This window comes from Lonchura striata, chromosome 20 (assembly GCF_050655825.1).
Source record: "Lonchura striata isolate lonStrDom1 chromosome 20, ASM5065582v1, whole genome shotgun sequence".
Taxonomy (NCBI): Eukaryota; Metazoa; Chordata; class Aves; order Passeriformes; family Estrildidae; genus Lonchura; species Lonchura striata.
Window position 1 is genome coordinate 3,068,825 of NC_140722.1, and position 71,637 is coordinate 3,140,461.

General features: G+C 48.3%; 1 long non-coding RNA gene across 1 annotated transcript; it reads right to left on the reverse strand.

Moving 5' to 3' along the window:
• Window positions 1-3,204: 3,204 nt before the first annotated feature.
• On the reverse strand, window positions 3,205-6,828 carry LOC146765697 (uncharacterized). Its single transcript, XR_014949619.1, has 3 exons — window positions 5,824-6,828; window positions 4,222-4,370; window positions 3,205-3,796 (listed from the first exon to the last, which is right to left on the reverse strand). It is a non-coding gene; the product is annotated as an uncharacterized LOC146765697 (long non-coding RNA).
• Window positions 6,829-71,637: the final 64,809 nt, after the last annotated feature.

Consider the following 71,637-nt stretch of genomic DNA (forward strand, 5'->3'; position numbering starts at 1 on the left):
ATCTGCCACAAGCTCTGTGCCCAAGCCCTCTTGTAGCTGCTCTGGGATCAGGGCAAGCTGGAGCAGGTTTGGAGTACAGGGGGCCCCAGGAGAGTAATGCCTCTCTCCCTGGGTCTGTGCCCAGCTGGTGAGGGGGTCAGGATGCCATGGATGGTGCCAGGGATGGCTCCAGGAAGGCAGGTGTGCCCCCACTCCTCTGATCGCTCAGCTTCAGGGAATATAATTTATTTTACATTTTCAAGGATATTGCAATGGAAATAGAAATACCTGGGGAAGGTCCTGCTTGCTACATCCCAGGCAGCTGCAAACGGTGGTGCTGCTCCTGGAGAACACACCAGGGCTGGTGTATTCATGGTGGGAAATGAGAGATGGGCAGCCCAGGCATGGAATTAGGCTGGGCCAGTTCCAGTCTGCAGCCCAGGACAGCAGAGCACTGTCCCAGCCCAGCCATGGCTGTGTGAGGGATGCTCTCATCCACCTCTGGCAGCTCCCCAGCCCGAGGAGCTGACAGCAAGGGCAGCTGGGCTGGCCTGGGAGAGCTCCTCGCTGCCAGGAGCTGTTCACCTGTGAAACACAGACAAAAAATCAAAGCCCTACAATTCCTATAAGGATTTGTAGAGAGGGTATGTTTATTACAGTGCTGGACGCATGTGGGGATCCTTCCCCTTCAAAGGAGATGCACACCCCTGAGAATTCCCAATCCCTTTTTCTCTCTCTCTTCACTAGTTTACATATGCATAGTGTTTCACAGTATGTCAGAACTCAAAATGTCCCTCAGACATTTTTGGATGTTCCAGGCCCAGGTCAGAAGCATTTGAGACCCTGGCAGGCAGCTGCAAACAGCTGTGATTTTGGATTTGAGCCATGGAATGAGTTACCAATCTTGCAGGAAGAACAAGAAGTCACAAAAGTTTAGATATTAGAGTAGAAGTAGTTACAAAGTAGAGGAAAGAATTTTTGAGTGCTGTACAGGGGGGTTTTGGTTTTGTACATGGGGGTCAGAGGTTTTAAGATGGATTTGGGATTTGGGCCTGTCCTGTCCTCCCTCTTTCTCCTTCCTTACCTCCATGCTCTTGGTGATGTTGGCACTCACAGATTGGTTTAGAGTAGAAAAGCACCATTTAATATAGGTAATGGGCATTGGGGAAAAACGATAAACATTTATCATGTAATGTACCATATGAAAGACAGAAAATCACCATTTCATATAGGTAATATGCATTGGGGGAAAACTGTAAACATGTAACACGTAATGTCCCATATAAAAGACAGCAGCAGCCCTGGCGGGGAGAGAAGAAGCAGTCGGGGTCAGAGAGGATGTCAGGGTGTGTGTGTGCCTCTGCCTGAGCTGTGAGCAAACCACAGCAGCTCCAGAAGAAAATCTTTTAAATAACTTGCAATAAACTGCCTTGAGATTGAATAACAGAGACTGCTGAGCCTTTCTTTGGAAGCTCGGGTTGGAAGAGTTTTTTCACCACATGGAGCCACACTGCGACCTAGGGTGGTCTTTGGCAACAGTAGGTTCATGCATATTCATTCTACTGATTTCACCTTACAGCTAGTTACACTTGTGGACAGTTTTTTATCAGAAAGTACAGAAACAACTCCTGGGTCACCCTGCCCTGTTTCAAGGTTCGAGGAGCCTCTCTTATCTCTTCAGCTTAGAAATTCGCATTCTTTCTCCTCAACTGGGGCAATTTTACTAGTGCTGCAGAGTTACCAGACTAAACAGCATATTTTACTTATGCTAGCAAGCTCAAAGCGGCACATTTCACCTAAATCCAAATGGATTTCTACCCTGTTAAATTTTCACCCTGCCTCACCCGTAGCGCTCTGGCAGCCGAGGCCAGGCAAATGCTGTGGGCTGGGAGCTGCAGGAGCAGCAGCAGCTCGGGGCAGAGCTGTCACAGGGAGAGCACAGACCCCTCTGCAGCTGCTGAAGGCTCCTGGCTCCCCTCAGATCCATCCAGCCCTGAGGTGCAGTGCAGAGACCCAGAGGCAGCGGGGCACGGAGTTCTGCTGGCCCCGCACTCAGCACACAGAGGAGAACAGCCCTGTCTGCCCGCAGGAAACCACGATCCCAGAGCTGCTCTGGGAATTGCACAGGGATGGATCTCACTTCCCAGGACTGTGGTACCTCAGGTTTGAGCTGTTGTATTTTTCAGATTCTGTGCTGCTTTTGTGTGTGGGTCTGAGCTTCCTATGAGGGGATGCTGAGCTCTCTGCACAGAGCAGGGAGACAAAACAATTCCTGCTCCAGCTGGGCACCAAGGACAAATGATCCAAATCTCAGCCCCAAGATCACAACATGGGCTGGAGAGAGAAAAACAAGCAGGATGGGACTGCCTGGGCTGAAGCTGGAATGGGACAATGAACTCCAAGGTGCCAATGGAGCAGAACTGATCCCAGGGAGAGCCCCGGGAGCGCTCGTGCATTTTGGGACCATTTTGGGTCATCTTGGGTGCAGCCCTGGCTGGGCTTTGGTGCTGCCCAAGGTGGATCCATTGAGGCCTTTTAATAAATCCCTGCTTTATTCTTTAGCTCTGTCTGATCTCTGTTCTAGCTCAGCCTTCACAAGGCATCAATGGCAGATCACAGAATCCCAGACTGGTTGGGGTGGAAGGGATTTTGGAGCTCATCTCCCTCCAGACCCTGCCATGGACAGGAACACCTTCCACTAGACCAGATTGCTCAAAAACCCATCCAACAAAGATGTTTCTCTTCAGTGGTCCTGGCTCATGCCTTCCAACAGACAAATATTTATTGGCCGATTTTGGTTCTGAACCTGGTGGACACAGGAGATTGCAACAAATGCATCACAAGAATTGGGATTCCCTGGAGGCAAAGGCAGGAGCCCAAAGGAAATTGGATTCCCTGGAGGCAAAGGCAGGAGCCCAAAGCACACTGAGGATGGAGCAGGAACATTTCAGCCAGGGGCAGACCCAGAACTCTCTTTGCAAGCACAGGGCAGCGGTGAAACACATCCTTGCAGCAGGACAGTTCCACTCTCCAGCTCTTAGAATTGTATTTCTTCTTCCCCCAGCCACAGACCCAGGCTGGGGCAGGTCCTGCATCTCTCTGTACATGAGGATGTGACACAAGGGCAGCTCAGGATGGCCGTGGAATGAAGCTCCATCCTGCCTGGACACAGTCTCAGCAGTTAGTGGTCACTGTGGGAACAAGGACACACCCAGGGCAGGCTGATCTCAGCACATCCACTCCCAGTCTCCAGTGATATTCCCCTCAGAGACCTCCTCACCCATAAGGCTGGCTTTCATTTCCATAAATTCAGTCCACAGTTTTTGACAGTGATGCTTTTACACCTATTTCAGAGTGCCCCAAATGCTTTTAGTGTGGTGCGGTGCCAGTGTGAGGAATAAAAACTCATTTCCAGCTGCACCCCCAGGGCTGACCCATGGCCTTGGCTCCCACTAGGATATTGCCCAAGAAAGAAATTCAAGCAAGCACTGGAGGAAATAAAGATTCCTTTCTCATTACCTTTATTGAAATACATTTCTGCTAAAGCTGCATGGTGTGAACATGCTTTGAACACTGCAAAGGAGAGACAAATCTGGGCATTAAGTACCCCCTGCAAAGGAAAACTGAAATCAATGCAGTTGTTGTCTCCCTCTGACACTGGTGCAGGTGCAAAGGGATGCTGCTGAGATCCTGCTAATAAGTTAGAGCATTCTGGCAGCAGGTGTAGCTCTCAGATATTCCTTCTGCCCCAGGGACTTTCAGTCAAGGCATTAGGAGCTGGAGCATCAAGACAAGCCCAGAGGAAATTTTTTCATGCCTAAAAAGATATTATTTTTTTTTAAAAATTAAAGAATCACCCACACATTCAGAAGTCTCAATATGTTCTCAATACACTGTGCATAAATCCACCCTCTCACTGCACAGTCACAAGGGAGTGAAATATCACTCAGCTGCTCCTCTGTATCCTTTTATTTTTTATGTGTTTTCACTCCTTTTCCTCCAACTTCCTGTGATTTCCAGCCCTTGTTGAACACTGACAATGCCTCCCTATTATTCCAGCATCCCTAGTCTGCTGTCAGCCAGACTTCAAACCCAGTGCCTACAGCTTCCTGCTCTGTGCTCCCCCTGTGCACACAGAGCTGAAAAGTAGCAAGGTGTTTTTGAAAGACTCATCTTCATTTTGATGATTCTCTCCCCTAGAAAATTCCTCCCTCTCCCGAAACCTCTGCAGTGGATCTTTACCTTCCAGCTCTCCTGGAGCAGGAGGGGGAGCAGACCATGTTCCTGACCCCAGGCTGCACCAAAGGAGATGTTCTTATTCCTTCAGGGTGGGACAGGCAGGGCAGGGTATTCCAGGAAGGAGTTTGAGGAGAAAATGTTTCCAGCACTCCCTGGGAAGGAAAGAGAGAAGATGAGGAGGTCCAGGCCTGCCCAGGCAGAGTTGCCCTGCTGGGGCAAATCCCCCTCTGGGGTACTTTCAGAATAAATAAAAACCTCATTATTGGTCTCCAGAAATGATATCAAATCAGATGAACCAATGGGAAGGATTCCTCAGTCCACAAGGCTCTTTGAGAGTTACTCTTCAAGGGCTTTGGGATGGGAAGGTACATTCCGGCCAAGATTTTCTTTTGGTTGTTTTGGTGCTTCTCTAGTAATTATAAATTAAGTGGTTAATTATGAAATAAATGGTTTTACTAATGGCATGCCTGGGCTTTGCAAAGGGGTTGTGTGCTGCTTGTAAGCACTGTGATGAGTGTGAGGATGTTTTCCTTGATATAATAAGATTAAATGCAATTAAGGAATTACAGTGTAATGGGTTCAACATAGTGCATGTTAAGTAAATGGAAAACTTAGAACCATGGAATCACTGACTGGTTTGGGTTGAGAGAGGTATTAAAGAGCATCCCATTCCATGGGCAGGGACACCTTCCACTATTCCAGGCTGGCCTTGGACACTTCCAGGGATCCAGGGGCAGCCACAGCTGCTCTGAGCACCCTGTGCCAGGGCCTCCCCACCCTCAAAGGGAAGAATTTCTTCCTAATATCCCATCTAAACCCCCTCTCTTTCAGTTTAAAGCCAGTCCTCCTTGTCCTGTCACTCCAGGCTTTTGCCACTCCCTGAACTTTTAAACCTTCCCAGTGATGAATCTGAGCTGGGAATCCCTGCCATGGTCAGAAGGATGCTGGAACGGGGTCCAGCAAGGATGGGCATGTGGGCTCTGTGCTGTTCAATATTTATACTGATGGCCCAGGAGAAAACATAAAACAGGCACCAATCTCGGCTCTGTGACAGGGACAGGAGCCAGGGAATGGCTGGAGCTGGGCCAGGGAGGCTCAGGCTGGAGATCAGGGCAAGGCTTTTCCCCAGAGGTGCGGGCACTGCCCAGGCTCCCCAGGGATGGGCACAGCCCCAAACCTGCCAGAGCTCCAGGAGCGTTGGGACAGCGCTGCCAGGGGTGCCCAGGTGGGGCTGTTGGGGGGTCTGTGCAGGGATGGGGCTGGGCTGGGGGGTCCTGTGGGTCCCTCCCAGCTCAGGACATTCTGGGAAAGCTCCAGGTAGCAAAAAGTTGATGGAGAGATCTTATTGCTGTTGGGAAGCAGGCTGGGTTATTTGGGAAACTGAGAGCAGTGAAATGGGGCTGGATGTGGAGCTATTCCCTGGAGAAAGGCTGCAGTGGGGGCAGGGCTGGGAACAGCGGGGCAGGGGAGCTGTGAGGGGAATCAGCCCTTGGGGTGAAGCTCCACAGCAGTCCCAGCCACTGGTGTCCAGTGCTGTCCCCTCATATGCAGCTCAGAAGTGCACACTGAAGCAGTACAGAACCTGAAAATCATAAAAGCTCAAACCTGAGGCATCACAGCCCTGGGAAGTGGGATCCATCCCTTGGATCAATCACACATCCCTTGTGCAATTCCCACAGCCGAAGGAGGATTCCCCTAAATTGGAGGAGATGCTTAGAAATGCACCAGAGCAGAGATTCGATAATGAGATAAAATCAGGCAGGTGAATAATTCCCAAAGTTCAGTCAGATAAACTTAGCCAAGAGGAGGTTGAGGACAAGTGGTCCCAAAATAAGGCAGAGAGATTTAACAGCAGAGGTCTGCTAGGATCTGAAGCTAAAAGCACAGGATAAACTCACCCAGGCTATAAATAAACTCTATGGGCTCTTTTAACAAAGAGCATCCTTGTTAAAATGATGAATGAAGGCTTCTCCACCACATGCAATGAACAATAATAGCATGTGGATGTGTTAATTGTGGGTGCAGCCCAGTTCAAACAGGAGCACAGGGATGTCTGTGGTGTGGAGGTGACCCCGATGTTCCTTTGGGACATTAAAGTTCCCCAGGCTGTGATGCAGCAAGGTTAGTTCTGATTTATCTCATCTCTGCACAGGCTGAGCTAGCAGGGACCCAGGCCTCTCTCACATGGCCACCTGATGTGGATAAAATCACTCAGACTCCAATAAAATAAAAATAATTCAACAAACAAACAACAACAGGAATTAAAAATAATTCAGTCTGTGGCTAGCCATGTCCAGTTCTGCAGTGAAGGCTATGCAAAGCCCAAAGGCTGAATTCCTGCCACCAGCACTCACAAGCAACATTTTGTGAAGATCCAAAAGGGTCAAATGTGTTTGTGGAAGTCCTAGCAGGAATGAAAGCCTGTGGTGATGCCCTTGGCAAGGGAGATGTGCAGGTAAGCAGGTCCCTGTGAGCACAGGCAGTGCTGGGTTTCATTCAAGCTGCAGATGGACATTAGGAAAGGAGGATGAAATCCCAGATTTTCACCAGCACTTTCTCTCCTCTGCCTTTGGGAGAAAGTGTCCATGTCTAGTGCCCCCAGGACCACCAGAGCCTGCCCAGCTCCTTCTCAGCTCCACCTCCTTTTCCCTGGAGTGGAAGCAAGTAGCCAGGTATCAAAAAATACAAAAATAAATAAAATCTATTCTTTCTCATTGCACATTATTTCACTGCCTTTTTGCTCTGCAGTGCCAGGGACTGCTGGACTCTGTGTTCAGCCTGGGGCCAGCTGTGGAGCAGAAGCTGCCGGGTTGTTTTACACAGCCCTCCCCACCCCGGCTGCACCAGGACCAGGCTGTGCTCTCCCCCTGTCCCAGCTGCACACACAGCATTTCCTGGAGGCACAGCCTGCTGTGGCTGCCAGCCTGCACGAGGCTCTGTGTGCAGCACAGCCGCAGGCTCACACAGTCCTTAACCCACGTTAGGAATTCATCTGTAGGATGTGTAATCCGTGGGATCACCAACAAAGAGGCCTGTTCTGGTTTGAAAGCAAAACCAGTGAGAGACTCCAAGTCAGAAATAACATTTATTGGGAAAAAAAGACAAAAATATATGCAATAATACAAAAGGAAGACCACTGACAGAGTAAGAATACAACCTGACACCCCTCTGGCCAGTGTGCTGGTAGCAATCCAAACTGGAGTGGCTGTAATCCTCTTGGAGTGGCAGATGTGGTTGCTGTGTCTCCTCAGAAACCTGTGGGAAGGCTACCTCTGTCTAGAAATCCCCAGATTTATCCAGGTGGGAATGCCTGGCTCCTCCCCCTGGGTGGAGCATCTCACAATGGGCTGATGTTGTTCTGAGTCACAAGGTGTGTCCTTAATCACCTGTTAAACAGAACTGGCTCTGGAGAGTGTTATCTCCGAGTTATGTGGCAAGGCATTGATGGGCCATTAACAGGAGATAAGGAAAACTGCCCAGAGGCAGCTCCTACTTGAATGGTAATAGGAAACATCTTGGTCTTCAATCTTGGACAAGGCCCCATTTCACCTGTAAAAGCCAGTGACAATCCCTCATGTCCCATCAGTGCCAATCACATCCTCCTCGGGGTCACACAGACACAGATATTTTCTCCCAGTGGCTCTTTATTATTTCTCACCTTTCTCTGTGAGCTGTCATTTAATTTTATCAGTTCTGGGAGTGATCAGATGGCTGAAATTTGGAGGCTGTGATTACACCCCATGGGGCATCTTTGCAAAAGCTTCTCCCAACAGCCTCAGGCGTGCAGCCCAAGGCTACAGAAGGACTTTTAAACTAATGAACTCCTCCTCACAGGTATGAACAAGCCCTGGGGATGATGAGGAGCAGGGAGATGCCTGTGACTCCTCTGTCACTCCTCCTTTTCCCAGTGCCAAGTGTGAGGCAGGGGCTTGAGCAGGCAGATGTTGCAGTAAGGTAGAAAAATTATAAAGAAAGATCTCATAAAATCAGACCTGCTCAGGTTAACCTGTCATTTCTTCTAAGCCAAGCTAGCCCTTTGCAGATTCCCATGTGAAAGCAACCCTGGTGTGAGCAGTTTATTAACATAACAATCTATTCCTGGGTGAAAACAACATACACCTGTATAAACTGTTTTTACACTCTTAGATAGAAAAATGAAAATTATCTCACAAACAATTTTTCCTGCACATACACACCAAGAGTGAGTGAGCAAACAATTCAGGGTAACAACTTGTTGCTGACCAATAAAGTAATTGGCAAGAAAGCTCCTGACCAATCGGAGCCACACATGAGGTCTGTAAAAAAATGACTTATGTGAATAAAGAATGAGCTTTTTCCACCATGAAGAAAATAGAGTCCCATGTGATTTATTCCCATAGGCAGCTCCTTTCCTTGCTCCCCTGGCTGGTCTGAGCCTGCCCCTTCAGGGGCAGTTATGGAAAAATGTCCACAAAAGCCCACCCCCATGGAGGTGCAGTTTGGTAAATTAGCATCATTGGCAAAAAGCACCAGTTAGGAGTACAAGTGGTGATGCAATTCTCTCCCCAGTCCAAGCCCCTTCCAAATCCTTCCCGCCTTAGATAGAACTGACCTTTGTTGATGAAAATGTCTCTGAAGAGATGGTTTTCAGTCTTGGTTCCCAGGGAAAACCAAGACAGGACAGAGGCTTTAGAATATATTTTGTCTTTCTGAGAATATTTTCTTTCTGGAATATTTTTTGTCTTTCTGGTAAAACTAGCTGCAAATGCAATAACAGGCTATGGAGCTCTGAATATATGTGTAGAGGATACAGAGAATATAGAAAAGGACAAAAGGCAAACATCAATAGGCATCACTGGGATCAAGGTGAGGAGGCTGGGCCCTGTCCCTGCCACCCCAGCTCATGGCTGAGGGGCTCTGATGTGCCTGGGGCAGATCCCAGAGGTTGGGGAGTGCAGCTGATCCCACAGCTGCACACCCAGGGGCTGCAGGGGAGGTCCCAGCACCCCCTCGTGCAGCTGCACCACGGAGCAGCCAAAATGCTTCAGAGCCTTGATGCCTTAAGTTTGAGCTTTCATGTTTTCCAGATTCTGTACTGCATTAGCGTGTAACTCTGAACTTCATATAAAGTGTTGGCAAGTTCTCCTCACAGTCAGTCAGACAAAACAATCCCTGCCCAGCCCCAGAGCCAAGGACAACGCTGCAGCTTCAGGCCCAAAAAGCGTAAACAACAAAAAGGCCCAAAAGGCCCAAAAGGTGTAAACAACAGCAAACTGAGGAGAGCAGTCTGGGAGATGGGACTGCAGAACCTGGAGCTGCAGCTGTCCTTGGTTCTGGGGCTGGGAAAGCTCATCCCAGTCCACTGCCATGGACAGGGGCACCTTCCACTATCCCAGGTTGTTCCAAGCACTGTCCAACCTCGCCTTGGACATTTCTATCACCAAATTCATCCTCTGGACACTGCAAAGTTCAGGTGAGCCCAGAAAAAGTCACAGCCTCTCCCTGCAGCTGTGTCTCCTTTGGGTGGAACGTGGGAATTGGTTCTCTGGGATGTGCTGTTTGGAATTCACAGTGCTCTGGAAAACACAGAGCTCTCTAGATCCTAATCACTGGTATTCCCTAGCCCTGTTCAGCCCTGTAGGACTGGGTTTCTTTGTGCTGGGTACAGATTTATGGCTGCTCCATATTCCTGGTCCACCCAAAAGCCCCTGGCTCTGCTGCTTGTTGCAAGGTAGGACAGTCAGTGCCTGAATAATTCCTGCCTGCTGTTAGGGCACTGATTTCATATTCATCTGCTAATCTGCCTGGCCACATATATTAAGGACTTTAAATGTGATACATGCTATTAATCCTGGTACTGAATTGTAAATTTGCCCTGACAGGTTAAAGTGCTGTTCTCACTGCTCTGTCACTCCTGCTGTGTCTTGGATCCTGCTGCAATAACCAAGGGAAAAGGTTAATTGGGAGCTGCTCTGAGCATCAACTCTGGTTAAAGACCTCGGTGTTGGGGTATTTACTCAGCTGAAGCTCTCAAAAACCTCTTCCCCAAAACCTTGTGTTAGAATCTGCTCTTTTTTGACGTGAGCTGTGCTTACAGCTCAGGACATGCTGCAAAAGCATCACCTCAGGGGGCTTCCAGAGCCTCTGCTACCACGGAAAGCTGGAGTGATGGTGCCTATAAGCACAGGGAAAATGGAGCTTTCTGGATCTCTGCAGTGACTTTTGTTTGCACTGAGCTCTGGGCAAAGATCTGTGCTGGTGCTGACCTGGCTGGGACCACAGAGCCACAGAACGGTTTGGGCTGGAAGGGGCTTTAAAGATCAGCTAATTCCAACCCCCCATCCCATTATCCCCATTCCACACTGGGCTCTGCCTGTCAGCAGCTGGCACTGCCCAGAGGGCACAGGGAGGCTGACACAGCCCCAAAACCAGTGTGTCCCTGTGCCCAGGCCCAGGCAGGAAGGAGCCAGTGACACATCCATTCTCCAGAGCTGTGGGAATGCTCTCAGGCTTTTATTATTAACTCTAGCTGGGTTATTATTCTGCTCCCTCTGCGATTTTCCCCATTCTGCTGCTGTCAGCAGTGTGTTTGTCAGCCTGCTGCATTAATACCTGTGCTTTTGCCTCCTTGCCTCTTATTAGCTCGGGGAGAGAAGGGAGATTTGGTGGCTTCGTGTCACATTAGAGACTCAGGAAGCTCCTCCACATCTCAGCAGCCTGGGGGAGACGAGGCTTTGCTGCCTGACCCGGGTCTAGGGATGTACGTGGCTGCACAGAAGTGACATGCCAAGCCCTTTGCTGCCTGTACTGATGCCACAGGCTGTTTTCTCTCTTGCTGAACAGATATAAACAACAAAAAAGAGCAGCCCAGGGAGATGAGACGTGGGGAACTGGAGAGGCTTGCTCCGCAGCTAGCAGCAGCACAAAGTATTTAAAGGCTCCCACTGTCAGCAATCAATGCTCCTATTAGATTCTCCTCTTTTTCTGCAGATCTCAAGCTACTTAATTGTTGATATCTAGGCACTGAATCAGTGCACAATTCATATATTCCATTATCTGGAGAGCTGCTGGAGAGCTGATGTGGACACTAAAAATCCCCAGTTAATTCCCAGTGCTCTTCTGCTTCCTTGTGTGGATGTGAAGTTAAAGATAGTTAAGATTTTTTTCAACCCCGTGAAGGTATTTCAGGAAATCTGCAGCAAAACTGCTCCATTGCCAGGCTGATGTGCTCAGCCCAGCAGGCTGGATACCCTCAGACTGGAACAGCAGTGCTGCTCCTGCTGCAGCATCCACAGTCCAGGTGCTCTTGGTGGGAGGTGCCTTAATTGCTTCTTAATTGTTAGTAATTGTTATTGTTGTGTAACAGGGACAGTTTCCACTCCAGGATCCAAAGAAGCCCTTCAGCCTTTTTCCAGCCTTCTCTCTAACCCGGGAGCCACAGCCCTTGTTTTACAGCCACTAGCCTGAGGCTGGATTGGTTTATGCAAGTAAAAAACAGGACAAAATTCCTCAAATCTTCAGAGATTTGAGAATCTGGCCAATCAAAAGCCACTCCTCAGCTGCCTGTGAGAAACAGAGATTAATATTTGTGGGCTGGCTGTATCCCACTGTCCTTCTGCCTGACAGCAGAGCTGGTTTGTGCAGTGCAGTCGTGTCTGACTCTGCAGCTGATGGAGGAATTCCCTCTCTTCCAGGGGCTTGGACAGAGAGGTTTGTGTTCCAGCCCAGCCCTGGCTGTGCAGGGGGAGGCAGTGACAGCCACAAAGTGCCCAGATAGAGCTGTTCCACAATTAATAACCCCAGGAACAGCTTCATAGATAAAGCCATTCCTTTAATTGGGATCTGCTCTGGGACTTGCTGCTGGAGAGCCTGGATGAGCAGAGCCAAAGGGTAATTGCTAATTAGTCTGGGTTATTGTTAATTAGTGAGCTGTGGGAATCCAGAGCTTCCCTCTGGCTGCCCTGGCAGGTCTGGGACCCTGGCAGGGGTCAGGAACCCCCTGGACAGAGCCCCCAGAGACACTGGCTGTGATCTCTGTCCATGCAAAAGAGTTTTCAATCTTACAGGATGAATTACACACTCTGAGTATTTGATATAAGTAATAATTAAGTGTGGCACAGGTGCAAAAGTAAAATTTTATGATTCTAGACTAGGGGTCCAAAGGGGACAAAATGAAGGAAATTGGGGTGTCTTGTCCTTTTTCTCCTTCTTCATGCCCTCCATGTCTCACTGTGGTGTTGGCATTTTTCTGTTGGTTCAGGCTGGGGACACACTGTCCAACGTAGGTGACAGATATTGGCCCGTTATTGTAAATCCAGCCCAGGGAGTTTCTGGTATTTAATGTTTGTCACATCCCACTGAGGGCAGAGCCCCACACGCTGCCCTGCAGGACAGAGCTGGGCAGGGCAGCAGAACATGTGAGAGATAAACAGAATAAACAACCTGGAAACCAGCACAGACCAATTATGGCTTCTGCTTTGGCAGCAGGGCTGAAAGACAGAGACTTTCTACAATCTCAGAATCAATAGCTCAGATTCTGACAGTGAGCCAGGGGCTGGAGATGGCTACTGGAGGCTCTGTGCCTTCTCCAGTTTCCTCCTGGGGTTTCATCCTGCCTGGGAGCCTGGGAAAGGTGGTGTCACTCATCCTTCCTCCTCCTAAAGGGCTCAGACACGTCAGAATGTGGGAGGTTCTCTGGCAGGGCTGGTCCTGGTGGTGAGAGATAAATTGTTCAGTGATAGCATGGTGCAGGTAAATGCCATCCCTCCTCTAAAATGCCTCTGAGCCCATGTTTTCATATTCATCCCCAGCTCCCCTCAAAGAAACAACAGCAGTGCCCATCAAGGAGAGGTCTCAGTGCATCCTGGCTTGTGCTGGAGCCATGCTCAGGTTGGTTCACACTGCTGCTGAACCTGGTCAAAGTTGTGCTGCCTCTGCAAAGGAGACAATCAAAACCACCCAGAGACATCCTGGAGCTCTTCCTGAGGATCTGCCTGGGGAATGGGGACCCATGGAACCTCTCTTCTTCTGTGGTTCATACCTCAAACCCCTTTGCAGAGCAGGAGCATCACCCAATCCCAGCCTGGGGCAGGAGGACTGAGAGTGTCAGTGCTGGCAGCTGCCCCTGTCAACGCAGCTGCAGGTCCCAGCACGCTGAAGAAGTGAAGAGAAAGCAGCAAATGCATCTCCCCAGATTAAAATGCTTCCCCTCTGCCTCTGAAGGGCAACATCCCACTGCTGCCCCTTCCTGCCAGCACCAAAAATCCACATCAGTGCCTGTGGGCTCTACAAAGGGCACAGAGCCTCACTGCCAGGGCAGCACACAAGCCCAGCATGGGATGAAGCATCTTCTGTGGGGCTTGTCCTGTCTCACAAAGTGTTGTCCATGGCTGTGTGGGTCCCTGGTTCCCCAGCTGTGGTCTGGTGGCCCAGAAGGCTCCTGGGAGTGACCTGCAGCTGGTGCACAAGCTCAGCACACCTGCATGGTGCTCTCTGTGACATCCAGCTGGCACAAGGACATAGTGGCCCAGGCCAGTGCTGGTGGCTGACAGGACCCTGAGGTCCAGATAATTCCCAGGGGGTGAGTTTTGAAGGGTTAGATGCAGCCTCTGCTGTGCAGGATTTTTCTCACCTCAGTTTAGGTCCACCCACCTGTGGTAGGACAGGAATGAGCTGGGTGGGTGTCCCAGTGAGCACAGACAGAGCCCAGGCAGCTCCCTGGGATCAAATCCCACTGCTTCCAGGCTGGAGCATGGAACAAGGAGCTGAGCACAGGGAGGGGTGGCAGAGGGAATTGCCCCATTTTACTGGGGCATCTGGGCTGGGAGAGCCTGGAGCTCTTGGCCAAGGACACGAGCACCCGGCCATGCCACCCTCCCACCTCTCAGGTGTGCCCAGGCCACAGAGCAGATGTCCCTGTCCCCCTGCCAGCCTTGTCCCTGCTGTGGGGAGGGCCAGGTGTCCCCCAGCAGCAGACAGCCTACCTGGAGCTCTCCTGGTTCCCAAGCTCCAACTTCCTCTCCCTGCTCTGTAAGCACTTATTTGGCTCCTGTTATTGGGTTATTTATAGAAACTCTGCCAAGTGTTTCGGAGCCAGAAGAAGGGCACAGAGCTAAATACAATAGCATCACCTCGTGAGAGCTGACATTTCAAACCAGGGATCTCATTACTGAAACCAAGGGAGGCAGCAAATGTCAGGAAAAGCCAGGGGCTGCTGGCTAGTGCTGCTGGCTGGGGCTGCAGCAGGCACAGGTGGCCTTGGCAGCCCGCGGGGACAGCACAGAGCCCAGGGACACTATTGTAAATGCAGGCAAACCCAGTGGGAAGAAATGATAATGTCTGACTCAATTCAGAAGGCTGAATTATTTCTTTATTATAACTATGCTAAAATACATTAATATACTATATAAAAGGAGGGTACTAAAACTACATACTACTTTCTCTGACTCTAACACAACTTGTGACCCTCTGTCTCGAGTCAGACACAGGTGGGTTGGATTTGCCACCAGGCTCAAACAATCCTCACCAGAATCCAATCAAGCAATCACCCCAGGTAAACAATTCTCCAAACCCATTCCACATAGGAAAAACAAGGAGCAGAAACAGAAATGGTTTTCTCTTTCATTTCTCTCTGTGCACCACTATGAAAAATCCTGAGAGGCAGAGAAATGTGCTTGCCACAGGACACGTCCAGCACCCCTCCAGAGAGTGCTGCTCTATCCAGGGCTGGCTGAAAACAGCAGCACTGTGAGGCTGGCTGTGTTCTCAACAGGAGAATGTTCAAATGCTCATCCCGAGTGTGGGTTGTGTGTCCTTTTCCTATGGCTGTGAGGCTCTGTGTGCTCTCCACTCCCTGGGATCAATGATTCCCACCTTCATTCCCACCCTCAGAGCCTTCCACTGAAGTCAGGAGGGTCAAACACATTCCTAGACCTGACCACAAGTTTTCCAGCCAGACCTGGTGTAAAGAGCAATTTCCCAGCTTGCTTATTCTCACAGAGCTGATGCCTTTGGGCTACCTAAAAACAGAGGCCAGACAAAATTAGGGAATAAAAAGCAGTTATATTTATTGAAAGGCCTTCAGATACATCCAGGGCAGACAAAGCCCTCCAGGTCCACCCAAAAACTGGTCCACAGGTCATGGGTTTTCACACTTTTATAAGTTTGGTCCATTTGCATATTAGGGGTTCATCTGCCAATTCCAGCTTCAGGTAATGAAGTCATTGACCCCAAATTTGCTTCCCTGAACTCACTTTTGTTTCCATCTCTCTGGCCTGAGGCAGTGAGGTGTCCTTGACTGCCAGGCCTGGAGAGGAATTGTTGTGTCTGCCCAAACTGGGAAAGCAGCAGCTCACACTGTACATGGAGTTTAGAGTTCTACACTAAAGAACTGCAGGGTTACAAGTATATGAAAATAGAAAAGCTAAAATCCTAAGGCATCAGAGGAATTCTAGTGCAGAGCATGTCCAGGATATGTGAAATAGTGCAGCTACCCAGAAGCCCCAGTTAATATTCGTGCACCATGCAGAATTCCAAATACATCCACGATTTCAAATACATCCACCTCTCATCAGCCACGTCACACTGTCTTGACAGCTAATGACAGCCTCAAAACCAGCAAGTTGTAACTGAATAAATATGATAAACAACCTGTTTCCAGATGGCTTTTTATGTAAAACTATTTATGCAGCGTTGATAGACGGTGAATTTTATGCCAGTAAATCCTTGTATTTTAAAACATTTGCCTTCTTAATTGCCCATTTTACATGTAAAATATGTTTATGTGCATTGCTATGTTGAAAAGTGGCCTGGGAACAGCTCTGGACTGAGTAAGCACCACTCCTGTGCTGGCCCATCTGCCTGGAGCAGTCCCAGGAACAGCCACAGAGCCAGACTGATCACAGGAGAACACGAGGGGCTGTTCAGCTCCAAGGTTTGGGGTAATTGGGCCCCTGGGTGCTGCCAGGAGACACAGCTGGGGATGGATCTGGTGCTGGGACAGTGAGCTGGAGCTGGGTGAGGGAGCTGCTGCAGCCTCTGCTTCACATCCTAAAATCATATCAGGGAATCCCCAAATGGTTTGGGTTAGATCTCATCCCATCCCACCCTCTGCCATGGCAGGAACACCTCCCACTGTCCCAGGCTGCTCCAAGCCCTGTCCAGCCTGGCCTTGGGCACTGCCAGGGATCCAGGGGCAGCCACAGCTGCTCTGGGCACCTGTGCCAGGGCCTGCCCACCCTCACAGGGAAGAATTTCTTCCTAATGTATAGTCTAGGCCTCTTTCAAAGTGGGCTGGCTGTGGTTTGGGCAGAGGTTGTCATCTGACCATTTTGTGCTGTCCCCTAAAGAAAACTCACCCTGCTTCTCTGAGCTTTCCCGAGCTTTCCTCAGAGCCAGCCAAACCCCTCTTACATCCCCCTCACCCTCTTGGAACACAAACTGAACAGAGATGATGGAACAGGAGGCACTGAACATCCCCCAGCTCTGCTGCTGATCCTTGATCCCAAAGCACCAACACCTCTGGAGAGTACAGGACACCTTCCCCATGCTGCTAGCTGCATCCCAGGGAGCTGAGCAGTGGCACAGCAGGAGACAGAGGCCTGGTAGCCTCTAATGCAATTAGTTTGTGGTGTATCTGCATTCTTATTATGGCTATTTGCTCTAATGGGTTCAATCATGTACAGCATTAACATAAATTGACAGCAAGCAGAGTTATTCCTTTGGAAATGTTTGCTCATTTAGGATTGTTGGTCTCAACTCTACATTATATGGGGTGTTTTATTTAGCCTCTAACTCATTTATTGGGTATTTATAGAAGAGGGCTTTCCTGAGCAGTAAAACCAGGGGCTTTGCACACAACAGCTCTGTCCTTCTGACAGGTTTATTTGGGTTTATTTCTCTGTGGGAGAGCTTTGCTTCACTCTGTTTTCACCTCAGCATTGCCACTGAAGTCATTGGCAGAGTCTGCCCTGCCACTGCTGATGTCCAGGCTGGTCCCTGCCAGGGCAGGACTGGGGAGGAGGTCAGGGCACCTTCCAGGGCTGCCCATGCTCTGCACCAGACGTGGCTGAGCTGTGTGGGTTCCTCTGGCACTGCCCAGCTGAACCTGCAGGGCAGAGCTGCTGGATCCCCTCTGGGAGCAGGAACAAGCCCTGCAGACCCCTGTGCTGCTGTTGCCTCTTCTCCAGCACAGAGAGGAGCCTCCAGCACCTCCAGGAGCACAACCAGGAGGGCTCTGGCAGCACCAGCCCTGCCTGGCTCACAGAGAGCCCATGGGTGTGGCAAGCACATTCCTCTGCCTCTCAGGATTTTTCATAGAGGTGCACAGAGAGAAATGAAAGAGAAAACCATTTCTATTTCTGCTCCTTGTTTTTCCTATGTGGAATGTGTTTGGAGAATTGTTTACCTGGGGTGATTGCTTGATTGGATTCTGGTGAGGATTGTTTGAGCCTGATGGCCAATCCAACCCACCTGTGTCTGACTCGAGAAAGAGGGTCATGAGTTGTGTTAGAGATAGAGTCAGAGAAAGTAGTATGTAGTTTTAGTATCCTCCTTTTATATAGTATATGAATGTATTTTAGCATAGTTATAATAAAGAAATAATTCAGACTTCTGAATTGAGCCAGACATTGTCATTTCTTCCCACTGGGTTTGCCTGCATTTACAATACGTGGGCACAGCGGGACAGAGTGAGCAGGGAATGACAGAAAATCCTGAGCTGGGAGGGACCCACAGGACCCCCCAGCCCAGCCCCATCCCTGCACAGACCCCCCAACAGCCCCACCTGGGCACCCCTGGCAGCGCTGTCCCAATGCTCCTGGAGCTCTGGCAGGTTTGGGGATGTGCCCATCCCCTGGGGAGCCTGGGCAGTGCCAGCACCTCTGGGGAAGAGCCTTGCCCTGACCTCCAGCCTCAGCCTCCCTGGCACAGCTCCAGCCATTCAAAGACCTCCTGCCATCCTCTAAGAGTTCTGGGAGAGCTCCAAGGAGTTTTTTAGCTTCAAGAACAAAGTATGCACCCAGCCAGGCTCCCAGTAATCCTGGTGCCCTCATCCTGGTGAGAGAGCTGAGTGAGAAATCTCTTGTGCAAGGTGGCTGAACTCAATTGAAATGCTTCCCTAAAGCCTTTGCTCTCAAAGCAGCCTTGCCCCAGCAGAGGTGCTAGGTCTGGATGCAGGGGGACACATCCTGACAGAGTGCCCTGGCAGCAGCATTAGAACCTCTCCTGAATTTTTCACAGAGCTACAGGTTCAAACAAAACCGTCATAAAGGAAGATTGGGTTTGTTTGGGCTCAAAACCGCAGGAAAATAATTTGGGGACTAAATAATAAAATAATTTAGGCATTGTCAGAATGTCCCATTTTGATTTTGAGGCTTTTTTTGTCACTGAGTCAAGAAAGGCTTTGGTTTCCAAACATGTTTAATTTTGGGCTAACCAACAGGCAAAGGAAGAAGAAATGTCAAATATCATCTTCCTCTGGAGTTTATGAATATGGGACATATGACAGCCCAGGACTCTACTTGGCTGTGCAAAAAAAAAAAAAAAAAAAAAAAAAAAAAAAAAAAGAGCATGGCTTGCAAAAATAGTATGCTTAGCAAAAAAAGAAAGAAAAAATAATTTTGACTTTTCACGTTTTCATCCTAATTTGACCAAGATGCTGGTTTTGCTTTTTTTATAATACGAAGAATTTTTTACCAGAAGAGAGAACCCTTCCCCGTTTCTGCTCCAGTTATCACTGTGATGGGCATTTTTAGATAAGATTTTGATGGGAGAAGGGGTTGGAGAGAAGTCCAGGACTTTCTGTGTTAACTTGCATGTTCTGTGCAGCTCTTGACTGACATTCTGCATTAAAAACCTTGGAGATCAGGAATTAAAGGACAACCAGATTTGCCTAAATAGCACCTGAAGCTCAGGAGGAAGCCCATGGAGCAGGGGACGAGATGCTCCAGTGGAGACTGGGCTAAACTGGGATTGACACCGCACAGGAAACAGCCTCACTTATCCCACCTCCCCAGGAAAGGGAACTGCTCCTTCAGTGTTGCAGTAAGGTAGAAAAATCATAAAGAAATCATAAAATCAAGCCTGCTCTCCTAAAATCAGTGGCTGGCCTTGCCAAGCTAGCCCTTTGCAGGTTCCCATATAAAAGCAATCCTGGTGTGAGCAGTTCATTAACATAACAATCTATTCCTGGGTGGAAACAACCAGCACCTCTATAAACTGTTTTTACACCGTTAGAAAAATGATAATTATCTCTCACAAACAACTTTTCCTGCACGTATACACCAGGGGTTTGAGTGACCAACCAATGCAGGATAACAACTTGTTATTAACTAATAAAGTAATTGGCAAGAAAGCTCCTGACCAACTGGAGTCACACATGAGGTCTGTAAAACCGGATAAAAATGAGTTATGAGAATAAAGAATCGGTTTTTCCACCATGAAGAAAATGGGATCTGTGTGATTTGTTCCCATAGTTCAGCACTGAGCACCTTATCCCCACTCCATCCCCTTTTCCAGAGGGTCCCAGGAGGCCAGGCCAAAGGAGTGTGGAAAGGACAGCCCAGCCACCACCACAGGCTCAGCTACACATCCTCCCATCTCCTTTTCCATCCCATATTTCAGTGACATTTGAGAGTCCTCTCTGATTTTAAAACACATGGATTTTGACATTTTATTACTCGCCTGTCTCAGTTTTATGGTTATTAGGATGGGTGAAAAATTAAGGTTCCTGGAGGCTCCGGAGAAAACCAAAGGACATAAAAAAAAGAAGCTGTAGCCCTATAGGTGACAGAAGGAAATTTAGGATCATTCCAGGCTCTCAGATGCTTTGCAGAATGAGCATTCCAGTGTCAGCTGCTCAGCCCCAAGTCCCTTCTGCCAACTCCCACTCTCATTTCATACCCTGTCCCCAGAGTCCGGGACACCCATCTGGGCTGTGGGCACACGGAGTTATCCAAATTCTCATGAGAAAGACACTGACACTGAGGGGCTGGAGCATGTCCAGGGAAGGGAACGGAGCTGGGGAAGGGAATGGAGCCCCAGGAGGAGATGAGGGAGCTGGGAAGGGGCTCAGCTGGAGAAAAGGAGGCTCAGGAGGGACCTTGTGGCTCTGCACAGCTCCTGCCAGGAGGGGACAGCCCCAGGTCAGCTCTGCTCCAGGGAACAGGGACAGGAGGAGAGGGAACGGCCTCAAACTGCACCAGAGGAGGTTTAGATTGGATATGAGAGGAAAATTATTTCAGGTTAAGGGTGGCCAGGCCAGGCAGTGGCAGAGCTACCCAGTGCAGTGGTGGAGTCCTCATCCCTGTGGGGATTTAAAAGCAGCGTGGTTGTGACACCTGGGGATGAGAGTCAGCAGGGCTCACGTTTAGGAGGAGTTGGTGGGAAAGGAGCAGATTCCCCTGGGATTTGCCTGCCAGGCTGCGTGTGCAGCCACCTCAGTGCAGGTGTGATTCCAACACACCTGCAGGTCTGGGGTGATCTTCCTTCTTCTCTCAAATGAGTCCCTGGTTTCTGCACCTGGAGCAACAGATCCCTGGCAATGCTGGAGTTTCATGCCCAATCTGTATCTTAGGCTGAAAGATGTGGCTGGGGCTGTGTGTTTTGTCAGCATCTGTCAGAGCTGGGGCAGGTCTCTGCTGCTCCCTGGGCAGTTTTTTCTTCATCTCTCCCACAGCCAATCCTCCCTGCAGGAGATCTCTGCTCTCCATGGCCACTGAGTGTCCCTGCATGGCTGAGAAAATTCCAGCATCCATGGGGAGATGCTGCACCCAGGGGAGGAGCCAAGCATTCCTACCTGGATCCAATCTGCCTTTGGAACCCCACAGCAGCCTTTGCCCCCTGCATTCCCAGAGGAGCAGCTTTCTTCCCCCTGCATTCCCAGAGGAGCAGCTTTCTTCCCCCTGCATTCCCAGAGGAGCCCAGGCCCATCTCCCCCAGCCCTGGAGCTCCAGAGGAAAACTCCCCCCTTGTGCAGGATCCTGCTCCAGCAGAAGCACAGCTGGCACTGCAGGAGGGCTGAGCCCCCCTGGGATGGGGCTGAGCCACCTCCCTGACCCACAGGGGACAGGGCTGCTCTCACTCTGGCAGTGCTGTTTTGTGTTGCTGCATTTTTGTTTTATTTTTATTTTCTTCCCTAATAAAGAACTGTTATTCCTACTCCCATATCTTTGCCTGAGAGCCCTTTAATTTCAAAATTATAATAATTCAGAGGGAGGGGGTTTGCAGGGGGCAAAGGCTGCTGTGGGGTTCCAAAGGCAGATTGGATCCAGGTAGGAATGCTTGGCTCCTCCCCTGGGTGCAGCATCTCCCCATGGATGCTGGAATTTTCTCAGCCATGCAGGGACACTCAGTGGCCATGGAGAGCAGAGATCTCCTGCAGGGAGGATTGGCTGTGGGAGAGATGAAGAAAAAACTGCCCAGGGAGCAGCAGAGACCTGCCCCAGCTCTGACAGATGCTGATAGAATTCCAACTCCCATTTCCAGCCTAAGACAACACTGCACAGCAGTGCCCTGAATTTCCCCTGAGGATTTTTAATTATTGTTGCTGGAATTCATTCTCCTTCCCCTCCTCAAAGTCTCCCTCGCCCCTCATCCATGTTTTCCTCTGAGATACCACCAGCACTGCTCATCCCAATTAAATACAGCTCCTGTAAACTCTTATGGGGGATGAAACATAAAAGTTGTTCCCCTCCCTATTTTTTTGTTTGCCTGCCACTTGTGGATTCTGGCTGGTATTCCCAGCTTCTATAATTATGGGAACTATCACCTGTGAGCAGAGAAATGTGCCTGGAAAATTAGAAACACTTGGAATTTGGCTTGTAATATTTCTGTAAGAGCCTGAGCCCAAATTATCCTAGGCATGTAAAAATGGCTGTGTGAGTAGGCACAGGTACAGAAGGTGTCCTGCTGGGCATGGTTTAGGTGCAGACCTAGAGCTAACACCAAAATTTAGAGATTCAGTTTCCATATACCAGACAGATATTAACAGCAAGGGAAAATGGACTCAATGGATCCAAGGGATCCAATAGGAATTATGAAAACTTTCTCATTGCTGAGTTTTGTTTTTTCTCAATTCCTGATATTCTTCCAGCAAAACAGGGTATCTTACCCACCTTCCCATCTGTACTATGAATAAATAACTGATATTTCCTGATATTTTCTTTGATGAGCAACACACTGGAAAATGGACACCACTCCAGTTCCTTTTTCTCACCAGATCAGCCTCAGGATTAGAGGAGGAACATTTCATTTTAATCCAATCTGCTTTGTGGGTTTCATTTTCTCCTTTAACACCTTTTCCTCCAGTTAAGCCAAGACTTAAATGTAAAAACTCTCTTGGAATTAAACAAAACAACAACTCTGTGGTCACAACAGGCTTTGCTGTGAGAGCCTGCTAATGAAACCTGCTGCTGTTTCCAAAGCATTTCAGCTGGGAAACTCCCAGATTACATTTTTCAATTTATTTTGCCTTTTAATCCTCCCTACCTTTTTCTGGCTGAAATTCCCACTGCTCTTTCAAAGCATTCTTGAATATTTGCTGTTATTTGTTCCTTTTCCTCTGAAGTGAATTTGAAGCCAATGCATGGTATGGAAGAGCACAAGGAAACCATATGGCAGCAGCCCCTTGTGGGTGGAATTTGGATGGAGATGAGGAGCTGGAGGGGGCAGAGAGTGACCTGAGGGGAATCTTGGCACTGCAGAGGAGACTGTGCAGAAACTGCCTTTGTCACTGTGAAAAACTGCATTAAAAGTGGCCTCATCCCGTACAGGAACAGGAAAAGCCCGGTGAGATCCAGAATTGTTACAGACCTGGAGATGGGAAAAGACTGGAAGCAGTGGGCATCAGCCCTGCAGAGGGGAGCCGTGGGAGCCCATCCTGGAAAAGGAACAGCTGCTGCAGGAGGGGCAGGGTCAGCTGGCCAAAGGTGGAAAGGGAGCTGGACATGTCCAATTTTCTCCCCAAACAGCCCTTCCCCTCCTGCCCCTCATTGCTACGAGTCCCTGCTCCATAGTCCTGATTCTTCCCCCTCTTTTTACAGCTCTTCCCTCCCTCTTTGCCTTCTTCCACTCCCTTTGCTTCTCCTTTTTCTTTTCATTCTCTTCCTTCCTTGCTGCCTGTTTTTATCTATGACTTTTAAAAATGGGCCCTGGTTGTAAAAGTCACCGTATGGATTATCCATTTTTCAACAGAGTGCTCCTGACATTGTGTGGGGAGAGAATCCAGGCAGGAATATATAAAATACATTATATATATATAATATATATAACTGTGATTGAGCAAACAGCACAAGCACTTCCTTCAGAGAGTTCCTCACAGTTCACTAAGGAAAAACAGAGCCCAGACATTGAATCACAAACGTCCAGCTTAATTACAGACACAGAGGTTTGGAATTCCAGTGCTGCTGGTGGTGCTGCACAGCTCCTGCCTGGGTGTCTGCCCAGCCCAGGCAAGGAGCTGATGGAGCACTGAGCTGAGTAATTCCTCACCAATACTCCATCCAGGAAAAGGAGCAGCAAGAACCATTAGCAATTTCAGTGTGTCAAGGAAACTGGGCATTTCGTCCAGGGGAGGGAGGTGGGGAATCAGTCAAAGTGTTTTCATCAGTGAGGGAAGAAAAATGGGCTGAAAGAGAAGAGGAATAGGAGGGACTTGGAGGCAGAGAAAGCAGGAGGAAAAGATGGAATTGAAATTTTCCTTCTTATGAGAGGGACAGGGAGGAGGGAGGGGGGAAAGGGTGGCAGCAGTTTGGTGGAAAATGTGTGAGATGTCTCACTTTTAGAACAGCTGGTGAATACTTTTTAAAATATACTTTCCAATATATTGCATAATTTAAATATATCTCATAAAACTGAAAGAAGGGGGGTTTTCCTCACAGGAGGGGTGGGCAGGTGGTCCTTCCCCAGGTTTCAGGAGCTGCAGAGCAGTGCTGGTTTTCCTACAGACCTCCCCAGCATCCAAAGCTGTCCCACTGCAGTGTACCTGTGGTTTTTTACCTCATCATAGAACTGATACCAAAGCACAGCTCCTGGTCAGATGTGAAGCCTAACCAGCTGCCATGAGCCAAAAAATTATGTCCCTGCTCCAAAGAATTTCTATTTGTGGACAGGAGATCTGAGATAGGAGAAGAGGGGAAGAAAAGAGATGTGGGGGGGCTCCATGAGTGCCATGACATCTCCAAGGGACAGCACTGGCATGCCAGGGAACTTGGGAGCATCCCAGCACTGCTCTGGCACGGCTGTGGGAGGATGGGGGAGGCTTGCAGAGAGGAAATCCAGGTACTCCCTTGCAACCCTGCTCTTCAGGATGGTCCAGCTGCAGCTCCACCCCCTGCAGCCACATTGTCCATTGTATCCTGGGGAAACACTTCCAACAAAAACCAGGAGTTGAGGCCACCCTCTATAGTAAATCAGGCAAGCCCCAATGGGAAGAAATTATGATGTCTGCTCCAGATCAGAAGGCTGAATGATAGCTTTATTAAAACTATGCTATATTACATAAATATACTATTTAAAGAGACACTATTCTGTTCTACATACTCACTTCTTACTCACCTATCTAACTCAAACTGTGACTCTTCTGAGAGCCCGAGCCACAGCTGGATCCATTGGTCACTGACCCCAAACAACTTCACCAGAATCCAACCCAGCCATCACTGCAGGTGAACAATCTCCACACCACATTCCACATGGGGAAAACACAGGAGCAGAGAGAAAGATTGTTTTCTCTTCTTCTCTCTGTGCTTCTCCTGAGAAACAGAATTGTGTCTCTCTGTCCAGAGAATGGGAATGTCACAACCCTCCTGGCAGGGACCCTGGGGATCTCCCTCTTCTCCTCTCTGAGCTCAGCTTGTGCCATTCCCTGTGCCAGAGCTGCTGTGGGCAGGGGGCTGGGGAAGCACAGGAAAGGTGTTAGGGAATTCTCTGGCTCCTGGAGCAGCTGAATGTCCTGCTGACAGTTCTGCCCCTTCCTCTGTAGTTTGGCCCCAGTTTTCATACACAAAAGCCTGAATTCTTTGCCCTGGCCTCTTCTACCCCTCAGTTTGAAGAGCATTTCACCTCAAATCTTCTCTCTGTGATCTCTCTCCCCATTCCCTCATTGATCCTTCTCACTCCCTGTTTCTTTCCCTAAAACAGGAGCACATTTAGCAGCTCAGGAGGAGCTAATGGGAAGATTTCTCCATCATTCTCAGAGCCATTAGTGCTCACATCTTCCCTCTCAGTAGGGCACATTTGTATGTTTAATTTAAGAAGGTTATCTGTCAAAAGTGATACCTCAAGGTAGCACTGAGCTGGATAAATATGTCAGAAACAATAGCTCGTGCTGAGAAGAACAAATGTTCAGCAAATTCATCCTTTGGAAGATCTCAAAGCTGAGAAAATCAGACTAGACTGGCAGCTCTGTCTCAGAGTCACTCCCTGCTGCCCTCCATCCCCTCTGGCACCCAAGAGCAGTGAGGGGCACAGAGCAGCCTGGGGCTCCTCCAGGGAGCAGTGCCTGGGCAGGGCAGCAGGGATCCCCTGGCACATGGACTCAGCTTTCGTGGGAAATGGCCAGGAAAAATGGGATTTACACACAGAAAGGGTCAGGATTGGCTTTAGAACCCAGGGATGGGTCCTGGCAGTGGTGTTTGCTATCAAAGCTGTGTGGGCACCTCTGACAGACACGGGGCAGGTGGAGATAACTCCCAGTCAACAAGTGCACCAAAGATCAGGGAATCACAGAATCTCCTGAGCTGGGAGGGACCCACGGGACCCCCCAGCCCAGCCCCATCCCTGCACAGACCCCCCAACAGCCCCACCTGGGCACCCCTGGCAGCACTGTCCCAACGCTCCCGGAGCTCTGGCAGGTTTGGGGCTGTGCCCATCCCCTGGGGAGCCTGGGCAGTGCCAGCACCTCTGGGGAAGAGCCTTGCCCTGACCTCCAGCCTGACCTGCCCTGGCACAGCTCCAGCCATTCTCTGTCACTGTCACAGAGAGCAGAGATCAGAGCTGCCCCTCTGCTGCCCCTTGGGAGGATGTTGGAAACCTCAATGAGGTCTCCCCTCAGTCTTCTCTCCTCCAGGCTGAACAAACCCTGTGCTCCCCATAACATTTCCCCTCCAGACCCTTCCCTGCCCTCGTGACATCATTTGGACACTCTCTACCAGCTTCATGTCTTTTTGTATATTGAGGTGTCCCTGGAAGTGTTCTGGTCCAGATTTGTGCCCAGACAAGACTGACTCAATGTCTTCTGAGCCATAAAAAGCCAAACAGTAAATCAGATGGACCCATTCCAAAGAGAGAAACAAGGAATTGTGGCTGTCCCGTGGCCACAGACAGGCTGGAGTCACAGAAAGCCCCCCACTCCCAGTAACTGACCCTGGCAGGACTGGTTTGCAGTGGTTTGAGCCTGTGCTTTCCAGTATCCACCCCACAGCTGCTTCACTGCATCCCTCTGCATCCATCCCATCCCTCTGCAGCCATCCCATCCACCTGCATCCATCCCATCCCTCTGCATCTATCCCATCCACCTGGTCTGGGTTGCCTCACCCCAGGAGCTGTCTGGGTCCCACCTGCACCCAGCAGTGGGTGGGTTCAGGCTCTGGAGCTCCTCTGGATCCCCACGTGTTACTGAACAGGAAACAGCAGCCTGGGTGGCAGAGAGCTTTTCTGGCATAGGAAACAATAAGAAGTGTGTGGAATTCTCTGATGTTTATGTGAAAAAATTCCTCTCTAAAGCTGGTGAGAGAAGGGGACACGTCCTCCTCTTTAATCCCACCCTAAGACAGTGGAATTAAACACCTCCACAGCAAATAAAGTAAGGGACAACGAGGCTGGCAGAGATGAGCAGCCCCTGCTGTTTCCAGGGCAGAGCATGACCCCTGTGACCAGTGCTGAGCAGTGAATCCCACACTGGGGAAAGCAGGAGCAGCCCCAGGCCCAGCACAGACAAAGTTTGACTTTTGAAGACAAATCCCTTCATCCCAGAGGTCGGCAGGCTAATGACAAGAAATATCAAAGTTAAAGGAGGCAATCTCTTCAATCAGGTGAGTGATTCAAATCAGCCTTTGGAGTGCACAAAGGTCCCCTCTGCTGCTGTCAGAGATGGAGAGGAAGAAAGCCAGCCCTGGGTGAGGCTCAGCTCTTCAAAGCGTTCCCAGCTGCTGGGGAGCTCTGCAGCCCCACTGCTGCAGGTGCCAAAACCACTCCAGTCTCTTCCTGCCCTGACACAGCCCGGGACAAGGGACATTCAGCAGCTGGAGATGCTCCTGGGAGAGGCAGCCCCAGTGCTGGAGGGGCAGAAGTGTCTGTTTGTCCTTTCTTCCCCCCTGTGAGAGCTTGGAGCTCCAAACCCACATTTGGCTGGGGTAAATGCTGGATTTGGGGGATCTAACACCAGATAAAAGATGCTGTATGTGTGTGAAGTAAAGCATTGCAGGCTTTCCCCACTGAATCAGATTCACTCAGGGCCACCCAGGGCAGTTTTGTGCTGCTTTATCCCAGCCCAGTCATTTGTCAGTGTGGCCACTGCCTGTCCCCCAGTGCCACACAATGGCTGATTTTGCCTTCCAGAGCTGCAGGAAGGTGGCCAGATGCTGATAACAGACTGGCATCCAGCTGGAGCTGCAGGAGGATGCTCAGGATTGGATTTCATGGATGTGGAGAGAGGCTGCAGCTGCAGCCACTGCAGGGCTCAGGAGGGAGCAGCCTGGTCCTGGCAGGAGCAGTGATGGGGAAGGTGAAAATGTCCTCCAGTGGGGTCAGATTCTCTTTTCTTCCTCCAGTGGGAGCTGGGATAATATCTCAAGTTGAAAGGTGCAGCTGGGGCTGTGTGTTCTGTCAGCATCTGTCAGAGCTGGGGCAGGTCTCTGCTGCTCCCTGGGCAGTTTTTTCTTCATCTCTCCCACAGCCAATCCTCCCTGCAGGAGATCTCTTCTACCTGACCCACAGGATGTCAGGTCCTGTTCTGACTCTGGCAGTGGTTTGTTTTCTTTTTTGTACTATTGCATTTGTATTTTTAATTTTCCTAGTAAAGAACTGTTATTCCTACTCCCGTATCTTTGCCTGAGAGCCCCTTAAAATAAAAATTATAATAATTTGGAGGGAGGGGGTTTACATTTTCCATTTCAAGAAAGGCTCCTGCCTTCCTTGGCAGACACCTGGCTTTTGAAACCAAGGCAGATGAGCAGTTAGGATCAGTTTCCCATGATGAAACAGGGCTTGCATTTTGATTTTACAGAAGTGAAATAGCACGAATGTGGGAAAATGCTAAAAATGCTGTTATTCTGCCCCTCCATGTCCCTTTCCTCTCAGACAGAGCTCAGTCTGATCCATGGGCTGCCACAGGAAGGGTTTGTTGGTTCCAGTGCAGCTGCAGAAAGGGAGGTTCATGTAGTGCTGCAGCTCGCTGGCAGCTGATGGAAAACTCCCAGATATTACTCCTGGGGAGACCTGCTGTAAATTTATGTTTTTTGTTATAAAACTCACATCTGCCAGGAATGCACAGCACAGGAAAGCAGTGTCAGCACACAAAGAGAATGGAAGTCATGAAATAATCAGAGCTCCTAACAACAGCTTTGGAAGTCGGAGATGGATTGGGCTCTGTCAGAGCCTGTCAAACACAACAGGATTCAAATAATGCTGAGCTGCAAGGGGCTGCCTCAGTCTGGGGATAGAAATGGCAGTGATAATCTGGGCTGAAGGAAAACCCTGGCCCGCCCAATCCTTCCTCCATGCTCTCAGTTTCTTGCTGAATTTCACAGGGAAAAGTTCTTCCATGGCTTCAAACCTTATGAATTCTGAACACAAAACCAAATCCCATAAATAAGAATAAAAATTAAAGCATTTCCCTGACAGGACCACAGGCAGGGATGAGCTCTTTGGGAAGTGTTTATGGACTTGCAGCTGCATGAGCAGCCTGGCTAGTGGAAGGTGGAAGTACTAAAATAAATGTTCTCTATTTTGTTCCCTAATAATTCCCAATCTTTTATTCTCTTCTTTTTGGGTCATTTCTGAGTTTTTCACAGAGCCTCAAGGTGCCCACGGAAAGGGATGGAATGAGATGGGCTTTAAGTCCCTTCCAACCCAAACTATTCCATATTTCTATGATTTAAAACTCCAGATATTTCTGTTGCTTTAACTGCACTTCCTTGTGACCCAAAGTTTCTCAGAGCAGCAAAATAAAAAGGAGCTGGCTGCAAAGACTTGCAGAAAAACCTGGCTGACCAGGCAAGCAAATGCTGGATTAAGCCTAATATGGATAAATTCACATGGTGCATGTGCATGAGGATAAAAGGGATGCTAATCAGCAGTTCTGTATTTCTAATATTGGGCTCTGTGCATGCAGGATGGAGATCCGTGAAAAACTCAGAAATGGCCAAAAATAAGAGAGTAAAAGAGTGGGAATTAGTAGGGAGCAAAAGAGAGAATATTTATTTTGGTGCTTTCTGACACTGCTTGAATTCATGGTTTCCCAGCATCTCAAGAGCTGAGCACGGTCTGGGCCTCCTGCTTGGACAAGGGTAAAGTGGAAGTGAAAGGTGTCCAGGGGAAAGCAGCAAAAGTCATCAAAGGTATGAAACAGCTTCAAAATGAGAAGCAACCAAACTGATTAGGACCTTTTCAGGATGGGAAACAGAAAATTGGAATAGGCAGGCACAGAAGATGGAATGAGACACAAAGACAGGAGGGAGGAAATGAGCCACTGTGGTCTATTGGAATGCAAGAATTTGGGACCACGAAGTGAAATCAGTAATTGGAAGGTTCAGAATAGGCTTCAGGAGGCCCTTTTCACACATTCCAGAGCTCAAGGCTCAAAACAGGTCTCAGGAGGCCTTTGTCACACTCCCCAGAGATCAGCTGGGGCTCTTCACCCTGCAGGAACCTGCAGAGAGGACATTTTAGATGGGTTCAAAAAGCAGCTGGGCAAATTCGCAGAAGAATAACCCATTGAAAGCCTTTAAATTCAATAAAAACTGAGCCAGTGGCTCAGGGAGAGCACAGGCTGCATGTTCCAGGCTCTTGGGACAGGGATCAAAGGAGGCATCCATGGGTTTTTGCTCCCATCTAACACAGCTGAGCATAACTGAGAGAGCCCAGGAACAATCTCTGATGTCTAAAAACACTTTAATACAAATTCCTCTCCCTGTGCTCAGGTTTTAGGCTTGCACACATCCTCTGCTGTGCTCTCAGCAGTGATTTGGGCTCGAGCAAGGATGGAGGTTTGGGATGCAGGTGGGCAGGAGAGGTGGGGCATCTGCCCTGCAGCTTCCCAAACTCCTGCAGCCCCCAGGGGCAGCACCTCAGCCATCCTCTGACCTTCTGGGCTGCCAGCAAAGCTGGGGACAGCAGTGACAGCTCAGGGTGGCAGGGCTCTATCCTGCAGGGTAATGGCTCCTTGTTTCTCCCTGAAGAAATCCAGCCTCAGCGTGGGGTTTTGCATCCCCACAGGGTGAAGGGGGAGCAGGAGGAGGGAAGAGATGGGAAACAATAATTCATTTAAATACATGTTTGAATCAAACCCTGTAAATTACCCTAAGTGACGTTTTAACAAGACACAATTGCAAGAGCTGAGCAATGTTTCTGTCATTACTCGGCGGTGTGGTTTTGTTTTTGTTTAACAACCAAAATACAGGACTCAATTTACAGGGCTTTAGCCATGGTAGATGAATTTTTATGGGATAAATTCACACTCCAGCTTTGCTATCGGGTTGCAATACGAGGAGCTGGGCCTTTTTATTATTATTAGACCAGGCTGTCAAAAGCAGTTATACTGCTCTCCTAAAACTGGATGCAAAATCACTTGCCTCTGTGCGGCATCAATAAAAATGGGGCTTCTCTTACTGCTAGAATTCAGTTTTTTATTTTATTTTATTTCTGTTGGGAAAGTGGGATCGCAGTCTCAGCTTTCTTTTCTTTCACCCAAATAAAGTCACTCCTACAGAGGCACTTTAGGCAGAGAAAACTGGGACTGGCTTTGCACAGAACCTGAGGAACCACAGAAATGGGAGTTGCTGGAGCCCTCTGGCCCAAGATCCTTCTCCAAGCAGGATTAGAATCAACACCAGACCAGCTTAGCCACAACTTGAGCCAGCTGAGCCTTAAAAACCTCCATGGAGAGTGATCCCGTGGCCTCTCCAGGATTTGTGCCAGGGCTGTGCTCTCCTCACTGTAAAAAACGAGTGAAAGTGTGAAAGAGAAACGGAGATAAAAAATGTCAGCATCTTCCAATTAATTAATATTTCTACTCTTCCTAACACCTCTCCTGGTGCAAAAAACAGCTGCAGAGGGTTGCTGGGCTTGAACTGTGAGCAGCAGAAATGGATAGAAAAAATGGATGGAAAGAAGAAAATGGATGAAGAAGAAATGGGTGGAAAACTTCACTCCATTGTGTCAGGCAGCACGTGGAGGGAAGGTGCCTGAAGCAGTTGGAGAGGTCTGAATACCCAGGCAAACTGGGGTCACTGAGTGGGAGCTCAAACCTGCCCCAGAAATTCCCATTACAGAAATTTCCCACCTGGGCTGAGCTCAGAAAACAAAGCAATGTTCAGTGCAAAGGGTTCCTCCTCCTGCTTGCACAGAGCCAGCCCAAAGCAAGGGACTCATCTTGGCATCAGAGTTAAAGGGCAGCGTGCGGCCTGGCTGGAGAGGGAAGAGACCAAAGCTGGCACGTCCTGCTCCCTACACAAAATTGGCTGTGACCTGAGACTCACAGGATGGGTTGGGCTGGAAGGGACCTTAAAGCCCCCTCCCTGTCCCATGGCAGGGACAATTCCACTATCCCAGCTGCCCAGCCTGGCCTTGGGCACTGCCAGGGATCCAGGGGCAGCCACAGCTGCTCTGGGCACCTGTGCCAGGGCCTGCCACCCTCACAAGAAACAATTCCTTCCAATATCCCATCTTTTTCACACTAAGGACATTCCCCTTGTCCTGCCACTCCATGCCTTTGTGAAAACTCCCTCTCCATCCACCCTGTCAAAGGCATTATCATTAATCAAATTAGGTGTAAGAACCGAAATAAAAATGTGCATAGTAATTTATGCAGATTGCTGTGTAAGCTCTTAAAATGCTGGGCTGAGGAAAAACCAAACCAACAACACAAACACAAAATAAAACCTGCAGCTTTCTTTGCTCTAATTAAATCCATCCTGCTCTGCCTGCAGGTGCACAGACCCTCCTGTTCATCTCTTTCTGTGATCAGACTCCGTGCAAAATGACAAATTAATAACTTGAATAACAGCAGTTCAACAAGAACAGCCTGATTACAAATCTTGATAGAAAGAGGTATTGTTGCAGGAGTGGTTTCTGTTTAAAATGCAGTAAATCAGATGTCTCTGAAGGGAGGAAAGTGCAGTTTATAAACTTATTTAAATGAAGGAATGGTAAATAGAAGAGGCAGTGCCCATTTCTCTTATTATATGGGCACAATCCAGCAACAGAAAAATTTCAGCAGAGGAGCTGCTTCAATTTACTGTTATCAGAGGGGATTAGAGCTGAAGATCCCTGATAACCACAAGAGCTTTCCTGTGTTATTAACTGGGCTTGGCAATATTTTTCCTCCTTTAGAACACAAATGAAAACCTCTTTATTTGCAATGCACACTGGATATTTCCTGCTTTAATGCAGCAATTCTCCACTGCAGTACCAGCAGGAACTTCTGCTCCCACTGTGCTGCTCAGGAGCCAAGTCCCACCTGGCTCAGGCTGCTCCCCGTGGTGAGAAGCCAGGGAGTGAGGAGCTCTTCCCCTGGCCCAGTGCCTGAATCCCACCCCAAAGCCACAGGATGTGGCCCTGACATTCCCAAATTCATTCCCAGAGTGCAGCAAGGAGAAGAAATCTCTCTGCTCTGATGGGAGTTAAGCAGCCTCTCCCTGGCCAGCAATGCTTTAACTATAGAATAACAGAATTTGGGTTTGAAGGGACCTGAAGGATCTCCTCATTCCAAGCCCTGCCACGGGCAGGAATAGCTGCCTTTGTAGGATGGCAGCTCCACAGCCATGGAAAATGCTCCAAGGGGCACTGCTGCAGCAGGAGCATGGCGGTCCCATGGAGCAGAGCCCTGCCACGCTGCTCCAGCACCAGCAGGAGCCTCCAGGACTGCAGGTGCTGCCCGAGGTGCAGCCCTGCCCAGCAGCCCTGCCAGCAGCCCCAGGCTGTACTATTGTTTTCTACTTGTTCAGTAGATAAGGTTTGGTATCTCAAAACTTGTCACCATCTCAATCTATGTATTTTCTAAGTCTTGCCAGGCAATCGTATTTATAAGGCTTTCTTGTTTCATCTTCCCCAACAATGTGCCATGACCCAACCATCCTGAGGTCAGTGGGCTGGGAAGCCCAACCTCAGGCTTGGAGAGGAGGGAAGATGGGGCAGGAAGAGGTGGAGGTGGACAGGGACCACCTCCACCAGGAGCCTCCTGGACACTGAAAATGAATAGAAACAGATCCCCTTGGAGGCAAAAAAAAAAAGTTGGATCAGCCTCACTCAAGGCTCTGCTAAACAGCTCCTTCCCAGGATGCTTCCTCATGGAACATTCACTGTCCTCAGAGCAAGCCAGGTTCCTAATTAATGAAGTGCTAATCAAGAGAGCAGGATGTGTGTGGATGCACAGCCCAGGGAGGCCACACAGGGCTGCTGGGGAAAGGTTTGCTCCAGAGCCAACTTAATTTAGGAGCTGTGCAACAAAACAGTGGCATAAACAGGAGCTGGACACGAACAATTACCAGGAGCTCATTCCAGCAAAATGCAAAATAGGGATTTTTTTTCCATCCCTTTTATGTCTCCATCTCTATTCCCACAGCAGCTCTGTTAGAAAGATGATGCTTGGCTACAGATCGTGGTGTTAAACAAGGCAATTTGCTGAAAGGCTCTTGCTCTGCTCCTGTGGCTGGGGCCTGGGCTTTAGGGATGTGCCTGGCTCTGTCCTGAGCTGGGTTTGAGGGATCTGTCTGCACCTCCCCATGGTCACAGATGGAACTGGGGCAGGGTGGTACTCAGCCATTTCCACTTGTTTTCAGATTATTTCAGATGTTTTTTTTGTTCGGATTATTTTTATTTTTCTCACTGTGGCAAAGTAATTTTTCCATGGGAGGGAATGGAGGGGCTGATGAGACTGGGGTGCAGCCCATGTTCCTCCCCAGACAATGAGTTCTGGCAGTGTGTTCCTAAAAAGATTCATAAAAACCTCTGGTGTTGGATCCATGAAGTTGTGAACTGAGCTTCATTTTTCTCATGTAACAGAGGTTGTCATTTGGGGATTATCAGGGAAAGGCAACGTTTCACAGGGAATCCAGCACTCAGGGGGGCAGATGATGATGGAAGGAGACCCAGCAGCAGACACCAGGTCCCTCAGACCCATCCAGGGCAGAGCCACCCAGGCTTGGAGACACAAGCTGCAGGATTCCTGTCTGTCCTCCAGCACTGCAACATTATTCCTGCAATTCTCTCAGGTGCAGGAACAAGCCCAGAGAGGTGAACAAATAAATTGTGCAGACAGCTGAGGGGGTTTAAGCTGTCGCATTAAAAATTTATCTCCCAGATTAATGCTCATCTGCTGTCCAGTCCTGTCCAACCCCTTGGGTATCTCAGTTCTCTTTTTAAAGGTCAATTTTATCCACAGGCCAGTCTGGAACAGGGTGTGTTCAGAGAGCTTAATTAGAGATGTGCTGCAGAAATGGTGAGAAAGAAACCTCTGGATAACACTGTCCTCCTGTCCCTGGGGCTCCAGCCTCTTTCCAGCCAGCCTCTCTTATCCACAAGAGAAATGCTGCCTGGATTTGGGAAGAGATTGAATATCCTGAGCTGGACCCACAGGACCCCCCAGCCCAGCCCCATCCCTGCACAGACCCCCTAACAGCCCCACCTGGGCACCCCTGGCAGCACTGTCCCAACGCTCCTGGAGCTCTGGCAGGTTTGGGGCTGTGCCCATCCCCTGGGGAGCCTGGGCAGTGCCAGCACCTCTGGGGAAGAGCCTTTCCTTGATATCCTTTGGTTCCCCTTTGCTCCAGGAACTCGCACTCCACCAGCTTTTCGAAGGAACTTCCCAGACCTCCTGAAAACCTCTCTTTAATGTACCAGCAGCCCCATGTTGAGGCTGCAGGTTGGAAGTGTTTATAAACACTTTAAACACTTAAAAATCTGATTTAAAGCACTTAAAACACTTCAGAAGTGTTGCCTACACATCTCTATCAAGGTCCTGCATCCTCACTGGGAGAGCCAGAGCAGCCCCATCCCACCTGCCTGACTGTTCCCATGACTGAGCCACAGCTCACTCCACAAAACAAATTACCATCTACCTCCAGATGTGCTTTTAAATTCCCATTTCTGAGGCTGAGCACCAGCCAAAAGCCCCCATGGACCTGATGCCAAAAGCCTGGATGGACGATGGAAAATGTTGCTTCTGGAAAAAATTATTCCCTTGGGAAGCACCCCACCACATTTCACTGCTCCCAGCTGTGAGGCACCCAGCACTGCCCTGCAGGAGCCAGGAGCATCAGCACAGCCACATATCCCAGCTGGTTTTCCATGGGATAAATGCATGGGAAGAAAGACAAGTGTACCAAGCCCTGCCAACAAACCCCAGACTCCAGCCTGGGGCACTCCCCAGCTCCCTTCCCTCTGGCTGCCCTTTGGAGAGAGGGCCGTGAGGGACTGGTGACCATCGCCCACAGCTCCTGGCCCCCAGTGTGAGTGGCCAGGCATGGAACAGAGGGGAAGAGGACGAGGCAGGCAGCAACCAGGGGAGTTTGGGCAGGCAGACAGGATTTTCATCTGCTGCCCAGTGCCCACGTCAGCACAGAGCCCTGGGGCCCGAGGCTTCCGTGAGCTTTGCGTCACGATTCTGACTCAACCTCTCACCTCTGGTATGCCCTGGCTCTGGAATTCAATGACATCCTTTTGGAGCTGTCAGGAGCTATAAAACTTGTGTTCCTGCCTGTTTGGCTGCAGTTTGAGAAATCCACCTGAAATCTAATACAAGGGGGAAATCTTATTATGGAGCCACAATATTGTAAATCGAGCAGGAATTCTCTTCCCCTTCTCCCTGCTGAGCACGAGCTCTTTCATTCAGCCCAGCCTCCCAGCGAGGAACTGGGAGCAAACCCAGGAGAGGTGAATCACACCAGGTATCACAGAGCCTTGGAGAACAAGGACAGGGAGAGATTGTGATGATGTTTTGTTTGTCTTTGTGCTGCCACTTTGCTGATTTGTGTTCAGCCTGAGCAGGACTTCATCCTGGATAATCCCTGGGTGACATGCCAGCTCAGGATTCTCTGTCCCTATAGCAAGTCCTGAGGGAGTCTTCAGCTCCTGGAGGGTTCTGGTTGGACATGGGACCCCTCTGACCTTCTCCATGCCGTGTGCTGTCCTCCAGCTTCCTCCTTCCCCATTTCTTTGGAGAGCAGTGGAAATCACACTGTGGAGAGCAAATCCTCAAGAGCTGGGAGGAGGAAAAGCAGCACCAAACCCAGGGCCCCTCAAGTCCCTGCAGGGACCATCATTTCTGGAGACAGATGTGCCATGTGGTGCTCAATGGGAGATATTACTTTATACAGAATATTGCCGTTTAGGGAATTTGCAGAAATTTGCAGAAATGGCAATATTACTTTATACCTGTGGATATGGAGATATTTGCTCTCAGAGATATCACCCAACTTCTTTATTTAGGGTCCAGGCCTGAGTTTTGTGTTCATATTCCCTGAAAAAGCAGGGAAATGTCAGCTTTTGGAGGAACATTAGAGGACTTCAAAGCAACTGATCCATTTTGAGAGCCAGGCATGGACATAGTGGAGCAAGACAAGAAAAGGGCCACAAACAACTCCCAGAGCAGGAAGGAACATTAACAATCACTCAATATTTTAAAATAACAAACATGCAATGCAAACTGCTGGCAAAAACAAATTCATGAGCAGAAGTAGCCAAATTCATTAAATAAATTATCCATTACATTTTATTCCTCCTTCAGCTCTATTAATTGTTCTAAAACCATATCTATGCAGCCACGGATAAGGCTGAATTATAAATATTTGTCAAAAAGAAGTGAAAGAATGTAAGCTTCCTACAAGTATTCAATCAGTGGAAGTAATCTATAAATACAGTGCTGTATTGTATAATTATGTTGATAAACACAATGCAGCAGGCTAACAGCAAACACTCACAATTAGCTACTTATTTATAAATGAGCCAAGGATCAATAACCACTCATTGAGCTCAATGGGCAAAATATCCCAATTATTATTGCTGCCCTTAATCCGGGAGTTTGTACAAGAACAGCAAATTTAGGTATTTCCTGATTTATTTTCTACGCACCAGAGATCTGAAGCATTGAGACAGAGGTGGTTTTATATTTAACAGCCCTCCATGGATTCTTCTCTCCATCAGATAGTTTGATTTTTGAACCAAGGTAAACTTCCTGCATCTCCTTCTTCTGCAAGAAATTTCTCTGCTGAAAGTGCCCACAGAGGCAGAGGAGCCTTCTCTGCATCTTGGGCCTATCACCCACAAAGAGATCCTGGGAGAGACAATAAAATTGCTACCCTCTTCGCCATCTACAAATCAGGATTTTATTGCCCTTTGTAGATTTTTGAGGCGCGAATTTTCTCCTAAAAAAAAAATATATAAAAACCATTCCAAACAGACCATATTCCACCATGTGTCTCCTCATTCCAGCCTTTGGAGCAGCTTCCACCCATGTGGTGGAACTATTCTAAAAGTAGTAAACAAACAAAAAATTTACATTTTGTTTCTTTACATTATCAATAGGAGAGAAAAGGTTGTGGGGAAGGAGAAGTGTTCTAAAGGTTTTATTTTAATTCTTATTACTCTTTCTTTTATTATCAATAGGAAAGAAAAGGTTGTGGGGAAGGAGAAGTGTTCTAAAGGTTTTTTTCTAATTCTTATTACTCTTTCTTTTAGTTGCTATTAATAACTTTTTCTTTTAAAGTTTTAAAGTTTATGCCAACTTTTAAAGTTTTAAGCCTACTTTACCTCTCTCCTAATCCTATCTCAGAGCAAAAAAATAAGTACATTAGTAATTAGCCAACACCAAACCCAGCGCACTCTTTAGTGCGTTAACCAGGAAAATCTCAAACTAAAATGTCATGGTTTGACACTGGCACAATGCCAGTGCCCCCATGAAAATGTGATCCGTCCCTTGAATGCTGTGAAGTGGAATCTAGAACAGAGCAAAGCAGGCCCAAGCTTAACAACAGGAAAAAAACTTTATTAAGCTACTACTACAAAAGGAAAAAGAAAGGAAAAAAAGGGGAAAAAAAAAACCACACAAAGATCAAATGAAAACCTTGCGAAGCATTCCTCCCCCCACCACCCAACTCCAACAAACCACAGTGAGACACAATCTGGAACCCTCCAGACAACCAATACTCAGTCCATCGAGGGAACAGAGTCTCTCCTGTGCTACAGACCCCCCAAGAAACACAGCTCCACATCCTGTGTTTCCATGTCACACATGGCACCGCCCAGAGAAAAGTTTGCCATGGTGACCCTTCTCCTTTCCATGCACAGTGCTCTCACCACCAATGCATGGATGGACAGACTGCTTTTAGGATTTTTCCTTTCAAGGATGCCCTGCCAAGAGGGGAAAAAACAACAGTTCTGTTTTTCATTGTTTGGGACCTCAGTCCCCCCCATTTTCCCCTGGGGCCGAGGGCTCAAGAACAGAGATCTTCTTCTCTTCTCTTTCCTTTCCAGGACAAGGGGGCGCCACCACAAACCCTCTAACCTTTTCTCCGTTCACTCCACTTTTGTCTTTTTCCCAGCTGAAGCAGGTCTCTTGACTCACTGGCATCCTCCCAAAACACAGTCCCTCTTGAAGGAGAAGATTTGGTTCAGGTTGTGGCTAACACGGAGAAGTCCAGCCAAAAAGCCACTCCTTGTCCCCCTCCCATCTAGAATTCCTCCTTCTAACATCCCATCCCAGGGTCCAAGGTGTACCTCTTCCTCTCTTTCAAACCGAGGAGGGGAAAGGAAAATTCACAAAGCTTTCATTTCTCAAGGAAGGGTTAAAAGTCCGAACTGCCCGGATGGCTCGATGCCCGGACATCCAGCAACTCCCACACAACTGGGCACCTTGGAGCTCCCCCCGCTCCTCCTTCCCCGCGGTGGAATTGCTGACAGAACTGCCGCTGTCTCTTTCTCTCTCCCTCTCGGGAGAGAAACTCCGGGGGGGAGGGAATGGAGACATCCCAGATTTCTTCCAGCCTTCCATCTGCAGGGGCCAGCCCGGTTCCAGTCCTTCCACCACCCTTTGACTACCTTCGTCAGGCCATGGGGCTTCCCCTCCCCACCCAGGTTGTGGCTGGGCAGGGCAGAGTCCTGCACTGCACGCTGACCAGAACCAAAGAGAGCAAGTTCCCCTGGGAATTCTGCTTTTAACCCTTCTGTGTTCTCAGAGGCGTGTCCACCTTCAATTGGTCAATATCTAAATTGACCTCTTCCTTCCAGAAAAAATTCTCTTTCTGTGTCAAACCACGACATGAACAAAATCTCAGATTAATTAACCAAAACCACCACAGCCCAGCTCCCTGCTGCAGATGGCAGACATGTGGCTGCCTGGACCTTTCCAGCTCTGGCTGTAAACCACAGCAGGGCTGTCAGGGCTGTCAGGGCTGTCAGGGCTGTCAGGGCTGTCAGGGCTGGGGCACAGATCCCACCCGCAGTGCCCGGCTCTGCTGCCTCCTCCCTGCCCGAGCACCTGGATGGCACCACCTGGGCCTGGCCGGCTGCTGCTGCTCATCTGCCAGAGCTCACCCTGGGGCAGGGGCTCTGTGTGGTGGAAAAGTCTCTCCTCCATCCCAAGCTTCCAAAGAAAGGCTCAGCAGTCTCTGTTATTCAATCTCAAGGCAGTTTATTGCAAGTTATCTAAAAGATTTTCTTCTGGGGCTGCTGTGGTTTGCTTACGGCTCAGGCAGAGGCACACACACACCCTGACATCCTCTCTGACCCTGACTGCTTCTTCTCTCCCACCCAGGGCTGCTGCTGTCTTTTATATGGGACATTATGTGGTACATGGTTACAGTTTTTCCCAATGCCTATTACCTATATTAAATGGTGCTTTTCTATCTTTTATATGGTACATTACGTGTTACATGGTTACAGTTTTTCCCAATGCCTATTACCTATATTAAATGGTGATTTTCTACTCTAAACCAATCTGTGAGTGTCAACATCACCAAGAACATGGAGGTAAGGAAGGAGAAAGAGGGAGGACAGGACAGGCCCAAATCCCAAATCCATCTTAAAACCTCTGACCCCCATGTACAAAACCAAAACCCCCCTGTACAGCACTCAAAAATTCTTCCCTCTACTTTGTGACTATTTCTACTATAATATCTAAACTTTTGTGACTTCTTGTTCTTCCTGCAAGGTTGATAAATCATTCCATAGCTCAAATCCAAAATCACAGCTGTTTCCAGCTGCCTGACAGGGTCTCAAATGCTTCTGACCTGGGCCTGGAACATCCAAAGATTTCTGAGGGACATTTTGAGTTCCAACACTCATCTTGTCCTTTTCCCTGTCCCCTCACCCATAAATGCCTCAATCCATGACAAATCTCCCATGCAGGAGGCTCTGAGCTCCCCCAGCCTCGGTGGGTGCAGATGCAACACGAGCCCTGTGTTTTCCTGCTCTGCCTTTCCCTTCCCTGAGCCTCCTTTTACACTTGGTTTGTTAAAGGTCTTAGGGTTGTCAGAACAATTTTCAGCTCCTGAATCCTTTTTTAGGGTGTTACAGGTTTTGTAATCTGCTACTACAACTTTTTAACCTTTTTGAGGGGCTGTCTTTTGTGGTTTTCCATGCAAGCAGTGCTTGCATTCTCTCCTCAGTTCCTTATCTAGATATTAGTGCGATTTTTCTGAAGTTGTTTTCATAGTCTCACAGACTTGACATTTATCCATGCTTTTTGGTTTTTAGTTTGTGAACTGAAGGGCTGTGGCTTCTGGAGGGAATCTTCTTTTCTAGGAGAGCTTGAAAGAACAGTGCCTGGAGCCATTTCTCCACCTCATTCAATCCTCCTCACCTTTGGCATGGCGTGATTTATGTTTTGGACTTCCCTGACTGCTGACCACGCAGCCAGAACACCTCTGCAATCAGACCCTTGCACAAATAAACAGGCAAGACACTGAAAATGCATCTCAGTTCCTCAGGAGAAAAAGTGGCTTCAGCCTTTCAGGACCTCAGCACTCCACAGCCACCGTGGGAAGGGATTTTATTCTGCCAGGATTAACTCTGGAAGGAAAACCCCAGCCACACCCTGGTCATTGCACTGATGACTGATTTGCAGTGATGTGTACGTTCAGTTATGACTTCTGCCTGTACTCCTAAGCTCAGGGAGGCAAATATCCCAGCAGAGATCATCCATCAGATATTTTAATGTACTTGGAGGCTGCTGTCTCTGTTAGGAGTGTGCATGGCAGGAATGCCTCATTTCTGGGGGTGCTTCTGTCAAGTGCTGTTTCTGGTGCTCTCTCTGCAACGAAGCTGGATCCCCTGGTTTTCCTGGGTGAGTGCAGATTCCCTGGATCTTCCAGTCCCAGCCTGACAGGCAGCAGGATGTGTTTGTAGAGAATCTGAAGTGGCAGCTCAGCCACTCATCCATGTGAAACATCCCTTCTCCTCCTGAGAAGAGCAACCAGGGTTGTGCCAATTGGTGTTCCCCCTTTGCTCCCACCACAAAACCAAGGGTCCAGCCACTGCCCAGGAGCCTGGAGGCAGCTGAGGCAGGGGGGACAGGGAGGGGAGTGTGCCCCAGGGATGGCTGAGGGTGCAGCATGATAGAAATGTGGGTTTGGAAGGTTACAGGATGTCCTGGTTTGGAGAAGTCAAGCAGGTTCACACATCATGGATCACCACATCAGGGTGTGTCTCCTCTGAAGGCAAGAGCCCTGTTGTGCTTCCATCACAGGTGTTTTCCCAGGAAACCTGCTGAGCCCTGGCACACCTCAGCTGGCTGCCAGAGCTTTACAGTGGATTAAGGACCTGAGACAGCAGCAGCCCCAGCTGTAGGGAAAGACTGATCCACTCCCCAAGTCCCACCAGCTTCCTTCTCTGCAAAGCATTAGGAATATCCAAAGGGAAAAATCCCTGAACGCCCTGCTGATGGAGCAGTGACCACCCTGGGTGAGCCCTGAGCACCCAGGGGGCTGCCTGGCTCACTGCTCTGCCCCCCACAGCAGGAAACTGCAAATCACCACAAGGAAATGGGAATTTTATTTAAAAAGAGTATCATGCACAATGTGCTTCAAAACAAAGTTACTGGGTTGGGTTATGAAAGCTGGAGGTCTGGCAGGAAAAGAGGCACTGCAGTGGGGTCAGCAGGGTGTCCCCCCCAAAACTGGGACAGTTTCTGCACCAGCCATTGCTGGCCTTGCCCACTGCCTTGCCCCAGCAGCCTTGTTTAGCACATCAGGAAGATCACAGGAGCAAAGAGTCCTTTAGGTTGGAAAATCCCCCCAAGACCATCCAGTCCAACTGTCCCCCCAGCCCTGCCAGGGCCACCAGTAGCCCATGTCCCCAAGTGCCACATCCACATTGTTTGAAGCCCTGAAGGGATGGGGACTCCACCACTGCCCTGCGAGGCTCTTCCAATGCCTGACCACCCTTTTTGATGAGATTTTTCTTAATATCCAATCTAAGCATTCTCTGGTGCATCCTGAGGCTGTTTCCTCTTGCTCTGCTGAGCTCTCCTCTGCCCCCAGACCCGAATGTCCCACCTGTGTTTGCAGTGATGGCTCCTGACCAGCATCTCTATTTCTGGTGCCTCTGACTTCCCTGCTGGCAAACAAAGCCACTGACAGCACGGGGAAGATCAAATCCCCACCAGAAGTCCACATCTTTTTAGATCCTGCTCAAAACAGGCCAGAGGCCACAGTGCCTCATGCAGAGCAGTTCCTCTTCCACTGCTCAGACGCCCCTGACCTCTCGCTGGGGTCTGGGGCTTTTTACAAGGGCAGGTGGTGAAAGGACAAGAGGTGGTGATTTTAAATATAAGAGGAGAGATTTGAAAGTTTTTCCCTGTGAGGGTGGGCAGGCCCTGGCACAGGTGCCCAGAGCAGCTGTGGCTGCCCCTGGATCCCTGGCAGTGCCCAAGGCCAGGCTGGACAGGGCTGGGAGCAGCCTGGGACAGTGGAAGGTGTCCCTGCCATGGCAGGGGTGCAATAAGGGGACCTCTAAGCCCCCTCCAACCCAAACCATTCAGTGATTCCATGGAATTGTCCATGTTCTCCCTCCACCATGCAGGGCAGAGCTTCCTGAGGCTCTGTGGTGGGTTGACCCTGGCTGGGTGCCAAGTGCCCACTCAGTCACTCCATCTCTCCCTTTCCCACTCCATCTCTCCCTTTCCCACTGGGATGGGGAGAGAATGAGTTGGAGCACAGCCACCAGGGTGAGACAAGGCAGGTTTATTTCAGTACAAGACAGAGATCAGTGGAAATCTGCATGTGCAACGGCTAAAGAGGAAAAAGGGTCAGACTACTTCCCATCAGCAGCGATGCTGAGACACCTCACTGGCACTGGATGCAATTCCAGGCTGTGGGCAGAAACCCCCTCCCCATGCTTCACCCTGCTCCCTTTCCTTCCCATCCCAGCCTGGACCAGGAAAAAAGGCAGAAACTGGCCAGGGAAGGCCTTGTGGCACCATCCCCAGCCTCATGGGGCTTTTTCCTTCTGAAAAGTGTGGACAGCCCTGGCTGCTGGAGTGGGAAGGCAGCAGGGGTCAGGCTCAGGCTCTCCAGGCTCCTCACTGGGATGAAGAGAGGCAGCAGGACCAGCCTGGCACAGAATCCACTCCTGTGCTACTGAGTTGTCTTGGGAGAAATTCATGGGTTGGTAACGGGCCCCAAGTGGGGAACAAGTGTCATTCCAGCTGTAATGGAAGTGCTTTAGTCCCCAGAAAAACCAAACCTGGCTTTAAAAAGAAGCGTGAGATGGATTAATTCCAGGATTACTCAAATACCTTGCTTTGGGGGAATATCCTTCACTTCTCTTTTAACTTTAATATCACATTAGAGACTGCTTGCTGGGATGCTGGAGACTGTACCCTGAATACTTTATTGCCAGGCTCTGAGAGCTGGTGGAGTGTTTTGGATAATAGAAATGAATAATGTATCATGCATTCACTGCCTACCAGACTGATTTGTTTACTAATAATCTAGTTTAAAGTACATTATTGTTTTACTACTCACACACAGATTTACTTCCTAACATCAACTAAACAGATATCATTAAACAAGACTCATTTTTAACTGTAAGAATATATTGTTTACAATTTGCTCCTTAGAAGGCAATTGGTCTCTGCTGCATAAACTTGTCTCCAGGATTATGTGTCCAAAGTGTTCCTTAAGCCATCTCTGGGATATTTCCAGACTTTGTATAGTACCCAGGGTTCATTCCAGCCCTCGTTGCTCAGCTCTCCAGCAAAGGAACTCAGTGAAAACAAGAGGAGCCCATCATTAGCAGAGCCTGTACAAGGCACTCTCACAGCAGCCAAGCCTGAGGCTCCATGCTGAGCTTTGAGCTTTTCCCTGGAGTGACTCTCGTTCCTGGAAGAGCAGCTCGTGCATCATTCCCAATTCCTGCTCACAGCTCTGCAGAGCCCCTCACACGTGGGTCCTGCAGCAGGCTGGGCAACAGCTGCTGTGTTTGAGACATGCAGAAGCAGAATCTGCTGAGGGGCTGGGAACACAAACCCTGTGAGGAACCCCTGAGGGAGCTGGGGGTGCTCAGCCTGGAGAAAAGGAGACCCAGGGGTGACCCCATCACTCTGCACAGCTCCTGAAAGGTGGCTGTGCTCAGCTGGGGCTGGGCTCTTTCTCCAGGGACTGACAGAACCAGAGCACACAGCCTCGAGCTGCACCAAGGGAAATTCAGGTTGGATATTAGGAGAGAGTTTTTCATGGCAAGAGTGATAAAGTTCTGGAATGGCTGCTGGGGAGGTGGTGCAGTCCCCATCCCTGGGTGTGTTTAACAAAGCCTGGATGTGGCACTGGGTGCCAGGGCTCAGTTGAGGTGTTGGGGCTGGGTTGGACCCGATGATCTTGAAGGTGTCTCACAACCTGGTCATTCTGTGAATTCTGTGAATTCTTCAGCCTTTGAAGCCTTTCTCTCTAGCTCAGCCTATGGAATGAATCCAGAGGCTACAGCTGAAGGGAGGGAGGGAGTGAGGTTTGGGATTGTGGCTAACTAATAACCCTGGCACCTTTTTGCAGCCATTTCATTGAAGCTCAGCTGACTTCATACTCATGCCATGAAGGAAAAGATCTCTTAGTCACAAGCTTGATTCCCTGCAGGGCCAAGGCCACTAAACCCATCCCTGATCCTTGCAGTTATTCCATATTTTAGCTCCCCAGACCTATGGAGAAAGGTGAACCAAATGGGGCCTCTCAGCATAAACCAGAGGAGACACAAGAAGGGGAAGATGCAGAAACACTCTTTAAAGAGGCTGCAAAGAAAGAGAATGAGTGTGTTCCACTTCTGTGGATGGTAGGAAACCATTCATTTCAAATACAGTAAGAAATTCTCTTTACTCATCAGGAACTTAAAATAAAGGATTGCAGGCAGTAGAGGACTGGAGGAGATTGATGCAAGCCCAGTGAATCCTTCATGGGAGGCTGCAAGAAGTGGCTGTATCAGCATCTATGGGGTGAGATGGGACTGAAACCTGGCTCAGCTCCAGACTTCCCCACAGCTTTTTCCCAAGCTGCTGCATTCCTGGCTGGGGAGCCCAGTTCTGGATCTGGGTGTGGGAGTGTCAGTACCTTCAGAAACCTGGCTTCCAAAAGAAACAAATGTACTCTGAATTATTTATACCTTCCATGCTTACATTTGAGTAATTCAAACCATGCTGGAAGAGAGTTCAGGATGGAATCACTGCTGGGGATGCTCGGCCTCTATCTGCTCCCACCTGAGCTCTGAGAGGGGTTTGGAGAAAGGGGTGGGCTCTGTGCTGTGTGGACAACCTTCACTCCAGGTAAAGGGGTCAAAGGACGTTTGCTGGAGCTGGGAAATTACCTCTTGGCTGTTAATTTGTGACAAAGAGGGGCTGAGGTGTTACAAACCCTCAGAATTGGCTCCCCTGCCAGACTTTGCAAATCCTCCAGAGAGACAATCAGCACAAGAGCAGGCAGCAGAGAGCCCAGAGCAGGCAACCTTCTTTTGAGATTCCCCTGAGACCTGGAGGAGTTAACAGTGTCAGAGCAGAGGGGAGCATCCCAACATTGCTGTCAGGGATAAGAGTTGGGAAGAGATTGCAGAGCTTACAGGATGAGAAAGAAATTAAACCACAGCACACAAAACCCCAATATCCCTGCTGCAGGCTCATCCACTCAGTGAAACCAATCTAATTTGTTGGACTCTTTATTCTCAAAGCCTCCTGAGACCTTGGAGCAACAGAATGAAGCTCCCTGGGAGAAAAGAAAGTTTCTAGCCCGGAGGAGCAAAAGGGATGTCGCGTTTATTTAAAAAGAGAGAAGGGACAGTGACACAGGAGGAGATCCTGGGTGCCTCCAGCCCTGCCAGGCAGATCTCAGAGGACAGGTGTTGTCAGAAGTTGAGTTTTACTGAAACAGCTCTGATAACACCAGAGGAGGAGCCTTGCATGGTGGCAGTGGGGAAAGGTGTTGGTGCAAAGGTGACAGAAGAGCTGGAACAGCCATTGCCAGCCTCTCCCTGACAGGCAGCACAGATCCCCTCTGGGGAGAAACAGAGCAAAGGGCTGGGGTGCTTCCTGAGCCATGGGGTAAAGGAGGGATGTGCTGGAAGGTGGGAATGAGGTGGGCAGGAGGGAGCAGCCTGGAGGAGGAGGAGTGCCTGGTTTTGCCTCTGTCAAGGTCAGGATCGAAGCACTTGAGATGATATTTTGTGTTCAGACTCAAGTGTTTATTAGTTCTTATCTATATCACAGTCTTAGGCGTGAGCTATGTAGTATTTCACTACAAAAGGTAGTAAATGGCCCTTTATCTCTCTCTACAAGGCCTTTTAAGGAAAAATTATCCAATTAAGAAATGACACCTAAATTATTTTTACTTTTAACCCAATAACCAGCCACCCATGCCCACAATGTGAATTTTTTTATCCAGTTACACAAAACCACCCAAACCCATGGAGAAGAAGGCAAAGAAGAAGGTGAAGAAGAAGGATCAGCCACGAACCTAAAACCTCCATCTTGCTTTATATCTATTACTATATTCTAAACCCTTAAACACTAAGTTTTTCACCCTGTGATATCACACTCTTCTATTCAAACTCCACCCCCACAATCCCAGTTCTGCCATTCCATTTTGGAAGCTTCTCCACAGCCTCAGGTCACTGCAGTGTTCTCCTGGGGGTCAGAGCCTGTCAGCACAGAAAGTCTCAAATTCTCAGCAGCCAGGGCTCCAAGAGTGAAGGAAGCCCCCCAGGCAGCAGAAACATCCAGAAGTTTGCTTGTGATCCAGCTGGTGTGGGCAAAGCACTGAGAGAAAAACACTCCAGGCTATGAAAATGATTTCCTTAACCTGCTGAGAAACCAGGCCTGCCAGGGATGCCAGGGAAGGGCTGGCTGGGCAGCAGCCATGGCATGCTCCCATCAGCACTCCTGAGAGCTGCCATGGACATTCCCTGGGGCACAGAAGGGATCACTGCCTGCCCTGCAGGCTGGGGCTGTACACAGCCAGGAGCTGCAGCTTCCAGGGGATGGCCAGAGCCTCAAGGTGATTATTCAAGGATTTGTGACTGTCCCTTCTCAGAGCTCTGCACCCCCTCAGTTGGACCAGAATCCAACTCCATGTGTGCTGGAGATCCATGTTTCACTGTTCCAAGCTTTGCCCAGGTGAATTTTTGATATCTCACTGCCTCTCTTGCACCCCTGGTTCAGTGTCTGATTACCCTCAGCATGATTTTCTTTTCCCCTTCTGTCTAACATGGATTTCCCCTGATCCCACTTTTGGACTGACTCTCCCCCATGAATCTCTGGGAAGGGTCACCTCACCCCCATCCAGTCAGGCCATTGCAGATTATGATGAGATCTCAGCTTCCCCTTCTCTTCTTCAGGCTGAACAGACCCAGCCCCCTCAGCCTCTCCAACCCTGACCATTTTGTTCTCCATCCCTTGACCATTTTGTTCTCCATCCCTGACAATAGTAAAAAAGGCACCCTCGACTGGGAAGAAATTATGATGTCTGCTTTTAGATTAGAAGGTTGAAGGATAGCTTTATTAAAACTATATTATATTACATTTATATACTATTTGAAGAGAGACTATCTTATTTTACATATATACTTCTTACTTATTTAACAACTAACAAACTCATGACTTCTCTGCTGAGAGTCTGAGACTCTCAGCTGGATCTAATTGGTTATTGAACTTAAACAACTTTCACTAGAATCTAGTCAAGCAATTACTTCAGGTAAACCATTTCTATACTAAATTCCACATGGAGAAAACAAAGGAGTAGAGATAAAGATTGTTTTCTCTTCTCTCTGTGCTTCTCCTGAGAGACAGAATTGTGTCTCTGTGCAGAGAATGTGAATGTCATGCCTGACCATTTTGGTCTCCATCCCTGGCCATTTTATTCTCCACCCCTGGCCATTTTGATCTCCATCCCTGGCCATTTTATTCTCCACCCCTGACCATTTTATTCTCCATCCCTGATCATTTTGATGGCTGGACCCACTGGCCTTGCACTGGGATCCAAGAGGGCAAGGATCCCTTTTCTTGCCACGCTGCCACTCTCACTAACAGCTTTTGCAGGGCTCAGTGTCCCTTTATCCCTGACTTGTCCACCAGCAGCCCCAGCATCTTTTCCTGCAAATCTTTCCCCAGATCCAGCTGTGTCAGCTCCTGGTGCTCCTCCCAGGATTTTGCTTTTGCATTTATTGACCTTTCTGAGGCTCCCAGCAGCCCATTCCTGCAGCTGGCCAGGTCCCCAGGCCCATAGCCCTGTCCTCAGGGCCCCCACCCATGCCCAAAATGTGGGGAAGCTGCTCTGAGGTCTGTGCTGCCAAGATGAGCAGTTTTATTCTGAAACGGCTACAAGAACATTGCTATGGTTCCATACAATTTAAAACAGAAATTAATAAGATTAATTGAAATGGAGTGGGCATTCTGTGATCCAAACTCTCCACAAACCAAAATTTCTGATGCCTGACCTGCTCGTGTATCTAAATCTCCTTTTCCTCATTCAGACAGAGCTGCTCACATTAATACATTATTCAGTGGCTCAGTCCTTCTGTCCATGAGCCAAACCCATTTTTGCAAATGTATTCATTGCTCCCTCCTGTTTGTTGACTTGTTATGTGAAGGACATTGAGCCTGGGGGGAGGATTTAGGAACATTTTGCTTTGTTGCCAAAGAGAGGGTGCAGAATTTTACTCAGGGCCTGGCTGAAACACTCTGAGCTCAGTTCCACCCTGACATGAGCCTGTCCCATGTCACTGCCAGGGAGGATTCAGCCCTCAGGAATTCCTGAGCTCAGCTTCAGCCCTTCTTGTCAATGTGCTGGCAGGGCTAGGCTGGAGAAAATCTTGGCTTGTGTTTCCATTACAGTAGCATCAGATTCCTTCATTTAGCCATTGAAGGATTTTCCCCTTCTCTGGTTATCTTACGGTGATATTTTGGAAACTTTTGAAATGCTACTTTTAAAATTTCGGGTCAGGAAATGCCCAGGATTTACCCTCTCACAGAAAGATAAACAATAATGTGCAAAAAGAAAATAATCGCATTTCCATTGAATACAAATATCCTTTCTGGGTCCTCTGGGACATCTACAGCTCTGGGGTATCTGGGCAGGCTCCCCTCTCACGGGCTGGAGCCTCTGTCCCAAAGAACATCATTAGGAATGTGCTTCTTGTTGAGGGAGTAAACAAGTTACCTTTTGTCCCATTAAAAAGGAAAAAACCCAGAAGTTTCTCTCCTCAAGTTGGTTAAAAGACACCTCATAGGACCTTGGGGACTTCACCTCAAACTTAAGGATAGAGCCAAAATTGGACAAGAGCCAAAAAGTCCCACCTAAGCAATTCACTAGAAAAAGAAGAGAACAAAAGAAGTAATCACTTTTGTGAAGTGCTTTAGCAGGAGCAAGAGCCTCTTGCCCTGGCTTGGTTTTTCTCTGTAAAGAGCTTTTTTATTTTGCCTTTTATTAAAACTTTTTGTTTCCAACACTGTCACAGGAGCCATCCCACTTCGTTTATGCCACCTGAGGGTAGCTGAGCTATCAAGGGTATAATGCACATCTCTGAGAGCTTGTATGACCTGGCTTGAGGAGAAAAAGCATTAAACCTCCGGATCCCACCTCTGGCAGCAGGGAGCCCCCAGGGATGTGCACAGCCCCACACACCCCACTCAATGTCCCCCATCAGGGGTGGCAGTAATTTGGCCATGAGTTGTTGCTGGAGCTCTGCTCTCCCTCCTGCCCCGGGCTGCAAAGGCTCTCAGGTGAAAGATTTACAATGTTTTGGAGAGACAGGGTTATCCTTCACGAGACAGGAACAAGTGACAAGCTGGGTTGTTTCATCTTCATTCCCCTCCTGAAATCCCTCTTGATTCATTACACTTTGTCCTTCCCATTGCTGTAATGAAATAAAAATGTTTATGTTGATATATAAAGATAGCAACATTGATTTTCCTTTCTGCAGTAGATTTGATTACTATCAAGCTTCCAAAGCCTTCCCCAGGTCTTTCTTTATTTTATTGCAACACCTTTTCAAACTCGCAGCTTTTTCCTAATTGTGTTTTGTGCTGAGAGAAGCATGTGGGAGGACTGGAGAGGGAAGCAGGTGAGCTCTCACAGGGGCCCTTTCCATGCATTAAGATGTTGAGATGCTCTGATTTTTCCAAGACACTACTCAGAAAATTCCATATTTGCAAAGACTGGAGATGAAATTATAAATATGAGACTGCGAGCAAAGTTATTTCAGATTTATTATTGCTGCTTCTGGATTTTCATTTCATCTCTGATCTCTGGGGGTTTTAGAGGTTTACCAATATTTTGACACTATTTGCATTCCTGTCTCAGTGCAGGATACCTGCGATGTGCTCGTAGGAAGGGAAAATATTCAGGTGCCTTAAATATGATCAAAACCAGAGGCAGATTTAAGTTTGGACAGCATGTTTGTGTCTCTGTGTAAAACCAGAGGAGGAAATTCCAGCCTGGAAGTCTCGGGGAGGACAGAAGGATTTGATAATTGCAATTTTACACCTCGGTCTCTCGAGGCTCCTGCTCCACCCCACTCTGCCCTGTGGCACAGGGACAGCGGGGGATGAGGCTGTGTTTGTGCAATATTTCCAACCCTGGAGATGCAGAAAGCACTGGCCGCTGCAGCAGTGGCTGTGCTGCTCCAGAGCAGGGCACAGAAATCACCCCAGGCTCCGGGACAATCTCCAGCACAGCTGCTCTGCTTCAGGGCTAAGCTGGTCCTACAGCAAAGCCTGCCTTGTTAAGCCGCTTAGAGTTATTGATTACTGAGGTAGAATGTTCATTATTCTGGAATCCATGGAAAGGCTGCTTGTTTCCATTTTTTCCTAACGACCAGCGTTCCCCAATTAATCTTGGCTTTGTTATGAATGCAGGAAAGATTCCTCCTTACCACTGAAGGAATTGATTTTTTGGGTTTCAGTCTGTTTCTGTTCAGCACAACTTCACCTTTTCCTTGTTTGCCTCAACAAAAAAAAAGGGATGTACATGAAACTGGAGCAGGCTTTCCCCTCCAGGTGTTCATTTAGTGGTTTAAAGATCAGTTTCCCAACAGTGCCTGGAAGCACATGTTTGAATAAGGCTGGATTCAAAATGTTTGTGGAATTCAGCTGCTTCCTCAGTGAGCTTCCTGGGAAGATCCTGGATGAGCCTTCCCAATCCACCTGCACAGAATGTTAAATGTGCACAGACATGGGAATGACAGACACACATCTTTCTTGGGAATCCTGTCATTCTGCCATGGCCAAACAGTAGCAATTCCACAAGTTTCTCCTAAAGTCCTTTTGTTTTCCAAAAAATCACTCACTGGAAATGAAATCTCAGCATGCCAGCAGAAGTTTCAGAACATTTCCATTCAAAGGAAAGATGATTATTTTCCTTTTGCACATTATTGTTTATCTTTCTGTGAAAGGGCAAATCTTGCCCATTTCCTGCCTCAGATTTTTTAAAGTAGCATTTCAAAACTGCCTGAAATATTATTACAAGATATTTAGACAAGGGAAAAATGCTTTAATGGCTAAATTAAGGATTCTATTAAATAAATGAAGCATGCTAATAAAGGGGAAACAACCCAAGATTTTCTTTGGAGAGTGGTTCAGTCTCTTTCTAGATGGTTGACTTGGGGGTTTCCTGCATCTTTTCTGACCATCAATTTTTTTTCTTACTTCTAACTGAATGTTGTTAGAGAATGCCCAAAGGAGGGATATGAGGATGGTGCAGGGCAGGCCCATGAGGAGCAGCTGAGGGCATTTGGTCTGTTCAGCTGGAGCAGAGGACACTGAGGTCAGACCCTGCTCTGCTCTGTGACAGGGACAGGAGCCAGGGAATGGCTGGAGCTGTGCCAGGGGAGGTTCAGGTTGGATTTTGGGAAAGGCTCTTCCCCAGAGGTGCTGGCACTGCCCAGGCTCCCCAGGGGATGGGCACATGCCCAAACCTGCCAGAGCTCCGGGAGCGTTGGGACAGCGCTGCCAGGGGTGCCCAGGTGGGGCTGTTGGGGGGTCTGTGCAGGGATGGGGCTGGGCTGGGGGGTCCTGTGGGTCCCTCCCAGCCCAGGATATTCCATAGTCTATGGGCTCAATTGCCATGGTCTGGCAGCCCCGTTCCTTGCTCCTCCTTTCAAATAATTGTGAGAAAAACGATGCTCCATTCCAAAATTTAAAAGATTCATTAAAACCTTATCAAAAATACAACAAAAGACTGAATAGAGAAAATATTATGGCACCAGGAGCAGAGGATTTCCTCCACCCTGTGCTCACCCACACAATGGAGGTTTCACCTTTTAACCCTTTAACCCCTCTCAAAGTTCTGTCCATCAACTTCTTTGCTGTCCAGTGGTGGAGATCACTTCCTTAAATCCTGATTGGAGGTCAGGTGCTGCCAGAGTAACAATCTCACCCTCCCAAATGTCCCCAACCCAGGCCAGCCCCTGATAACAACACAAGGAGGTAAAACCTCACTATAAATCTATAAAACTTCTCGTAAGATATATACATGATATTTGCCTTTTAATTGAGGGTCAACCCTCCCATGACTCATCCATCCCATAATGAATGTACCGAGGGTGATTCCTCACCCCTCACACGCTCCCAGCTGTCCAACTGCAAGAGGCACAAGGAAGTGATGATGTGACCCTGAACCTTCCCACACGCTCAGGCTGAGGGGCTGCAATGCAGGACCAAAGAACAACCCTGAGCTGAAGTTTGAAACATGGCAGGCATGAAGTCACAGAATCCCAGACTGCTTTAGGTTGGAAGGAACCTTAAAGCTCATCCAGCACCCCCCTGCCATGGGCAGGGACACCTTCCACTCTCCCAGGCTGCTCCAAGCCCCATCCAGCCTGGGACTCTGCCAGGGGCAGCCTCAGCTTCTCTGGGCACCTGTGCCAGTGCCTCACCACCCTCATAGTAAAGAATTTAATGTGTTTATCTAATTTAAATTTCCCCTCTTTCAGTTTGATACCATTCCCCTTGTCCTGTCACCACAGCACCTGACAAAGAATCCTCTCCTGCTTCCCTGTAGGCCCTTCACTCACTGGAAAGGTGCTGGGAGGTCTCCACACAACCTTCTCTTCTCCAGCCTCAGCAGCCCCAGCTCTCCCAGCCTCTCTCCAGAGAGGGGTGCATACCCCTTGATGAGGGCTCTGAGCAATCCCACACCTGCTGACAGGCAGGATTTTTGTACTGGGCTTTTGATGAGGTAGATGGTGGTGTCTCGGCTATTTCTGCCCCTAATACCCACTGGGGCTGGTGACAATCTCAAATTTCAGCTCAAGAATTAAACCTTCACTGACCTAACACTGAGCTACACACCTTGCTTGGTGCTTCTTGTCCCCAGCTGCAGCAGAATGCCCAGGAAATTCCCCAGCATGAAACCCTTTGTTTAAAACCTGGATCAGCCTGGTAGGGCCACTCATGGAGCATTGGTAGGGCTGCTTCCCACTCCCCCCGCTCTGGCAGGGATGCTCTCACTCACAGCATCCTGCGGTTTTCCTGCTGTTATGTGTAGTAGATATAATTCACACCATTTCTAGTATATGTGATACTCTGTTGGAACTCAAAGTGTCTCTCAGACATCTTTAGATATTCCAGGCCTTGGTCAGAAGCATTTGAGACCCTGGCAGACAGCTGGAAACAGCTGTGATTTTGAGTTTGAGCCATGGAATGAGTTACCAACTTTGGAGGTGGAACAAGCAGTCACAAAGGGTTAGATATGATAGTAGAAATAGTTACAAAGTAGAGGGGAAAATTTTTTAGTATTGTACAAGGGGGTTTTAACACCTATACAGGAGAATTTTTACTTTATACATGGAGGTCAGAAGTTTAAAAATAAAAAAAAAAGTGAGCCAATCCTGTTCTTCCTCCTTCTTCTTTCTTGCCTCCATGTTCTTAATGATGCTAGCACTTAAGAATTAGAGTAGAAAAGCACCTTTTAATATAGGTAGTAAGTATTAAAGAAAAACTATAAACATATAACACGTAATATATCATATAAAAGAAAACAGCAGCCCTGGGCAGGGAGAAAAAAAGAAGACACCAAACAGAAAAGGTGTCAGGAAAGTGTGTGTGCCTCTGGCCGGGCTGCTGACCAAACAGCCGCAGCCCATGAAGACAATCTTTTAGATAACTCGCAATAAACTGCCTTGAGACTGAACAACAAGAGGCTGCGGAATTTTTCTTTAGAAGCACAAGTTAGAAGACAAACTTTACCACCACACGGAACCCCTGAACCAAGCCAGGGGTTCCGGCAATATTGAATATTTGCTGGAGTATACACATTTGTATTAGGAGTGCCCCCCACCCTTGCAGGCAAAACCTGGTGTGTGTTGAAACCTGATTTACACATAAAAGGATGTGGCTGGGCCAGGAGATGGGGATGGGCCATGGCTGGAGAGATATGGGGCCCCAGGCGCTGATCATCCCGTGAACGACCTGAGATGGATCTCATGGAAATCCTCGGGCAGATCCATGTGAATGCATGTAAATCCTGTAAACTTCATCAAGGGATTCAACAACTCCTGACACTGAATTGTTCTTCATCACCAAAACAGAAAATCTTATTAACCTATGGACTCTGAATGGAAAAAAGACTGACTGCCAAAATCTTGGCCTCAGGTGGAATTTTCCCTATAAAAACCTTGTGCCAGGATAGAGGTGTGTGGGCACAGAGGAAAACCTCTGCTGAGGCTGACTCCTTGTTGCACACCCAGGGCTGACCCTGGGCTCAGCTGTTCTTTCCTTGTGGCTGGCTAGATAGAATTTGATTGCAAATGCATATTTTATTTTTTCATTTTAATTTGGCTGGACAAATTTTCATTTATAACACCTTTGTTGGCTGGATTAGCTTGGCAGGGGCCAGTCATGGAGCATTGGTAGGGCTGCTTCCCACTCCCCCCACTCTGGCAGGGATGCTTTCACTCACAGCATCCTGCAGTTTTCCTGCCACTGGGCTGGGCACAAACCCCTCGCTAAGCTGAGAGATGTCTTTTCTGTAAAGTCAATTACTGTAGAAAATCCACCAATACAAAGGGCATAATGGAATTATTTGGAATTGATTTCTAATAAGCTTATGAATAGACACGTGGGCAAGTTCAAGTTTGCTGAGGGAGTTTATAATAACAGCTGTCACATTCCCATTAGCTTCCATCCCAGGGGATTTCACAGCACTCTGCAAATCCTGAACTCACATGCCTAAAAAGAAAGTGTTGCCCAACACCCACTTGCCTTTTGCTAAGAAAATCTGCATTTAATTCCCCTTTTCACCACCAGCAAAATCCTCCACGACTCTTCAAAGATGAAACCATGTGTTCCTTCTGCAGGAGACTGGGAGGAGAGACCCCACAAGGAGCAGCAGGGTCAGGAAGGTGCAAAATAAGGTGACAGCCTGGGCTGGAGGAAGGTGTCCCTGCCCATGGCAGGGGCTGGAATGAGATTTAAGGTCCCCTCCCGCCCATACCATTCTGGGATTCTCTAAATTTTAAAGAAGCCCATTTGGACCAAAATCAGCCCTAAGGGGAGGATCAGTCCTATCTGCAGGCCTGAAATGGGAGATGTGTCCCACTGCCAGCTTCTCTCTGTGGGCTTTAAAGGCACCAAAGAGGGAAGAATCTGGATTTACACTCACAGCCTTTCACAGCCCAAAGCTCCTCCCACTCTGCTGTGCAGTCCCAGCACAATTCCAAGCTGAGGGCACTTGGATTTCAGCAGGAAAGCCAAGGGAGGATGGTCACAGCAGCCCCAGGGATGAGAAAGAGCCGGGAGCAGCTCCAGGATGATGCAGCACCTGCCAGCCTGGGGGGAGGGAAGGAGCAGCGGGATGGAGATTGTCATCCTGTTCTTTTACCAGTTTTAAACTTCTTTTAAAAGTTTTCTGTGCCTTTTAATGTTTACATATTTCTACTGGAGTTTCTCATGCATTGCCATGTAAATAATGATTTCTGTGCATTCTTCTTTGTGGGAGGAGAGAATTGATGGACTGTTGGTTTGACCAGTGTGGTTGGAGAGGTGGCAATTTCACCCTCCAATCCACTGTCACTTTCGGAATTCTATATATTGCTTACAAATAAAAGTTGCTTCCTTTTACTTTTAAAATCTTGGTGTGAGTGCATGAGTTACTTTGTGTCATAGTGCGACAGGAGACAGCTGAAAACACAGAGGCTGCGGCTGCCTTTAGGAGTGTCCAGGGTTGAAAGATGTTAGTGGGGGGCTGTGTGTTCTATTTCCCATCTGTCAGAGCTGGGGCAGGTCTCTGCTGCTCCCTGGGCAGTTTTTTCTTCATCTCTCCCACAGCCAATCCTCCCTGCAGGAGATCTCTGCTGTCCATGGCCACTGAGTGTCCCTGCATGGCTGAGAAAATTCCAGCATCCATGGGGAGATGCTGCGCCCAGGGGAGGAGCCAAGCATTCCTACCTGGATCCAATCTGCCTTTGGAACCCCACAGCAGCCTTTGCCCCCTGCATTCCCAGAGGAGCAGCTTTCTTCCCCCTGCATTCCCAGGGGAGCAGCTTTCTTCCCCTGCATTCCCAGAGGAGCCCAGGCCCATCTCCCCCAGCCCTGGAGCTCCAGAGGAAAACTCCCCCCTTGTGCAGGATCCTGCTCCAGCAGAAGCACAGCTGGCACTGCAGGAGGGCTGAGCCCCCCTGGGATGGGGCTGAGCCACCTCCCTGACCCACAGGGGACAGGGCTGCTCTCACTCTGCCAGTGCTGTTTTCTACTGCTGCATTTGTATTTTTATTTTTATTTTCTTCCCTAGTAAAGAATTGTTATTCCTACTCCCATATCTTTGCTTGGGAGCCTCTTAATTTCAAAATTATAATAATTGGGAGGTAGGGGGTTTGCATTTTCCAGTTCAGGGGAGGCTCCTGCCTTCCTTAGCAGACACCTGGCTTTTCAGACCAAGACAATGAGAAACTTTATGAGCTCACTCTGCAAAGCTCCAGAGCCATCCAAAGGCAGGAGCTGTCCAGGGAAAGAGGAATGACAGCAGCAGGAATTTTCACGGGGCTGTCAGGGCTGGTGTTGGCCTTTCCTGCCCAGGTCAGCCTGGCCCTAGGAGAGATTTCATGGCAAATCTACATAAAGTTGAGGCAACCAAGTGAAACTGAAGCATTTATGGCCCCTACAATAAATATTTCCCGTGCTATAAGGAACATGGAATCATGGCTTTATTTATTTTTCCTTCTGAGATGAGCTTCCCATAAGTTTGCAGGCCAGGAAAAGCAGCATCAGCTTTTCAGTGTAGAGAGCAGCATAGAGAGAACTGTGCTGGAATAAATCCATTTCTTCATCTGGCATCCCCCACATTTATTTGGCCTCCTGGTCTAGCCTTTTCTAGTTGTTTTTTTTTTTTTTTAGAGTTACAGTGGACATGGAATAAACCTGACCTTAATTTATATTCATCTGAGTTGATGCCATTTGGAGAAGAGTTTTCATTTTCTAAGCACACCAGATAATAATTAATAGACTAGATAATTGCACCATCAGGCCTGCCGTTTTGCATGAATGGGGATGTGTTACTTTAATATTTTAAAACTTCCCAGATTGTTTCAGACATATGGGGATTTTAGAATATTTACTGTGCCAGGCTGCTGAAGGACCAGACTTAACTGAAGTTATTGTTGTCATGCCATTGTTTTCAAAAAACCCTGAAAAAAATAGACATTGTAAAGAAATATTGACAGCTGGAACAGATTCCAGGCTGAGAAGTTGGAAATTGCTCCATTAGAGCACGCGTGTATTACAACATTAGGCAATTATTAAATTAACAGATGGCAGAGGCTGCTCAGAGCCCTGCAAATGGAGCCCAGCAGCAAGTGAGGAAGGGAAAGTCAGCTGCTAATGCAGGCTCAGTCACTGGCCGTGGGAATTGCAGGGATTAAAGGGATGCCTTGGGCTCCCAGCAGCAATAAAGTGATGAATTATTTGCTAATGGAAATCTGCGCATTCCCCACTCCCCCTCTTTATGGCAAATTGGTCCCCAAAAGGTGATTTCCCTGGTTCCCCCAGCAGCAGAGGAGAAACAGTGAGCAAAGAGAGAGGAAGCAAAGAAGGCAAAGTCACAGAATGGGATAATGTGGAATTTGGCCAGGTGTGAGTCTGGGAATGCTCACCTGGGACACAGCAAGGCCCAGGTCACCCCAGCACCTCTCCTGGAGGGATCCCAACCACAGCCTGCAGTGACACCTGGCATCTCTATTCCTGGGAACATTCCCCTTGTCCAAGGGATGAAATTTCACTCCAGCAAAGACTGTTAGGCTGGGGAACCACCACAAATTCCCGGGGACAGGAGGGGTTTAAAACCTCCTGGGAAAGGGTGCTGGGAGAGCCCTGTGGACACAATTCCCAGCCCTGTTATAAATACATTTATATTGTTGGCTTTTCATAAATACTGAGATAAATTCTATATGTATAATATTGAAATAACTTTGCTTTTATTTCTGCTATTAACAAAAACTTAGCTGCAGTAGTAGGTGATATAGTTATGAGTGAATTGTTTAGTCAGAAAACATCCAGTGAACATGTAATGAAGACCTTACTATTAATATACCAACTATCAGCAGCTACCATCTAAAAAAAGTATACACCAAAGCCCAAATTAGAAGTAATAAAGAAAATGGACCCAAACAACAGCCAAGAAAGATGCATACTCTAAAAAGGCACACCCAAGGAAGGGCCATGCAAAATACTTCCTAGAATATGTAAACTAGTTTGTGGAAAATATAAATATGCATGAAGTCTATAAATATATAACAAGCCAATAAAAGTATTTAAGGAGTATCTCCAAAGATAACAGTGTGCTCTTGGCTGAATGCCAAGCACATGGTGGTTTTAACGCTTTCCTTTATTTCTGTTCCCTACTGTCTTTTTATTAAACTTTTAAAATTTTACCTCATTTTGCACAGCCCTGCTCTGGGCATGGAGGGGATGGAGGAGGATTTTGAGCCTGGGCCCAGCCAGGAGAGGAATTCTGCTCCTGCCTCTGAGGCTCCCTGTGGGAAATGGATAAGTTTATATGCACTGATTGTTATAGTGACAATGTTGGTGACAGTGCCTTGTGTACTTCACTGTGCACAGCAGTCGATGAACAAGACCATCAAAGAAGTATTTTCTGTCCAAGAGAGAGGGAGAACTGCATTTGTAGAGAATTCTCAAAGTCTGACAGAAGGCTCACACAGTGTGCATCTGTAGGCAAACCTTGAGATAAGAACTGCTGAGTTAGAAATGCCATGGAAAAAGAGAGATATGGCTGAAAGAAAAATGGAGCTAGGGAAAAGTTTCAAAGGATGGCCTTGCAAATAAGATGGATACTTTGGAGAAATAGAACCATGAAAGATGCATTGTAGTGGGACCTGCCCATGAGGGGTAATTTTAGAGGATTGGCTTTAAGGCATTTACAGCATGGTGTAGCTAAAGCTGATAGGCAAAGAAACACAGAGTTTTGTAATTAGGAAATAGTTGGCTTCTGATTGTGATGGTGTGAATAATAACATCTGTATTGTGTCACCCTTCTCATGAGACTGAAAATGAAATAAAAGTTTTTAAATCACCTCTCAGCTGCCCCAGCTCTCGGTCAGGGACAATCCAACAGTTCCTCAGCTGGGAGAAGGTTTAGTCCTTGTGAATTCCAAGGGCAAAAGCTTGAGAAAGGCTTCTTAGCCTGGAGGAAGGAACAGGAGCCTGGGAAGCGGCTTTGCTCAGGGAACAGGGAATGATTTCTACAAAGCTTCACAGCTGGAAAAGTGGGATTTACCATGGAGGCACCCAGGGCCTCTCCTTGGACTGCCTGTGGCCATAGCACTACCTTGGACACATGGCTGATCCCCTAAATCTCCTCAAGCAGCAAGAAAATTCAGATGACACAAACTTCTTGAGCAGTTTATAACCCCAGGCCTCTATTTTCAGCATGAGAAGTTTTGCATTAAGTGGAAAAGTGTGCATTGAGCCACATGAAGTATTTAAGAGCTGGATTTTTGGGAGATGGACAGTGAGTGTTTTTTTCAGCTCTCCAAAGCTCAACAGTTCCTTGAAAAAGTTTGATTGTCACATGGAAAAAGAAATCAATCATTCAGACCCTTTCAGCAATTATCTCCGTTTTTAGATTTAATTTCTCAAAATTGGAACCCTGGAGTTCAATTCAAACCCAAGATAGCTGTTACATTGTTCTGGACTTTTTAATGTTTACTACTTTCAAATTCTATAAAATACAAGTAGAAGTCTTCTTTTTTTTCCCCACATCTGGCAAGGCCTGGGCTGCACACAGAGCTCCCCTGGATGGCAGCAGGGATTAAACACAACCTTTGCCTGCAGGAGCCTTTGGGTGTTAAGAATTAAATTGGCAGTGAGTGGTTGGAGGGGCTGTAGCCACAGTCCAGCCTTGTCTTCCCCTGACACAGCCCCCGGTCATCAATATCTTATATCTATAATTAAATTTTATCTTCTGATTTAAAGATGAGCTACAGCCTGGCTCAGAACTCTTTCACTGTCCCAGGCAGGGACAGGGGATGAACTATCTGTGAAGAACATGGAAAACAAAGGCACTTTGGAGATTTAGGAGCCAAGTCGTGTTTCAGTGGTGCCATGGAAGCTCAGGCATGCTGAGGGCCACATTCCCAAAGGCATTGGGGGGTTCAGGGATGCAGATGGATGGGGGGCAGAGGCACAGCAGGCAGGGAAAAGGATGGTTTAAAATGCAAATGCAAGAGGAAGAGCTCAGATCCAGGTCAGGGATCTCAGGCTGTGACCTGAGAGCTGTGGGGAGGGGACAGGGGGCAGAGGGCCATGAGCCATGTCAGAGCAGTCCACAGGGGGCTTAAAAAATGACTTTCACCCACACAGCTGCACAATCCACAATTCCCAGGTGTTCGCTTCTCCACCCAAAGCTGAAGTAGAATCTACAGGCTGGAGATGGTTGAAAATTCCTCGTCTGGCCCATTTGGAAGACCCGGACTCCAGCAAGAAGGGCAAAACAATCCTAATGATGCTTCTCCCCAAAGAAATCATTTATGCTTACAGAAAAAGTAGAAACTGAATTGGGCATTATGAAAAATTCTCTGTGTAGCTACAACTACAACCCAGATAATTCATTTAGGCTAAATATACGGCTGTAATTGAAAAATCCAAATAAGGGATGCATATGCATTGATCCATATGATTTAAATCAAGCTATAAAACATCAACATTATCCAGCAGAAGCTGCTGAGGAAACAGCAGCCAAGCAGAATATGAAATTCCAGGGAGACCAATGCACTGGTTGGGAGGAGGACTTAATTGATTTTGACAAAGAAACCTATTTGCTGTTTAATTGATTCCTACTCTAAATTCCTAGCACTTTCAGAGCTAGCAGAGAGAAGCAGCAGAATAGTGATTACCCAGAGCAAATTACAGCTGGCCAGGGCTGGAGTACTTCAGGTCTGGTAATTCTCTATTTACCAAATTACTGCTGTGCATTTTCAGAGAAACACTAAAATGAGCTCATAGAAGCACACAAATCACCCTGAGTTACAGGAGGGTTGAAAGAGCTGCCCAGGCTCCAGAAGGACCTGGGGGGAAGCAGCAACATCCTCACTTCATCCCAAAAGTGTCCCTGCACCTCTTTAGGGTTTAGCAAGAACTGTGTTTGTTGGGAAGGACAGGCTCACAAATTGTGCCAGTGCTGTAAAATCCTCTTGGAATCCCTTCCCAGCTTTGACAGATGTCTGTGTCACACTCCTCCAGGAGCTGCCACTACCTGACTGAGCTCCAGGGTGTCCTCCCTGCTCCTGGAGAGAAGCTGCTCAGCAGCCCCAGGAGTGGCAGCACATCTGGGTCCAGCTGTGTAACCTGGAACCCACAGGGCTGCTGCCCCTCTCACATCTCCAGTGCCTCCCCAGGTGTTGGAACCCTGGCCTGGTTCAGGAGCTCCATGTGGTTGTAAAGTCTCTCCTCCAACCCGTGCTTCTAAAGAAAACTCAGCAGCTTCTTGTTGCTCAGTTTTAAGGCAGTTTATTGCAAGTTATCTAAAAGATTTTCTGCTGTGGTTTGCTCACAGCTCAGGCAGAGGCACACACACACCCTGACATCCTCTCTGACCCCGACTGCTTCTTCTCTCCCCGCCCAGGGCTGCTGCTGTCTTTTATATGGTACATTACGTTACATGGTTACAGTTTTTCCCCAATGCCTATTACCTATATTAAATGGTGCTTTTCTATCTTTTATATGGTACATTACGTGTTACATGTTTACAGATTTTCCCCAATGCCTATTACCTATATTAAATGGTGCTTTTCTACTCTAAATAATCTGTGAATGCCAACATCACCAAGAACATGGAGGTAAGGAAGAAGAAAGAGGAGGAACAGGACTGGCCTACATACCTCTATCTTAAAACTTTTCATCCCTATGTATACAGTAAACCCCCCCTGTACAGCTATTAAAACCCTCTTGTACAATATTAAAAAATTCTTCCCTCTACTTTGTAACTACCTCTACTATAATATATAAACTTTTGTGACTGCTTGTTCCACCTGTAAAGTTGGTAAATCATTCCATGGCTCAAACCCAAAATCACAGCTGTTTCCAGCTGCCTGCCAGGGTCTAAAATGCTTCTGACCTGGGCCTGGAACCTCTAAAAATGTCTCAGGGACATTTTGAGTTCCAACACCCAGGGACTTCATGGGCATCACTGAGCCTTTGCCTTCCCACCAGGGACGGGAGAGAATTATTTTCTTCCCATCTTAAACCAGGGAAGCAACCCCAGCAAGTCAGGCACTGCCTCACACCCAGGAGGTGATGGTGTGAAGGTGCTCAGCAAAGTGAAAAGGGGAAAGGAGCTCAGAAATGGCTCAGGACCTCAAAAATGGGACAAGAGGCAGAAATGGGGAAAGGATCTCCGTTCTGCTCTCCACAGCTACCTGAAAGGAGGTTGTGGCACGGAGGGGGTCACCCTCTGCACCCAAGCAGCTGCAACAGGACATGGGAGAACAGCCTCAGGCTATGCCAGGAGAGGTTCAGCCTGGAGATCTGGAAAAATTTCTTCATGGAAAGCCTTGGAACAGGTTCCTGGGGACAGTGGTGGAGTCACCACCCATGGATGGTTCAAAAATTAAAAAAAAAAGATCAGATTTCACAATCTGGTTTAGGAGATGGTGTTTGGTCAAAGGGGACTTGATGGTCTTGAAGGTCTTTCCCAACCTTACAGATGCTGTGATTTCCAGGATCACACGGAATGCACAGCTGGACCCTGAGTGTGCAGAGCTGCCAAGCCCAGCTCCATGGACTCTTTCCTGTGCTAACTCCAGCTGTGACCAACGAGGATGCCCAGTTCCTCCTGCAAGCACAAACCAGCACCCCCAAGGCATCACCTGCTTCCCCAGTGCCTCCCTAACAGTGCCCAATGGACTCAGGGCAGAGATTTCTCCATTTGAGAAATCCCTTCCCATCTCAGAAGCCCTCCCAGCTCACCCATTTGTCACACGGCGCCAGGCAGAGCTGGGGCTGGCACCCACAGGGAAGCAAAGGTCCTTGGAAAGCCAGGATGGAAATGTGACAATTACAGCCTGGACAGAGAGAATAAATCACTGCCTTTGTTTCAAAACAATTAAAGAAAGCATGTTTGGAAGTGTTAAGAGGCAGGTTGGACCTAGGAAAATACTATTTTATTTTTTTAATATTATTATTATTACCTGGCAGGAGGGTGCAAGCATGGGGGAGTCAGGCTCTTCTCACAGGGAACAAGGGACAGGACAAGAGGTCACAGCCTGAAATTGTATCAGGGGAGGTTCAGACTGGATATTGGGAAAAATGCCTTCACTGAAGGGATTGTAAGCATGGGAAACAGTGGAATCCCTATCCCCAGAACATTCTAAAAATATGTGAATGTAGCACTTGAGGAAATGGGTTAGTGGTGAATGTGCCTGATGGTTGGACTTGATGATCTCAAAGGTCTTTTCCAAACTTAACAATGCTGTGATTATTATCATCAATATTTTAGGACAGATCTCATTTTTTCAGGACTTAGCACAACCACCTGAAGACGTCACCCCAAACCTCTCTGCAGGGCTGGGACTTGTCCACAAGCCACTGAAGTTTTCTGTAACCTCCAGAAAATGCTTGAAGGGAAACTCCAGCTCTGTGTAAAGCTGGGTAAACGCCATGAGCAGGGCTCAGGATCAGAGAGAGGAAACCTTTCCCTGCTCCTGCTGCCCCAGGGACACAGCCCTGAGTGACAGCAGCAGGGAGCTGGGGGACCCAGACACCCCAAAAGTGTCACCTCTTGGTCCTGCCCTCTCCCAAACCCCCATTTATTGATGAGCTCCAGCTCTTTTGTCCCACGGAAGAGAAAGGAGGCTCAGGATAAAGGGGTGCTTGGTTAGAGCCCAGGCTGGCATGGCCAGTGCCAGCTTGAGAAGGGGACCGGGAGGACTGGAGGTGGCAGGGGGCAGGTGGCACTCCTGCACCGTTTTTAGGTGGTTTCTATCTCTAGACCTGTCCCAAGGAGATGAGGGGACAGGGACAGGGGGTAGGAACATGACAGCTGGGGTGATAACTGGGGCAAAGAACTTCTAATATTCTTAGAAGCCCCTCCCAAATCCTCAATTACCTCAAAGATAGAATGAAACAGTGGATAGAACTTCCCAACCCAAAAATCCCCTTCAATTTGCAGACAGTAGAGCTTTTTCCCTACCTTATCCCAAAATCCAACAGACAAAACTAACTCACACATAACATCTGGAAAATATTTGAAAAATCCAATGAAAAAGAACCTTCAAATCCCCCTTAGAGAACCTAACATTCTTTCTAACAAATATCAGAAACTTGGGAATAGCTTCTCTCTGCTCTGTGGTTAGTCTGTGCCTGACCCCTCTGGGAAGGCAAAGGTTGTTCCACATCCTTCCAAGCCCTCCAAGCCCTCCAGTCCCACAGGAAAGCAGCACTCCAGGGCTTGTCCTGCAGTGTTCAAACTCTGCATTGTGGACTAGCCAGAAGCAGGTTTCCTCTGGGACTGTTTCAGTATGAGCAGGGAAGAAAAAGAAATGTTAAAAAGTTAAATTGAAAGTCAAAAGCCAGGCAGAGCCTTCACCTGAGGGTGGCCCTGGAGCTGCAGGGGTGTCCATCAAAATCCAGCGTGGGCACAAAGGGAGCTGGGAATAATTCAGCTCTCAGGGCTTTTAGGAAAGCACAGTAGGATCATCCACCTGGGGAGAGTGTCCAGGGAAGGGGCTGGAGCCCCAGGAGCGGCTGAGGGAGCTGGGAAGAGGCTCAGCTGGAGAAAAGGGGGATCAGGAGGGACCCTGTGGCTCTGCACAGCTCCTGCCAGGAGGGGACAGCCCCAGGTCGGGCTGTGCTCCAGGAAGCAGGGACAGGAGGAGAGGGAACGGCCTCAGGCTGGGCCAGGGGAGGCTCAGGGTGGAACCAGGGAAATTCTTCATGGAAAGGCTGCTTCAGCACTGGGAAGGGCTAGAAAAGACCTCCAAGACCATCAAGTCCAATCCTTCTCCAGCACCATCAAGCTGGCAGGGAATAAAACTAGGTTCAAAAGCAGGAATTTAATACAGAACAAAACTGTGGTGATGGTTGTCTCCAGTGGGATGTCTGGGCTTCCAGGCAGCCCTGTGTGCTCCACAGTCAGCACCAAGCCTCCTCCAGGCTGGCCTTGGGCACTGCCAGGGATCCAGGGGCAGCCACAGCTGCTCTGGGCACCTGTGCCAGGGCTGCCCACCCTCACAGGGAACAATTCCTGCCCAAAATCCCACCTACAGCTCCACTCCATCAGCTCAGAGCCATTCCCCTGTCCTGTCACAGTGCATGTGCTCAGGACCACCTCAGATCTGACCCTCCCCTGCTCCAACCTCTTCTCCAGTGCCCAAACCATCAGTGAAGCACAAAACCCTTCGTGCTCTGCACCTGGGGCTCACCCTCCCTCCTTGGGGCCATGGTTCAGCCTCCCCAGGAGGATGAGAGGCCCCAGAACAGCCACAGCACCACACAAACAGTGTGCCCTGATCTGCTGGGGATCAGTGGGACAGGACACAAGACACAGCCAACAGGAGACATCAGCAAAAACACTTCAAATGCCCAAAATTGCCTTTTTCTATTCCACAAAGTGGCACAGGTGTTCTCAATCCATCTCTCACAAGGTAAACACTGCATTTGGGCTGTAATTTGCTTAGCAAACCTTGTATTTCCAGCTGTAATTACCCCATCGAGGCAGCTGAATGAGGATGGCATTTCAGGTGACCTTCAGCTCCCAGCTGCAGTCACCCTCCCACAGCAGAGATGGAGCAGGAGGGGAGGCAGCACAGAGCTCCCCAGGTGAGAGGTGCCAGGTGTTCCTCCAAACTCAGCCAGCTCCAGGCAGAGTGGGGTTTTAGGGAGGACAGCAGGCATAAACCCAAATGTTGGATTTCCCTGCCAGGAAAAAGGCCACTGCAGTTGGTGTTTCCTCATCTGGGAGAGCTCAGGGTGTGTTTCCTCACGGAAAATCCTGCAAAGTCAAGGTGTGTGAGGACACCACCCTGCAGGATGGTCCAGGCAGTGTAAATATTTTGAGGTTCCTCTTGCAGAGGAACGAGGCTTTCCCCAACATTCCCTTGCCAAAGGGCAGAGATGGTATTTTGCCTTGCACTGAGACACCCAGTGAGTCAACCTGGTAAAATACACACACAGTGCCCTTAAAATAACTGTGCAAAAGGAATTTCCAGTTCCTTCCATCTGGTCCCTCTCCTGCTCTCCAGTTCTCTGCACCTTGCCCCAGGTGAGCCCATCCCAGTCCAGCAGTCCCTGCTCCCCCAGGCTCACTGAATTCTCACCTTTATTCCCAATCCAGTTTGGGGGATTTCCCACTGGTTTCCCACCCAGCCCCTCACCTGCTCTCTGGCTGTCCCCAGCCCTCCTGGTGGCTCCTCCTCCAGCTCTCTGCTTTCCCACTCCACCTCACTTCTCCCCACCCTTGCCAGCTGTTTCTGTCCCCATCCCACTGGGGGAGAGCCAGGCAGGACTCTGTGCCTCCTGCACCAAACTCCTGCCACTGTGAAGCAAGCTTAACAAAAACATGAATTGTGAAAAACGCCGATCACTCGTTTTAAAATTGTAAAAGTTTCATAGTAATAAAATTGTTATAAAAATAGAGTAATAAGAATTTGGACAATCAGAGTTAGGACAATAAAGGACAATAAAAACTAAAGAAATATGGACAGTCCGGGTGCCTTCCTAGGGCAATTTAGCCCCAAAAGTACACATGCTAACAAAGGATTAACCCTTAAAATCAGTAGCCTGTTGCATATTCATATATTCATACATGATGCATAAATTCTTTTCAAACAAAGGGTGTTCTCTGATTATTGTCAACTTCTTCCCCTTAATCCTGATGGCTCCTTAAAGCGGAAAAGGAGGTGGAGGAATATTTGTCTTTTCTGGTATTAGGTGTCTTATTGCTGTTATCTCTGTGCAAAGAATTTATTGATTGTTCCATCCCTTTCTTGACCTAGTTAAAAAAAAAAACCTTACATCACAGAGTTTCTATTTTATTATTATGTTATTAAAATAAAAACTTAAAGTTAAATTAAATTTTTTAAAAATTTTAAATTAATTCTTTTTAAAGTTAAATTAAATTAAAATATTTTATAACCTAAAACTATATCTACCACGCTACTTAAAAAAGGTTAGCACAATAATTAATACATAACACATACAGTATTCCTTTGCAATGAGCCAATCATATAATATGCACTTTTCAGAAATTAAAAGGTGAAATCCATCCAGAGAATGGCACAACCCCAGCCACGTCAGCATCCAGCAGGTCAATCAGCCCCTGGATCACCTCCCCTCCACTGATGGAGAAGCCAAAACCTGTGGGTATTCTCAGAGAGAAACAGAAAGCTTCTAACCAGGCAGAAGTCTGGGAAACTGTTATGGAAAATGTAAATAAAGCTCTTTATCTCTCTTGTTGTTCACATTGTTTATAAGTATGTTTGCCACTGCACACCAGTGGAGTGAGATGTTTTCACTTCAGGACCAATGGAATTAGTCTGGACAAAACTCTCTATAAAGAGTGATATATTTTGAAATAAATCAGAGTTCTATTCTCTCACATTCTAATCTAGAGTCATCTCATACCATCCTACCTCAACAAAAGCCAGTGCTGGATCTGAGTAAATACAGGAAAATCAGAGGCACTCCAGAGAGTCAATGCTGCAAGTGAACTGCTCCTGCAAATGGATTTTCCTTGCCACAGGGGCAGCAGAGCAGGGCAAGGGCTGCTGGCTGTGCTCTGTGCCCACAGAGCAGCTGGGCCCTGCTCCTGCAGCCCAGCATCCATCAGGACAGCAGCCTGGCAGTGCTGGAGGCACCAGGGTCTTTAACAAGCCCTGCCCAGATCCTTTGGGGCTGTCACAAGCTCACACTCAGTTTGTAAGGCAATCTGAAGCAGATTTATTGACCCCCACACTGCAGGGGACAGAGGGAAGGAAAGCAAAGGAGTGCTCAAAGTCCAGCCAGGACCTGCCACAAGTATCTTGTTATGTGTAGTAAACATAATTCACACCATTCCTTGTATGAAATGTGTAATATTGGATATTTGTTAGATTATGCTCAGTTGTATTAGAAGCCCCCCTACCCTCACAGGTGAGACCGGGTGTATACTGAAAACTGATTTACAAGTAAGAGGGTGCAGCTCAGCCAGGATATGGGCCATGGCTGGAGAGATACGGGGACCCCAGGCAGATACAGGACCCCAGGCAGATACGGGACCCCAGGCAGATACAGGAACCCCAGGCAGGTACGGGGACCCCAGGCAGATATGGGACCCCAGGCAGATACGGGACCCCAGGCAGATACAGGGACCCCAGGCAGATACGGGACCCCAGGCAGATACGGGACCCCAGGCAGATACAGGGACCCCAGGCAGATATGGGACCCCAGGCAGATATGGGACCCCAGGCAGATATGGGACCCCAGGCAGGTACGGGACCCCAGGCAGATACAGGAACCCCAGGCAGATACGGGACCCCAGGTAGATACGGGACCCCAGGCAGATACGGGACCCCAGGCAGATACGGGACCCCAGGTAGATACAGGGACCCCAGGCAGATACGGGACCCCAGGCAGATACGGGGACCCCAGGCAGGTACGGGGACCCCAGGCAGATACAGGGACCCCAGGCAGGTACGGGGACCCCAGGCAGATACGGGACCCCAGGCACTGATCATGGCATGAACGACCTGGGATGGATCATGGAAATCCTCAGGCAGATAGATGTGAATGCAGGTTCCTGTAAACTTCATAAAGGGATTCAACAACTCCAGACACTGAATTGTTCTTCATCACCAAAACAGAAAATCTTATTAACCTATGGACTCTGAATGGAATAAAAGACTGGCTGCCAAAATCTTGGCCTCAGGCGGAATTTTCCCTATAAAAACCGCTTGTGCCAGGATGGAGGTGTGTGGGCATAGGGGAAAACCTCTGCTGAGGCTGACTCCTTGTTGCACACCCAGGGCTGACCCCGGGCTCAGCACTGTCTTTTTTCTCTTTCTGTGGCTGTCTAGATAGAATTTGACCACTAATAAAACTATTTTTATTTTTAATTTGGCTGAATAAATTTTCATTTATAACAATCTGAATGGGGGAAGAGCTGAATGCTGCCAGCAGCAAAGATTCTGGCTGGAAAAGCTCTGGGATGCTTCACCGGGGAGCACAGAGCACTGCCAAGGGAGGGCACTGCCAGCACTGTGGCCTCTTACACAAACCTGTGTTCTCTGCAGCTCCCAAACCCACTCTGATCTCACCTGGCCACTGCAGGCTGCCAGAATCCAGAGAGCAGGAAAAGCCTCCAGGGCTCTCTCCAGTGCCCTGAACACTGGACATCCTCCAATACAAGAGAGGAGGCAGCAGGAGGGGAGAGGGGACAGGAGGAAAGCACAGAACCAAGTGAAACCCAGCAGAACAGAGCTCCTGCCTGCCCACAGCAGCCATCAGAGCACAGCCCACAACCTGATTTCACTCCACAGCAGCTCCAACCCATCCCATTCCAAATTAGCTCCTGTGAGCTCTGAACATCTTGAATTTTATGGGAATAAATCACACGGCCTCCATTTTCTTTATGGTGGAAAAGTTTATTCTCATAACTCATTTTTATCCAGCTTTACAGACCTCATGTGTGACTCTCACTGGTCAGGAGCTTTCTTGACAATTATTAGTTAGCAACAAGTTGTTATTCTGTAGTGATTGGTCACTCAGACCTGATGCGTACATGCAGGAAAAGTTGTTTGTGAGAGATAAGTTTTAATTTTTCTATCTAACAGTATAAAAACAGTTTATACAGGTGTATGTTGTTTTCACCCAGGAATAGATTGTTATGTTAATGAACTGCTCACACCAGGATTGCTTTTATATGGGAACCCGCAAAGGGCTAGCTTGGCAAGGCCAGCCACTGATTTTAGGAGAGTAGGCTTGATTTTATAATTTCTTTATTGTAATAAATAAAATGGTCTTTGCTCATCAAAACAAGTGTTAAAGGAGATAAGAATTTGAACTGAGTAGGGAATGCAACTATCATAGAAAACTGTGTAACTAGTTATATACAAGTTAACTTTTAGGCCAAGGACAATCTGCAAGTAAGATGAGGAGCCTTCGTTCCTATGACCACCAAGGGCAGAAAAAAAGACCCCCAGCAACCAATTACACTGGCACAGAGTGCATCGAGAGAAAATACATCAATGGACAAAAAAAGGGGACTATAAATAAACAAAAAGGTCAAAGGGGGAAGGTGCGCCATGGCAGAGAAGAGGCTCCCTGGCTGCCCAGCACTGTTC